A 57674-nucleotide genomic window follows, 5' to 3' on the forward strand; every position below is an offset into this window, starting at 1 on the left:
AGTAGAATGGGTGGGGAAAGCCATTCACTTTTTTATTGCTGTACCATGATTTCAGTCCAAGAAATAATATTAGAAAAGGGATAACTTGGTATATTCTCCAGCAAATATGCTATGCTGAGAAGCTTCTCCCCACAGTAATTCCTGTCAGTTCTGCCAATATTTCTTCTTTTCCACTCTCTCCCTGAATTCAAACTTATCCGAGCTTGTCCTCAGTGCTTTGTCCAATGTTCTGCAAAGATGTTTTTTGAGTGCCCATGAAAAGGTAAGCCGAGTGAGAATGCCTATCATTTGGTCTTCTCTAGGGCCACTTTGATGCTTAAACACATTTTTTAAAGAACCACTAATGAAGTTTGTGACCTAACAGCACATTTGATTCATGAGCGTAGATTCCATAACTGTATTTTTTCCACTATATTTTTAGCTCACAATTGGCACAAATAGATGTTTAATACATTTGTTCAATGAGTGGATAAAGAAGGATTAAAATCATGAGGCTACTTCTGGCTCTGAAAGGTGTGGTTAAGCTTCTCTTTTCCACACCCGAGGGCTGGTGGAGCAAGTGATCTTGTATCATTCTGTGGCTTCTGTTGCCTGGGTTACACCATATTGCCAATCTCACCTAAGATTTTATGTAATCAAAAAATAAATAATCGGCAAAGAACTTATATGTTCCACCCATGGACATGAACTAAAGCCGGGAATGCAGGTGGGAGGGGATGTGCACGGTGGAGGGGAATAAAAGAGGGGAAATGGGACAACTGTAATAGCAAAATCAATAAAATATAATAAATATAATAATAATAATAATTGGCAATCATATCATTGATTCTCTCTCAGATCTTTGTCATCTCATCTTGGAGGGTCTTCAAATATACCCCCAACTGAAGAATAGCTCTCTTTTGTTAGGTAGAGATATCTATGTAAATATCTTTTATAATTATCTAAAACTCAAGTATAAGTTGGAGCTTCATATGGTCTAGTTTTTATAGGACACCCCAATTAAGAAAATACAGAAATTTCAGTCAAGATGGCATGTAGATAAATGCAGTAGTCACCTCCTCCCACACCCACATCAAAATTACAACTAAACTACAGAACAACCATCATTCAGACTCAGCCACCAGTCTCAATGTGGCTTCTTCCTTAATTCCCTAGTTGTAGTATTTCCATTCAGCCAGATTCCAGGTGGTAGGAGGGGTCGAGCTGTGGAATAGCCTGATTCCACACCCATATGTGGTGGGTAAAATGGGTGAATAAAAATTGGGAGGAATTTCTTAGCTGCAGAGGTCCCATGTGAGAAGCGAAGGGTCCCAGCCCTACACCAGGCCTCACAGCCCAGGGTTCCATTGCCAAGAAAATAACTCCCCATAACTTCTGGCTGTAGAAACCAGGGGAGATTGCAGCTGAGTGAGATGGAGGCTTTTGGAGTCTTAGGCAGTTCCTCTTAAAAGCCCTACACACAGACTTGCTCAGACTCACTCCCTCTGAGCTCCAGCACTAGAACAGCAGCTTGAAAGACACCAGAGACATACAGGGAGAAACTGATTCGTCCATCATCTGGGCGAGGGATGAGGGGCAGCTTTCTCCCAGACAGAAGTGCTGGCAGAGGCCATTGCTCCCCTGATGAGCCTTCTCTACACAGAGCAGGCAGGTGAGCACCATATCTGGGACTCCCTCAACCTGGCTATCACTATTTACCTTGCCCTGGTGATTCCCTGAGGCCCTGCCACCCAACTTTCAGGCCCACCCAAGCAGTTTCCAGTACCTTTTCCATACAAGTGGCCTATTTTGGCTCATGCTTCAGGTTTTCTTAAAATCTCTCAAACAAGCGGCGTCAGGTTTTAGCATACTCCACACCTCTCGCTAAATGGATGCAGGTCTAGTACTAGCAGCAGCTGGCCTTGGTTTACAGCTGTGCCTCACCTGGGCACCACCAAACCCAGCACAAGTAGCCACCATCAGCGGATCACTTTGTGGCTCATGCCAGGTAGCCCACAGCAAAACACAGTTGGCAGCTGATGTTGCCTGTACTTCTTGGGAGGCCCCAGAGCCAGCACACCCTGTGGAAAGCTTCAAACCATGCCAAAACATCACCACCCAACTACCTCCACAAGTGTCACACTCAAAAGGTGAACTCAGCAGACACCAGAGCCCCAGTGAAGTAAGTCCTGCTCTGTGGGGTGGACCACTGCACAGATGATCCTCCATAGTTATCTGTGCTCACAGCCATTCCTTTTAGCTGATTGGCCTGGGAGTAAATCCCTCCCATTATGTGCCAACAACAATCGAGGCTCAACTACAAGAGGAGGGTGTACACAGTTCACCCAAGTGATATGCCTCAAGTGCCTAGCTTGGGTGATCAAGGAAGCTGTGTCCTGGACCCTACAGAACATCTATGACATTAGGCCACCCTAGCAAGCCTGGGAAATGTAGCAGCTCTACCTGACACATAGAAACAAACACAGGGAGTCTGCAAAAATAAAAAGACAAGGAAACATGTCCCAAATGAAAGAACAGAACAAAACTCCAGAAAAAGAACTAAACAAAATGGAAACAAGCAATCTACTAGGTACAGAGTTGAAAACACTAGTTATAGGGATGCTCAGTGAATTTAGTGAGAACTTCAACAGCATAAAAAAGGATCAGTCAGAAATAAAGGTTATACTAACTAAAATGAAGAATAATTTACATGAAATCAACAGTAGAATAGATGGAGTCAAGAATCAAATCAGAAGTTTACAATTTAAGAAAGCAAAAAACACCTAATCAGGACAGCAAGAAGAAAAAAGAATCTGGAAAAAGAATCCAATTAAGTGAGGATAGTATAAGGAGCCTCTGGGACAACGTCAAGCATATCAACCTTCACATCATGCGGGTGCTATAAGAAGAGAGAAAGAGCAAGAAATTGAAAACCCACTTGAAAAAATAATGACAGAAAACTTTGGTAACTTGCTGAAGAAAGTAGACATACAAGTCTAGGAAGTTCAGACAATACCATACAAAATAAACTCAAAAAGACTCACACCAAGACACATAATTAAAACACAAAATGTTAAAGACAAAGAGAAAATCTTAGAAGCAACAAGGCAAGAGCAGTTAGTAACCTACAAGGGAGTTCCCATAAGACTATCAGCTGATTTCTCAACAGAAACTTTGCAAACCAGAAAGGATTGGCAACAAATATTCGAAGTGAGGAAAAGCAAAGATTAAAACCAAGATTACTTTACTCAGCAAAGCTACTATCATTTGGAATCCAAGAACAAAGAGCTTCTCAAACCCCAAAATAAAAAGCTAAAGGAGTTCATCACCACCAAACCGGTTTTATATGACATGTTAAAGGGTCTTCTGTAAGAGGAATAACAATAAGGTAAAAAATATAAACAATAAAATTGCAATAAATACATATCTATCAACTGATTCTAAAAACCAAAATAAACAGAATAGATACAGAGAGCACTTTGATGGCTGCAAGATGGAAGAGAGGTTGAAGAGATGGGTGAAAATGGTGAAGGGATTAAGAACTAAAAGTTGGTAGTTACAGGACTACCAACTATGTTGTATGGGGATGCAACATACAGCATGCAGAATACAGTCAATAATATTTAAAGAACTATGTACGGTGTCATATGGGTGTGGAATTTATCAAGATGATCACTTGGTAAGTCATGTAATATGTACCCCTGAAACTAATACAATAATGTATGTCAACTGTAATTGAAAAATTTAAAATGACATTACAGCCCTGGCTGGTGTAGCTCAGTGGATTGAGCGCGGGCCTGCGAACCATACGATCGCAGTTCGATTCCCAGTCAGGGCACATGCCTGGGTTGCAGGCCAGTTCCCAGCAAGGGACCCATGAGAGGCAACCATACATTGATATTTCTCTCCCTCTCTCCTTCCCTTCCCCTCTAAAGATAAATAAATATAATCTTAAAAAAAGATTTTTAAAAAGAAAATACAAACTAGCAGTCAACACTAATTAAAATAATTTAATTTTCAAATAATGTTTTTTGGCAATTCTCAAATAATATTTTACAACCTCAAAAAATCCTGTTTAGAACCCAAGCAACTCTTACTGTCTTTCCCCATTTCTCACTTTTAATGTCTCACATCCCCCAGCTAGCTGCCTCTCTACAACTGAATGTCCAGCCAAAACTCTCCCATTCAGCAAACCAAATACACAAGCCCATTCTCGTTTCTTCCCCTTCCCCTTTTTTCTACCTCTGTTTTTTTTCTCTTCAAAAAAAAAAAATAACTGGAGTTGGCACTCATAAAATTGTTTTGAGATGAGAAATGATAAGAAGAGAAAAAGAAAGGCTCTGCACTCTAATATATACTAATAATTTTTGTGAATCATATATAAATAAGATTTAGCATAGAAGGACCAAGCAATAGATGGAAAGCAGTGTAAATAAAAGACAAGAGACTGCTGAGAGGCAGCTCCTAACAGAAAGTGTTAGCCTTACTAAAAGCAAGATGATAAATAGAAATGCTCAAAAGTTTAGAAAGTTTATGAAAAAAGTTGAAGCTCAAATTGGCCAGAGAAGTGTAGGACTTTCAAGTCCAGATTCAGACAGCATAAGAATGAACTGTGATGACAGGAGGCTGACAGAGCCCAGCTGCCGTTTGAGTTTGGGAGCAGAGGAGACACCGGCAACCCGGCTGGAACAGACTGAGTTAATGTACATTACAAAGCACGGGTTTGTATCTAGGAAAAAAAGGAATTCTCTGTAATTCTGGAGACGGGGTCTGAGGAGATGAGCAGTAACCTACTCATTTTAGAGGTACAACATTGGGACTAAACTTATTTCATATCATGTTAATTGGGGATTATTGACTGAATGCTTATAAAATGCTATGTGAACAAACCATGGCTAACTTGTTCCCCCAAAACCACGCAATGTAGTAAACTGATTTTTGCACTTTCAAGTAATTGTTAACAATATAACGATTTGATGATTTATCTTAAAATAAGAGCATAGAAGCCAACACTAAAAGCAAGTTTGTGATTTAATAACAGGAAAAACCGTCTTGTGAGTGGAAATTATGGCAGTTAAATGTATCGCTAATGAATATTCACTCGTTCTTTTTCAGGTCTTCTTTAAGATGTTATTACAAAAAAAATATCTCTTAATGTGAAAATACCTGCAGGGAATACCTGAATTTTATTGGTCCCTCCAAACTCACTAATCCTTCAGATTACAAATGAATGACTTCTTTCAACAGGGAATCCTTTAGTGTTTATAAAAGTTTTCATAGGGTGGAGGGTGGCAGGGAAACTTCCTCCCAATAAGATAAAAGAATGAGGCTTCATCTTGCTGCTCGTCACTGCTCCTTGAAATAAGTCATTCCTGAAAAGTGTGCCCACCCCTCCCCGCCCAGACCTGCGCTGTTCCAGCGCAAGAGTCAGAGGCCCAGCTCTTCGTAATCTTCTGTTATTCAAGTCTGTCTGTGGGCTAAGAAGACTCTCAGACACCCAGGCAACAGAGATATATCTGATAGAAAAGTTTTACTAATTGTTTAAGAGGGTACAAAAACAAACAAACAAAAACCCACCTCAGCCCATAGCATGACCAGAGGCACCAAATTGCAATTCTCTTTCTAAAAAAACAGAAACAGCACTTCTGGTACTGAAGGTGTAGTGGGAGTGTGTGTTTGTGGAAATCTGTGTCTGAGGAGTCCTGAGCTATCGTGCCAAGTGAGTAGTAAGTAGCTACTACTTACCTCCTTAAGGACAGGTCTTATCTCTAGAAACCTCAGAGCTCTTAGCACGGTACCTTGCTTCTTATCTGTCACTCGCTAAAAGCATATTGAATTCGGTGATTATCAGGGCAATGCCTTTGGAAAATGGGAAGTGGGTACCCTCTTATCCTTGCTGCACTCTCCATCAGTGATAGCCAGCCTGAGAGAGCACGAGGGCAACAGGTTTAGGCTCAAAACTGGAGGAGCAAGTTACAGTGGAGCCAATTGAGGAAACAGAACTCACTCACAGGATCACTGAACGTCTTTCCCTGCTGAGCACTTGAAAAATGCAGAAGGTGCATCTCACCCGGGGAACATTCAGCTGGTCCGGGCTGATAGATTGCCTTACTGGAAACATAACTCTAAATTAAAACAGCTTACAAGTGAAGTCCTTTCTTCACCAGAACCTCTCATCCACCCATTAGGGGAACGAGCAGAACACTATGGCTCTGTGTGGGGACCAAACCTGAAAGGCCCACAGTCAGGGCCAGGAGGGTAGATCAGAGAAGAAATTAGGAAGGCAAACACGTGTTTGTGGCAACTCCCTTCTCTATGGACCTTTGCCCAGATCTGGCCCCAAACCTAGGGTGGCCACAACCTCTGTACCTCCTCCTGCCATGGCAGTCACATCCAGGAAGGAGGGAAAGCTGCCCACCCAGAGAAGATAATATCTGGAAGGAATGACTATTTGGGAAAAGTCCCAGTGCTAGTTAAGTGCCAACCAGTCCCCACCTTCTCCGGCCCCCTCCCACTGGTTCCTCCCCTTTCAGCTGCTCTAGTTCTTATAAAGTCTCCACAGACTTTCACAAACAGCCTGTAGGAGCCTCTCCCTGCACTGCTGCCGCACAAGACAGTGAGACCAACCCACAGGACCACAGACAGACCATGAAGAGCCTGCTGCTTCTCTCCATTCTGGCTGCCCTGGCCGTGGCCACTTTGTGTTACGGTGAGAAATCTTTCCCCTGCCATTTCTCTGGGCTTTCTTTTCTGTGCCTGACTTCAGTGTACTTCCATTTTTCCTCTCTCTCCTCCTTTCCTTGCCCCTTTCTCTATTGTAGTCTTAAAGTACCATTAATTTAACATTGCCCAAGTTCCAAGCCCCGTGTCTGTTCCATTCTTGTCTCTTTTTTATATCCTGAATATCCAGATTCTTGTATGCAAATTATTAGGCAAGTCCTTTCCAGGGTAAGTCACACTTGGAAACTTGGCTATTTCAGAGAGAAGATAAATTCCCAGCTCCTGAGTTTTCATTTCTAAGGATGTTTATTTAGACTTTGGTAACAATTGGTTAAAGATATTGGTTGTTACTTACTTTTAAAAACATCAGTTTTCATAGTGAAGTGTTAAGTAGGACCCTCTTTAGGGATAGGATAATCTCGTGGATTTACTAAATGTGCTTGGTGAGTTAATTTTAAAATGAAGTTTTATATTTAAAGGATCTCAGAAAAAACAGATTTCGTAATTTCTGTTGTCAAAAGATAAAATTTGCCTGGTTTCTGTATGTTCTTAAATATATCTGTGTTTAAAGCTTGTGAAAGAAAATCTGAAGCAAAATTATTTAGATTATTCAGTTTTATGCTTCAGTAAAATAGCTTTAATTCTTAAGCCTAAATATTAACAACCATGTATCTTTTGCTACTGACTGTTGAAATTATTCATAACGTTTCTGTGTGAAAGGATTTGGCTTCTTTAGCACCTTTTGAACTTTTCAAGCAAATTCACCTACTTACATATCTAAGACTCATTGCCAAATTTACCTGTTGGGAAGGGAGAAAGAAGAAAACTTCTGCTTTGACAGCATCTCAGTTCTTTCTCTGAACTGGCATCGTGCCCAGTGCAAGCTATGAGCCGGAGCCAGTGGTTTCTGTGGCTGCCAATTTAACACAGGTTCTTAAGATGCTTTTGGAACCTCCTAGAAGCCTGCAGGAAGAAACCAAGCTGTCCTCTAGAACTTTTTGTCTCTTCCTCAACCCTGCTTTCAGATGGGTCCCAGATGAATCAGAGAAGACCTGTGGACTCTCTGGAGACCTGTGGGCAGCTCCTAACTCGCCTTATTTCACTAGCCTGAAAACCTCAGAACCCTTGGGAAATTGTAGCTGTGCTCACTAGCTTCCTGAACATCAGAGAAACTGAAGTATAGACATATGCACAGCATGGACAGAGCTGGAGAAACAATTCAAAAATCATAAATGCCTGATACTTGTAAGAACTGTGTTGTTAACTATATTCCTCACATCTTTTTGACTCTTGTTTCTCCCTCCTTCACTGTGTTTAGACTATTGCAATGTGTGATAACAATAATGTGAACCTTTTTTTAATTCCAGAATCTCACGAAAGCATGGAATCCTACGAAATCAGTAAGTGCATATTCAACTTCCTTATTTAAATCTCATGTATTGTAGAATCCCTCCTTGTCCTTAAAAAGACAAATGGTAAAACATATACCAGGGAGAACAAAGAGGGGCCTTTTTTGAAAACCTCAAGTAAAATTTAAAATCCAATGACCATAAAAATCACCAGATAAGCAATTTTTTTAAGCTTGCCGGTGTGATATGGCATTTAAGCACCATTCCACATACTTAGGAGCCATAAAACCTCATTTGGAAGTTTTATGTTGGCACCACGTCAACCATGCCAACGGAAAATGAGGAGTAATGACAACTGGCAAAGTATAGAACTGGAGGCCAAGTTGGTTGGGAGACCACAGGCGTCAGCATTGTTACGATGGCAGTGAATTTCTAGACTTACAAAGACTGAGTAGAGGAGAAAATAATGGATCACTCTCATTTCCAATTTGTTCACTTTTTATCATGTTTAAGGTCTTCATTTACCAGTAATCTAAAAACATGCTTCACAAGTCTTCAGGACAGAGAGAATTCCTCCTCAAAGGCATTCTTAAAATGCTCTGAAACAGGAATACCGAAATTGAAAAACATTATCGTCCAAAGGCAAAACAAACAAGCAAAACTTTCAATGGCCCATGTGACAAGTCTCAAAGACACATATAGGGGTTATTAATTTCTTTTGATCAGGCAGTTTATGATATATTCTTATCTTCCCTTTTGATGTTTAAATAACCTCTAGTTACATGACATGCATGAATTAATGAGCTTTGGAACACATTTGTGTTGGGAAATACTCACAGAAATGTTTTCAGCTACTGTCTCCCTAAAACTGCAATGATTTCTTTCTGTTTTAAGGTCCCTTCATTAACAGGAGATATGCTAACACCTTCATATCCCCACAGCAGAGATGGAGAGCTAAAGTCCAAGAGAGGTGGGTAACACAACTGCGTGAGGGAGTCATTTTTCCCAGTGTAGCATCCCAGATCAGAATGGAGTGAGAAACAGGTTTTTCTAAAAAGAGATACTGTATGTAATTGTATCCCCAAATCACAGAATTTAAAAACAATATACAGAAAACAACTGAATTTCTGGAAGACTATTTTGTTAAAGACGCACAAAAGAGAGGGAGAGAGGACCTAAAAAAGGACAGAAAGAAAAATTCTGTTTTCATTTTTTAAAAAAATTCCCCCTGTTCAACCTTTCTTCCCTGTTCTTCAAGTATCTCTTGATAAGGGCCAGAAGGCGGCGAGGGGTGGGGGACGGGGAAGGATGGGCATGGGGGGGGATGGTGGCGGGGGATGGTGATTGGGATCTTCAATAGTTTCTGATATTCTTTTTCCCTTTTTCTTATTTCTCCATTCTCTTTATGCTTCTTAATCTGTCCTTCATTTGCCCCCGCCCCCACCTTTCTAGGATCCGAGAACGCGCCAAGCCCGTCCACGAGTACAACCGGGAAGCCTGTGACGACGTTAGACTCTGCGGACACTACGCCAGGGTTTTTGGCTACAACGCTGCCTACAATCGCTATCTCCGGCAGCCCCGAGGGGGCAAATAAGATTGAAAAAAGTCTTTCTTCCCAGTGCTTGATGCCTGGTTTTGTATTCCCTTGCAGTAGCATCATTGAACCATACAGACATATACGAATTGCTTGTCTCCTAAATGTTCTCGTCTGGCGGTGCCCTTCCTCCCTGCTCCCAGATTGATAAATAATGAAAGCACAGTGTAGTGAAGGTGGAAGAAGAATTATGGTGTACGGTTATTATTATAATAAAGTTACGGTTGGATACTTTCATTTTGTGAGTCTGATTTCTTCTGAGAAAATGCTGAGATGCTGAATCGTGGCCCATCTCCTCCAGCATAAGAGGTTCTGGTGGTCAAGTTCTGGGGTTGATTAGAAGCAGAGCTGCACAGACAAAATAAACCTTAGAAGACAGTCACTTAGCCATCATATGTCCAGACTCTCTCTCAAACATCATTGATGGTTAATCATATAATTTTCCTGCTTTCTAATTGTAAATGGTCTCTAAATTTCTTTTGCATGGATTTCTGACTCTGTATTGTGGCTCATCACCCTCACTTGAATGTTATCATTTCCTAAGATGCCACAGTTTTGATTCTTACTTGAGCCAAGAAAATATGTGTTTACTTTCATAATCATCAGCGATATTTTAATTTTTTTATTTTTAAATTACAGACGATGTACAATATTGTATTAGTTTCAGGTATGCAACCCTATGATTAGACATTTATATAATTTACAAAGTGATCACTGGGATAAATCTAGGACCCATCTGACACCATACATAGTTGTTACAATATTACTGACTATATTCCTTATACTGTGCTTTACATCCCCATGACTATTCTGTAACTGCCAATTTGTACTTCGAAATCCCTTCACCCTTTTCACCCATCCCCCAACTCCCTCCTTCCTGGCAACCTTCAAAATGTTCCCTGTATCTATGAGTCTGTTCATAATCACCAGAGATTTTCTAAATGCTGCCCTCAGGGAATTCTGGAGCCAGAAGGTGCAAGAACTTTTTCGGGCCTGGTTTGCTGAGGAGGAGATGAGGCTCCAGAGTCTCCCTGCAGGATAGTTAGGAACAGAGGCCAGGGCTTCTCGGGCCAACTGAGAGCCTGTTCTTCTCTGCTTAAGAACTTGTTCATGCCTATCCACTTTTTACACCCATTCTTTCTGGGAGGCCCACAGCCTCAGTCTACTTTGTGGAGTACATCTTTCTGCTCCTTTAAAATTCTGCCCAAATCTCAAGCACTTGATGGAATCCTTGATGATTAAATCCACCCAGCTGCCGTCACACCACTAGCCAGTACGCAGCCCTTTAAGAATTAATATAGAGTCAAGCACAATGACATTACTCAGTTATGTTTTGATTAAAGTTTCTTTTTTTATATATTTGTTTTCACTACAGTAATTTCTTGGAAGGCAAACACTGTAAATGCATTCTTTTTCTCCCTATAGCCTCAGAACTATGTTCTGTTCACAACGATTATTCAAGGAAAGCTAAATAAACAACAGACTAGTCATGCCCATGAGTGATCCCCAGTTCTGAAACTGTTAGGTTCATATAATAATGTGGGTCATATAAAGGAAGAAGGAACTACTACCCTTTGCAACATCATGGATGGAACTGGAAAGCATTATGCTGAGCGAAATAAGCCAGGCGGTGAAAGACAAATATCATATGATCTCACCGTTAACAGGATTCTAAACAAACCAAACATGCAAGCAAAATACGACCAATGACACTCAAATATGGAACAGGCTGACAGGGTCCAGAGGGGAGAGGGGAGAGAATTATAGGGGAAAAGTGAATGGACTCACATAAAGGACACATGGACAATAACTAAGGGTGGGGGGTGGAAAGGGGAGGGAGGCGGGGAGCATGGGGCGGGGGGCGGGCAGGGTTGGGAATATAAGACAGAAGCCTGTACGTGAACAAGAATTAAATAAAAATTATATTTAAAAAAATAATAATGTGGGTCATATAATTTAAACCACTGTCACATTAATGCAATTATGAATGTTTTATGATTTTTAAGCTCTTTTGCATATTAAGTAGGTCTTCCAACAACTCAGAAGATGGATAATATGTAATGGATGTCAAAATCGAGACCAGAGGAGGTACTTTTCTGAAAACATTGTAGCAGATGCAGAGGTCTGCACCTCCGACTGAGGAATTGTGCCCCCAGCTACCAGAAATACTGGCAGCTGATGGTTCTCAGCCAAAAATGTGAGTGCAACACATTTCCAGAGCTCTCTGTCTGCTCATCTTTCTCCTCACTGGTACCTTTCTCTGTGATGGCTACCACCTCTTTCAACTCTGAGCTCTGTCTCTTCAATTCAGGAAGGCCCTAAGGGTCTGCGAAGGTCCCATGTTCTGTCCCATGGTCTGAACACCCTCTAGGAAGTAAGCTTGGCAGCTATGGGGTTCACCTTATTTGTTCACCATTTCTTATGCATCGATGTTGAGTGAGCTAAAAAGAAGGCAGATATGGTAGAAAAGGGGGACAAAATAAAACAGAAAGGACAAATTGACAACAAATGGCAGACAGTTTTAAGGGACTTAAACTGATTAAGGGACAATTGATTTCTAGTTTTATACCATTGTGGTTGAAGAATATGCTTGATATGATTCTAATCTTCTTAAATTTACCAGGATTTGACTGGGCCTAACATATAGTCTATTCTGGAAAATGTCCCATGTGCACTTGAAAAAAAAATATTCTTCTGCTTTGGCTAAAATGCTCTAAAAATATGAATTAAATACTTTTGGTTTAGTGTGTCACTTAAGGCTACTATTTCCTTGTTAATTTTCATCCATTAATGTAAATAGGGTGCTACAGTCCCCTACTATGACTGACTGAACTACTGTTGATCTCTCCCTTTATGTTCGTCAATATTTGCCTTATGTATTTCGGTACTCCTCTGTTGGGTGCATAAATGTTTGCAAGGGTTATATACTCTTATTGAACAGACCACTTAATCATATGTATTATTCTTTTTTGTCTCTTATTAGAGCCTTTAAAGTCTATTTTGTTTGATATAAGTATTGCTGCCCCAGCTTTTTAAAAAAATTTCCATTTGCATGAAATATCTTTTTTCATCCCTTACTTTTAGTCTATGTGTATCTTTCATTCTGAGGTGGGTATCTTGTAGACAGCATATATATTTTCTTTTACTATTATTCAGTCACCTATCTCATGTCTTTTAATCAGAGCATTTAATCCATTTACACTTAAAGTAGCTATTGATAGGTATTTATTGTCCCTTTATTTTTTATAATTATGGTCCTGAATTTTTTCTTTCTTCTTCTTCTTCTTAAAGAAGTCCTTTTAACATTTCTTGTAATACTGGTTTGATGAGATGAATTCCTTTAGCTTCATCTTGTCTGCAAAGCTATTTACCTCTCCTTCAATTTTAAGTGATAGCCTTGCTGGGTAGAGTATTCTTGGTTAAATGAATTTGCTTTTCATCTCTTTCATTATTTCATACTAGTCCTTCCTTTTGGGCCTGAAAATTTCCTATTGACAAATCTTCTGACAGTCTTATGGGAGAGTCCATATAGGGAACTCTCTTGATGTTTTTAAGATTCTGTCTTTGTCTTTAACCTTGGCAGTTTTAATTATGCTGTGCCTTGGTGTGGTCCCCTTTGAGTTCATTTTGTTTAAGACTCTGTACTTCCTGGATTTGTATGTCTACTTCTTTCACCAGGTTAGGGAAGTTTTCTATCATTATTTCTTCAAACAGGTTCTCAGTCTCTTACTCTCTCTCTTCTCCTTCTGGTAGCCCAAAGATGCAAATGTCATTATACTTGGTTTTGTTCCAGAGGTAGTTTAAACTATCTTTATTTTTTTTAATTCTTCTTTTTGTTGTTCTGAATGGGTGTTTTCTGCTACCTTGTTCTTCAAATTGCTGAGTCAGTCCACTGCTTCTACTAATCTCCTGTTGATTCCTCCTAATGCATTCTTCATTTCAGTTATTATATTCCTTGTATGAATGGTATTTTTATGGTTTCCATGTCTTTTTTTACATTTACTACCTCTTCACTGAAGTTCCTACTCAGTTTTTTGAGCATCCTTATAACTAATGTTTTGAAATCTGTATCTGGTAGATTGTGTGCTATAGGAGACTGGTTTGTTTTAGTCTGGCAAATGTGACTCAGCTCTGAGTGGAAAACCTACAGAAGCGAAGTGGTGGGCAGGAGCCAGACCTTCAAACCAAGTTTTCCCATGGGAATCAGGCCTAGAAAATGCAGACAGACTGTTATGGCTTGCTCTTGCTAAAACTCCCTCACCCTGGTCTGAAACAGTAAATGTGTATTGTCTATCTTCAAAATGATTTCCAAAGCCTGTATGAATTTTCCCAAGGACAGAGCTAATCAGCTCATCATCATTCCCCTCTGCATGTTATTTCATTTTCTTGATTGTACCTAAAATGTAGACAATAATATTCTATGTAATAGATAATAAATCTTTCTCTGATGTAAGACCCCAGGAAAACAATAAAAGCCTGTCTAGGCCAGGGTCGAGGCGCTCTCCTGTTGAGGGAGTGGCTGTGCTGTTCCCTTTTTCTCCACAGGATTGTTATCGCCTATGCATTTATTCTCATCATCAGCCACAACAGGTGGACTCTGCTGGCCGGAGTCCGCCACAGTGTGCCTCCATTTTATTTAGCCCTTTTTCTGGAGAGTTCTCCTGTTCTTTCATTTGGGACCTGTCTCTTTGTGTGCCCATTTTGGCTGCCTCTCTGTCTGTTTCTATGTATTAGGTAGATCTGCTATGTCTCTCAGTCTTGGCAGAGTGGGTCCATGTAGTAAGTATCCTATGGGGCCCAGTGGCAAAGTCTCCCTGATAACCTGAGCCCGGTGGTCCCGGAGTGTCCCTTGTGTAGATGGTGTGTGCCTTCCTGTTGTTGTTGAGCTTCAATGCTGTTGGCACATCAGTGGGTGGGATTGACCCTCAGGCTGACTGGCTGTGAGGACTAGCCATGACCACAGCATACTAGCTGCTGTACAGGGGCTGACCTCATGGAGCCGGACTCTGCAAGGAGGTCTGGTGCCTGCCAGAAGACTGCCCTTTGGGTTACCACTTGTGGAGTGAATAAGGGAGCTAATCAGGTGGTACTCTTTCGTGGACTGATTCCTACTACTGGGTGTGTTGGTTCTGGGACCTCTTGTGAAGGGTTCTGGTGCAGGTCAGTTTCAGATGCTGCCTGTGACCAGCCTGGGGCTGGCTACATGTTAGGAGCTACAAAGCAATTGGGGGTTGGTAGCTGCCTGTGCTGGGCCTCCATGCACATAAGAGGCTGTGCTGCAAACTGAGGCTGGCCACCAATATTGAGCCTGAGGCAGGTCACCAGAGGCCCAAATCACCCCAAGATTTGGCAATACCTGCTGGCTGTTAGTCTCAGCCTCTAAAAGAACTTTGGGCAGTATGCGAGTTGGATGCTGTAGAGTCTCAGGGAGTCATCAGGGTGGGGCAAGCAGTGTTTATCTAGTTAATACAGATTCAGATTTGGTGTCAGTGCTAAACATAAGGACATTCAGCAAAATTCTCGGGGTATACTGAGGCCAGCTACCACCTGCCTGGGGCCTGCAGACCTTTTCAGTGGGTTGGGTTCTCAGGGAATAATCACGTTGGAGGTAGTAGAGTTCACCAGACTAACGCAGATCCAGGGAGGGCTGAGCACAGGGACAATGGTGACCATTGCTTCAGCCCTCACCCTGTAGCCTGACAACTCAGTTGCTCCATGTATGTCTCTGGTACCACGTAAGCTTGACTGGAATTCTTTGAGAATTTTTTTAAGAAAGACTGCAGTGCAGGCCCAGGCCTGTTAATGTCGAAAAATGCATGACTCATGCAAGGCGGAGTCTCCGGGAGTCATAGGAGTGGAGCAAGTGTTCACTAGGCTAATGTAGATCGAAATTTGGCCACAGGGTAAAAAGACTCAACATAAGAAAGACAGCTCCCGTCAGCTGTGCATGAAGAGGGCTCAACACAGGGACAATGACAGCCTTCCCTCCAGCCCTTACCCAGAAGCCACGCAACTCAGTTTCTCCCTGTGTGTCTCAGAAACCTCCTGAGCCATTGTCTGTCCTCCGGAGCCCAAGGTGAGTGCCTACAAGTGAGAGTTTGCACATAGGCCTTTTAAGAGGACATTTAGGTTTCCAGCAGCCTTTGTCCTACCCAGACAGGCAGAATCCCCTGTGATTTTACAGCTAGATGTTATGTGGGCTCCTCTTCTCAGCACTGATGTTTCAGGCTGAGGGGACTAAGACCCCTCCCTCCTCGGGGGGGACCTTTGCAGCTGGAATATCGACCACTACATGTAGGTGTGGGGCCAGGTGTTTTGCATCTCTGCCCCTCCTACCAATCTTGACATGGCTTCTTCTTTATATCCTTAGTTATATCCTGTTCGGCTAGTCTTCAGGTTGATTGCTCTATAATTTAGTTGAAATTTTGATATAGTCATGATAGGAGGTGAGTAGGGTGTCCACCTACTCTACCATCTTGTGAAAAAAAGATGTACAAAGAATTCTATGTTGTCAAGTTTTATTTTCTTTTAATTCTTTTAAGGTGCTTTTCCACTGTCTTCTAGCTTACTTTTATATATCTATATAAAATCTGTTACAATTTTTTAGTCCTATATATATACTGTGCCTTTTATCTCTGGCTGCTTCTAAGGTTTTTATCATTGTTTTTGACCACACTGATTATAATATACCTTCACCAATATCCAGAGATCCCTTTCTCTATAGCTGTCTCCTCTTCAGTATTTTGCTATGTGAACTATGGCCAGCATGTTCGCTCAAGACTTCAAGTCCATCTCAACTCAAAACAAGCACTGGATTCCATCTGGATTCCTCCTTCCTGAGCCATGGACTGGAAACATTCTTAAGGCAATAATAACCTGGAGCAAACATAGGAATCACCTGGCTTGCTTCCCCTCTCTTAGGGGATGGGAAAGTGAATTGATGTCCAGTGCCTTGCAAACCATGTTGGCTAAAAGTCCATTAAACCAGGTAGAACTACTTTGAATTGTCATCTCAGCCTCAGTGTTACCCCATAGAATTGAGTGAGGCATTTATTTCAACTGCATAAATTCACATGCTCACTTTGCCTACTTCTACTTCCCTTATCCTTCTCATAGGTTGTACCCAAGGGTACTCTCCAATAAACCACCAGCACACAAATCTTTGAATCTTAAAGTCTATTTCCTAGGGAACCAGATCTATGACAGTCATTCAGGTGGCAAATAGTAGGACCAGGATCTTCTAGCTCCAGACTTCTTGTTTTATTCATCACACAACACTAGATACATAGTTGTTTTTTGGGTTTGGGGTGTTTTTTGAGCTAGCAAGAAGTTCAACGATGACCTAATTCAACCCCCTCATTTTATGTTAAGAAATTTGTGAGCTTAGGGACTACATGACTGTTCTAAGGCAGGTAATTCTATTCTCTTGGAAAATTCACTTGTACCAAGCTCATTAAATCTAATTTCTTAAGCCAAATTTTAGAGGGTTAGGTATAGTCCTGGCTGGTGTGGCTCAGCTGGGCATCACCCCATAAACTGAAAGGTCACCAATTGATTTCTGGTAAGGGCATATGCTGGTTTGTACGTTCAGTCCCCACTCAGGGAACATGCAAGAGGCAACACACTGATGTTTCTCTCCTTCTCTTCCTCCCTCCCTCCTCCTCTCTCTGAAATCAATAACAGAAAAAAAAGGTGTTATGTACATACCTAGTCCGTATATTTCTACCAACTTCTCATTGTGAATAATCACACTTTATAATCTGACAAATCAATGTTTAGTGTGGTTTCTACCTTAGTCAAAATTTTAAGCTAGCCACCTTTTCAGTTTTTTTAATTTTTTGATATATTCTGGTTTTTCAAATCTAAGACACAGGAAGTGATAGGTCACAGTTCTTATTTTTTCCCTCTTGTATCATCTGGGTAAGGCTTTTCACAGAGTAGTGCATCTTAGAAACCAAAGAGTATTTAAACACAGATAGAATGATCTGCTGCCATGTCATAAAAGAAATTCAGCCTTCCAACATAGTGTTTGAGATTAAGGACTTTGTAAATAGGTCTCCCAGCAACACCACTTAGAACTGCGTCATTCTTGGGCAAGTTAACTAATCTCACTGGGCCTCAGTTTCCTTATCTGCAAAATAAGATGATTTTAGCACAAATCTTAGAGTTATTGTAAATATTCAAGAAATGAATATATATAAACTACACAATACACGGTCTATACAGTGGCATACAGTGTTTAGTAAATGTTAGCTATCTCTAGTGTTGTTTTCAATTGTATTGTTAATATTACTATAATGTACTATATTCTGGATATTAATAAATGGTGAGACAACACCTGCATGGGGATTCCCCCTTATGCCTTGGAAGCAGCCAGCAGGACACATAGCTAAAAACTATTAACAGCATGAGCCAACTGTGCTCACTCCAGTCCTCCTCTTTCCCCACCACACCGTACTTACGTACGCTAATGAAGCCTGCAGTTTCAGAAGACTACGCCAGGGAAGCACACTTGTTTAAGGAAAATTCGTGATTGTAACTTTCATGTTCTACTGGTTTAGATTCATGCATCCATATTTTTATGGAGTCATAAACGTTATATACTTATATAAAAGTGATGTATTCAAGCACCATTTTCACCCCTACTTCTACCTTTTGGATAAAGGAAATCTGCAAGTAATCCATTGTTCTATATCTAGGTTCTTTAGTAACTTGATTACCCATCATTAACAACCTTTTCTTCAATTCTTCAATGATATTGTTTCGGGCCCACTTCTTTGTCATAATATGGAACTTTAATAATTTCTATACTAAACCCATTTTGATTTGGAACCCTGAATCTTTGCCTAGATTACCTCTATTTTTCTGTCAATGAACTAGAGTTCTACTTTATCTTAGATGGCTCTCCTCTGGAACCCAGGCGTTGGTACCCATCAGACTATTGCCAGATACGCCTTCTGCCACGCCCTCTCTACCAGTAGGAATCCGTCAGTTGATGTTAACTCAGAACAGAACCTATTATTCCACTCTGCTTTTCCTATGAGAATAAGGTAGCTATCCATGCTGTGCTACATACCTTAAACTATCCAGCATTATGTAGTATTATAGTCCCTAAGAGTAGAATACATGGGTCTGAAGACTAAGGCATAGAAGCCAGAGAGGCTCCATATTTTGTAACCACATGAAGAATTTACCGTATTTTTTAAACCATAAGATGCACCTAGGTTTTAGAGGAGAAAAATAGGAAAAAAATTTTGAAGCAAAAGTGTGGTAAAATATTTAATAACATAAATAACATAATATTTCACCAATGTAAATGTAAACAGAACCCAACAGCAGCATTAATAACCATTACTCCTCCCAAATTGTGGGGGGGGATTCATCTTATAGTCTGAAAATACAGTACATTTTTCATTGCTAAAATTATAATGTCTGTTGCCCTGGAAATCCTGGTTCACAGAAAGAGAACACTTTCACCACGGGACATTGGAAGAGTCCCATTTAAGCTCTCGATGTTGCCTGACCACATTGAATGCTTGCTTATCAATTTTTTTAAATGTTCCTCATAAGAGCAAGGCTCTTCATACTGAGACTACTTAACAAGTAAGGGAGTCATCTTTCCTAGTGGGGGTAACTGAATATAATAATCAGGAGAAGAAAGGGCTTCTGATTCTAAGGAAGAAAACATGCACTTGATATCTAGGTAAGCCATTGGAATAGCTCTCGATATTCCTCTGCCTCGTCATGGTAGTGACTGGACAGGCATGTTAACCGTGAGAAGGTCTGAGAAGGCTGTGGTGACCGGGAGCTCACCACTCTCAGGAATAGAAGTCTATTTCACTTGCCAGGTTAGACACCTAGACCACCAGATGTGCAAGAGTGACAGAATCTCGAATGGGTTGTTGAAGAGAAAGACAATGAGGGTTAATAGTAAGCTCACAACCTACTGCAGCAGCAGGGGCTGTAGTTGGTCCCACTGACCCTTCGTAAATATTCTGACCTGCCCCAAGGAGCAAACTGGACTTCACACAGGAGAATACACCAAAGGAGAGATTATAGAACTGGGAGAGAGAAGATACGAGATTTATAGAAATACATGTCTAAAAAACAGCCACGGCATCCAGGAAAGTGTGACTAGAACCTATCTGGGACTGTAATTTTTCCTGGAACAGAGACCAATCCAATTCTAAAGAAGCTGTTTCTGACGTATTTTATTAAGTAAGTGGATGTCACACTACAGGTGTGGACAGCAATGGATGCTCTGCTGCTTTGTCCAGATCCTTCGTTTCTCCCATTCCTTCGGGTGCTGGCAGCTGATAGCTTCCAAATGGCTGAGTTTCTCTCCTGGTGCCTCTAGCTGAAGAGAGCAACTAGTCTTGTGATTGCTTCCTTTTCATCTTCCCTTTTCTTGCCTGCACAGTATTTAAAAGCCAGAATGTGTCATGACTAAGTTGCTCAGTTTATGAGTACATACACACACACACACAGCAGAGGTAGGAAGATAGGATATAGGAACCTCTTAGTGGTCCCTCACTTCATCCTAGGACTGAAATTGGTCCCAATTTTTCTCATTTAAAAATGCAACCCCCAACTATCCTCAAGTGAGCCAACACCAGAAACTACATTATGAGATTCATTTGTGAGTTTCTTTAGAGAAATGAACTGGGTGACCTGTTGGGGTTTTTTTCCATGTTTCATTTCTCTGAATTTAGGCATTGAAAGCTAACCAACAAAGAAAGCCAGGAACATAAGTCATCTGGGGTTGTTAAAACATGAGGTTAAGCCTTAAAAAATACTGTTCAAGAAATGTGCTCTTTTCTCAGTTAATACAGGAGGTTTTTATGGTGTTTGCCTAGAAACACTCTGACTCCTTTACTTTGGAGAGAGCAATACACAAATTTGTCTCTGTCCATTTCATCTAAGGATAATAACCACTGCTTTGACCACAAACCTACAATAAAGTAGGAAAGTACTCTGCATACATTGGGGTACATGTTTTTAAACATTCTTAGAGAGAATTTTGCTTCTTACAAAGAGTCTTCGAAAGGTCCCAAAGGATAGTGATTTTGTATTATAAAGGTGTTCTTTTTTTAAATATTTTATTTATTTATCTTAGAGGGGAAGGGAAGGAGAGAGAGAGAGAGAAATATCAATATATGGTTGCCTCTCATTCGTCCCCTGCTGGGAACCGGGAACCCAGGCATGTGCCCTGACTGGGAATTGAACCGCGATCATGTGGTTCTCAGGCCCACGCTCAATCCACTGAGCTGCACCAGCCAGGGCTATAAAGGTGTTCTAAGACAGTCCTAAGTGCTGTGATTTAATTCTAGGAGTGAATTAGACCTCAAACATGAGAGTATTCCAAAGAAGACATGATCAAGCTAAGAAATAGGAGATAGATTTTCACTCAACTGGCAAATGCATTTTTATAAAACAGCACAGTACCCAGAAAAAGGTGACTAGAACTACAGAACTTAGTTGGACAACAAAAAGTATCTTTTTGAAAACATATTCTCTGAGTATTAAGTAACCAACAGCCCTCATTTTCAATCTGAATACCCACAAAACAACAAGGGTCAAAAATGCAAATTTGTTGTTAAAGATTAGACACCTTCAATTCTTCTGTTTACACATATGTGTTGTACATCTTCTTTGTTTTTGAATTTCCTAAATTCTTTGCTTCTAAGACCTTAAGTTAAAATAGAATTCTTCTGAAATCACATGGGCCCACCCAGAATGCAGACATTAAAAATATAATTAGAGATAGAAGTACAGATAATGAAAGTTTTGAAGTGTTGCATTTTTTCCCTGAAATAAAATTTTATGGCTTATTGTCTTAGAAGAGAGTCATGGTAAAAGAGGTCACCTTTTATGTTTGGTAGGATAAAGCCATTCTCATTTAATACCATGGTTTATGGAAATAATATTTACTGAAGTTATCGTATATTTAACATTTCACAAATATTTAACAGGCACCTATTCTACACCATACAATGTGGCCTAGAAGGTCTTTGAGTTTGCTCTTAAAACTGCACTGTTATGAAGTTCTCCAAGTCACATGATGTTCCAGTTCACTTGGATAACTAGTTGTTAGGATAGAAGTTTTTCTTAGATTGAATCAATTGAAACATTTGGCCTTAATATTTATCTCTAGAAAAAAACAACAAAATTAAAACATTCTATTGCCTGTTCTCTTCTTTTAAAACTTCTGCACTTGATATGTTGCATAGACACCTTCACACTCCCAAGTGTCCTCTCTCTCTCTCTCTCTCTCTCCCTCTCTCTCTCTCTCCAGCAAGCAGAGACACAAACTCTATTTACTTGTAAAATTAACTTTTTTCTCCATGTGCACGGGGCCTGGTCTATGGGCCATGGTCTGAGAAGGGCTCTCAGGAGGCAAACAATGCTCATTAAAAATTTAACATTGAAATTAAGAACACTCTAACAGTAGCCAGAGGGGAGGTACAAGGGGATAAGGGGGGGGCGGGGGGAGTGGGGATGGGTTTCAGGAATAACTATAAAGGACACATGGACAAAACCAAAGAGGGGTGGAATCAGGGGAGGGAGGTGAGGATGGCTGGGGTAGGGGCAGAGTGGTGGAGGGTAAATGCAGACAACTGTACTTAAACAACAATAAAATAATTTTAAAAATTAAAAAAAATTAATGTTATAATGAGTCAGATGAAGTTTCCTGGACGAAGTGCTATTTAGAGGATTTCCCAGGTCAGGCCTTACTCATTTCTCCCCATCCCAGAGCTCTGGGTCCACATTAGGCAGGTACTGACATGGGCTTTGGCACAAAAAGCCCTCAGACCTGGGCTGCCTGAGATAGAACCACAACAAAAAAGAAAAATATTGTTTTAAGCATCCACACTTTTTCCTTCTAGTTCCTCTTTTTTATCTACTCCCCACTACTGGTGGAAACAAGTTTGCCTTTGTTTCCCCAAGGAGATGTCTTCATTCTAAAAACAGAATTGGAGAGGACTATGTTGACATAGAAAAATATTAGTCTCAGATAGTGACCTTAAAGGAAGCAAGATAAGCTCTTGAACAAGAGGGTGGAGTCCTGGCTCCCACAGTACCTCTCAAATCATATTATAACGGAGCGGCCTCCTCTGACAACAAGCATAAAGGGCCTTCTCTGCCAGCTGAACATCTAGGCAGGTTTCTTGCGCTGTGAATCACGTATAAGGGAAAAGAGGCCCAGAGAAACCCTGTGCCAGACAGAGTCTCTACCTGAGGAGGAACCCGAAGAGTATTTGGACTTCTGGGAATTACTAGTTCCTGCAGCCTCCTGCCTGCTTCCACTGTCTATAAAAAGTCAAGATTGTTTTGAAAGAAAAGAATGCTCGACCTAACCTCTAGAGTACCAGCTGTGGGTGCACCGTGATTAGAACAGCGATTATATTTGCACTCATGTATCCGTGTGGATGTAACGAGAGGGAGAGGACGAGCAGGCTCGGTACAGATGACCTTCCTTCTCCCCAGGCAATGCAAACCTAATTCTAGATCTTCTCCACAGAAGCTCTGTGCTTATTTCTGCTCTAGGAGCCCTGGATGTATGGTATTAATTTTTTGTTTTCATAAATGGACTTATTATAATTGCCTTCACATATACACATTATTTCCACTTGTGCTAAGAAGATCTATGGGTTGTAGGCAAAGCAAGCATCATCATTCATAATCAAGAGTTGTGAAAACTGAACATGAGCTAGGTTAAAGTCTTGAGTAAGATAAAAGCAAAACGAGCACTGGAACTCAGTTTTCTATATCTGGATATCCCCTTACCCCCTACACGGAAGAAGTTCAGGACCTTTTTTAGCAAAGGCCAAACTAGGGATGGAAAATGTTTGCAAACCAACCAAACTTTTAACAGCATGGAAGAGAGAAGGCCCAACCTTAATGTTGGAAAAAAGGTTGAGAATGAAATGTCCTCAAAGTCATCATTTACTTTCTAATAAGAATTGTTTGGGAATCATAAAGTCACATGTTTGAAATCAGTCTAAAAATCATTTTTAAATGAAAAAGAGTTGGTCTGCTCTCTTGGAACAATTTAGATCCCTTGGACCAAGTCAAATAATTCAATTTTATTTTTGCAATAGGGAAAAATAGGCCTTTGCTTCAAAAATATTTACAGTGTTTTTTTTCCCTTTGCACTCAGTGACCTGGGGGAGATGAAAAGAAGGCTCCAGGCCAAACCAAAATATGTCCATGGTTTTCACAAGCTGAACTGGGTTCATAAATGTTGCAGTTAGAGAGCTTCAAAGTCGTAATTCAAGTCTGTGCCTGCCTGATGTACACATACCTTACAATTTTAAACAATGACATGATTTATTTCCCTCATATTAAAAGCAAACAGATATGACTTGCAAAGGCTAAATAAGATCTTGACAGGATTAACTAGATATTTAAGATATTTAAGTATTCAGGTTCTAAAACTAGCCTTACGTATGCGACACAGTTTTTCCAAAGTTCTACAGTATCCGCATTTATAAGCCACTGGGTTTCCAAGAGCTTTTGCAAGAGGCCACTCCATAACATAGTTTATCTACCAAAGAAGCTTTCCTAGCTCTGCTAACCCTGGTATGCATGAATCTGGGCTTTCAAAGAGAATTGACAACATACCTTTACCTGGCTTCAAGTACCAAATGGAATGCAACGTAACTCAAGAGATAGGCGGATGTACTAAAACAAAGGCTTCTGGATATTCCCCATTTGGTGGTGACACCCTACTTTGTTTCTGCAACTCAGCATTGGCTGATGTTTTCCTGGTCATGTCACTCTTTGGGAGGAGTGAGTTGGAAAGCTTATTCCTTTTTGACAGAGCATGAATGTAAGTGACCTTCACCCCACCTGTACCTCTCTGAGCTACTGGGGCTGTTTTCAGTACCCTTCTTCCTGCCTAATCGTGTCCCTATCACTAGACCCAAACAGCCCAGATCAGAAGAGTAGGCCCTTCTTTGTTGGACCTCCCCTCATGCTGTAATTTCACATGACCCACCCCTCCCCTTTAGAGAGCTCAAATGTACGTGTACCTTAAATCTGAATGGCTGCCTTTATCCTGACTCATCTTATGGTTCTATCTTTCAGCCCATAGGTGGGCTCTGGAGATCCTGGGCACTCTGTCTAGAGAGGAATAAGCATGAAAAAGGAAAGGGACTTAAAATGAAGCTTTATAAGCAATGGTTGAAGAAATGAGCAGTTTGGTTTGGAGCAAGGATATATATAAACCTCTAGGTACACACATGCAAAGGTATAAAGTGAAAATAAGGAAAAAAGACTTAGGTGTTATCCTAAAGGTAAGACTATGAACAAAGGCTAAAAAACACTGGGAGAAAATTTTGTTTCAATGAATGCAAAATCTAAGAGATGAGTTCAAATTGGGAGAGTGCTGTGGAGTAAGCTTCTCATCATGGAATATTTTAAACAGGGGGATAACACTACCTGACAGGGACAAAGAAAAGGGGACCCCTGGGATGGACTGTCAGACAGACAAAACTTCAAACTTTAATATCCTATTATTTTTATTTATGCTCAAATGGAGAAAATATATGAAGCCAATACAAATCCATGAAACCAGCTATTAGCCCCCATTTTGTTCAGAACAAGGAGAGAATTATAAAGTATAAAATGCAAAAACAAAAACGTTAAACAAAGTGAGTTGCTTCAGAACAAATAAAATGAGCATGCTTGGATAGGCAAATAAGGATGTGGCTATAATTGATCTATATTAGATTGGTGAATTGTCACAGAAATAAAACTGAGTAACTATTTGACATTTTAGGCCCAAATCTTGGCTCTTCATTAATATGCACAGATAACATATATTCAAGGTGACAATATTTGGAGACTGTATTGTTTTTTTTAGATAACTGATATAACTCTTTTGGTCTCATTGTAACCATAGGCCTGGGTTATAAATTAAATATGGTCAAATATAGGTAACAATTAAGAGTTTCGCAAGGAAGGAAAAAAAGAAAGAATTTCTATTACTCTTTAAGCAGTTCATGCCTCATATCTTAAATGGAATTAAATTAATATAAACATATATTACACATTTTATTTTGCTATGGCCCATGTGATACAGTATAAGTGATTTGGGGTTTAAAAGCAGTAGACAGTAGTACTAACACACACTAGTTATGTCTTACTTAAGAAAGTCACTTAGCTTTTTGGACCCACAGTTTCCTCATCTAGAAAATTAGGCTAATAATATCTGTTCTACCTACCTTATGGATGATTATGGGTATTAAACTGGAAAATTAGAATTTCCAAACTGCTAAGTGCGTGTTTAATATATGAAGGGAAGAACATACATAAAAAGAATTATTGACCCTGGTTGGATATTTTTATCTACACTATTACGTTTCTATATATAGAACTTGCAAAAATATACACTAGTCAACCACTTTTTGCAGATCAGAAGTCACTTCTCTAAAAAAAATTCTAACATTAACCTTTTTTTAAAAAAATATTTTTATTTATTTATCTTTAGAGGGGAAGGGAAGGAGAGAGGGAGAGAAATATCAATGTATGGTTGCCTCTGCCGAGGACACACAATGTATCGTGTGTCCCCTGCCAGGAACTGGCCTGCAACCCAGGTATGTGCCCTGACTGGGAATTGAACCGTTATCCTCTGGTTCGCGGTAACATTAACCTTTAAAGTAGGAGCTTCCTATATGCAATACACAAAAATGTAAAACTATACTAATTTATGTACCTCTTGGTTTTGCTAGAATTTAGCACTTCTAACCTAAATCTGAAAATGGAAGACTGTCCATCATATAAACGACCAACTCAGAAAATCCTAAGATGGGTTTGTTGTTCTGCCGTATCTCCTATTTCCCTTTGTTCGCCCTGCTTTCCATCACCGCCCCTTCCTTTTGGGTTAGGGTCTCTTCAATCCATAACCAAATCCAAAATCCCCCCTTAGGAAAGAAGTCTGTAGCCAGTCCTCTGTAGCCTGATGCATGAAAGTCAGTGTACCATCCTTTCCATAGATAACTGCCTTTCCAGATCCATCCCCACCTATAGCCTACCAGCCTATTCCCTATTTAACTTAAGGAAGGCCAAGTATAAGAGAGCAAGTAGAGAAGGTTATGTGCTTAGTTCCATGCTTCTTCTGCCCCAGCTGGCTCCAGAAACTCACAATTCAAATTGTTAAGAAAATCACACTAAGTCGTTCTACTAGGCCACTATGAGGATAACGCTGACCCTGAGCTTTTGGAGTGACTGTTTTCCTAGTCATTAATCACAAAATGTCAATGTTTATGTAACTGCAGTCAAAATCCAGGGGTAACAGCTTGACCAAAACTTTCCTTCTCCATATTACAGTACGGTTCTGTTTTGTACACAAGTCCCATGTGTGGATATATTAAGCTGGCTGGAAAATTATGTTTTCCTTGACAGCAATTAGGGTCTTACCTAAGATCTTCCAGGCTGAAACAATATTGAAAGGCACATTTTTAAATTAAGTGAAAAGTAGTGTTAATTAAGCAATGAAACTGCATACCAAGTCCAGAAAACCTATGTCACATATTCAGTTAAGATATTCTTATTATGTTCTACATTTGAACAATAATGTGGTATCTATCAATTAACAGTTTTACAATTAAATACATTAAATGTACATTGAAATTACAAAACAGCTATATGTAAAATGTATGGATATTTTATTCTACAAGAGAAAAAATAATCTTTACAACATTCATAACTGCTTTAAAAAAAGAAATGTGAACAATAATAAAGTGTTGAACAGTTCCAACTTGAAGAGTTTAACATTAAAAAGGACACTAAAGAGCCCTCATTTGATACTTTAATCTCTTTTCCTTCCTCTCCAAGTTCTTTGCTAAGTAGTCAACTGATTGAGCACAACTGAAAATATAGATATATGAAAAGTGGGATCCATTGGTAAGAAAACTATTGTGTATACAGATGACTCTGACTGGCTTGATCTGATGATTAGTCTATAGTGCTAAGACCAATGAAGATATTCATTTGGATCTAGCCAATTTCCTTCTAAATAATAATAATCCTAGTAATAAAAACTAAAGTACTAATTTCCATCTATCGAGCCCTTCTTGTATAATAGATACTGTCCTAAACACTTAACAAAATTGTTCTTTCAGTCCTAATAATGACCATCTGAAATGGATAGTATTAACTCCATTTTCCAAAAACAGCAAGACTCCAAGAGGGTAAATAATATGCCTAGTTTTATCAGACTAGAGAGAACAGAATCAGGAGTGAAGTCCACATCTGTGTCCTTTGATCACGCAGGGATTTCAAAAGAGACAATACCACTGAGAACTTAAACATCAAGATGACAAGTCTGGCCATAGGATGTTGAAACTGCATCTAGAATCCATCTGGGTTGAATCAAAATCACAAACCCTGCACATCAAGTTCCGAGAAATGTGCCTAGTGAGAAAGGAGCCGCTACAAACGATAGTTTCATATGGACAAGAGTCAAATATAGAAAAACTTCTTCTAAGAAGACAAAAATCAGGCTTGTGCATCCCCTTCCAAGTCGATTCAGAGTGCAAGGGCTCAAAAACACAAGTCAGTCTGGAGACGGAGAACTAAAGGACCAAACTCCACTCCCTTCAACCCAATGAGGGATCTGGAGGATAAAAGGTGAAATAGGAAGGAAGGTGAAATGTTACTTTCATTGCTTTAAACCAAAGTTTGTCAGGAAATTGGGAGTAATGATAACAGTATCACCAACAATGATGGCTGGGGGAATTTAGTGAAATTAAACATATATGGTACTTACATGTTTACAAGTTCTGTCCAGAAAAGTCCAGCCACTGCTAACATGAGAATGGTTTGCATGACATCAATGTAAACTGGCAGCCAAGGAGAGTGCACTGGAATGTACATGTGTGAACAATGATGACTTCACTGTTCTAGTCAGTGGGGGTCACAGACACTGTTGAGTGTGCAAGTGTACTATGTGGCCGTCACATTCAAAATGACTAAATGAGTAGAGCAATGAATCTGCATCATAGTTTGTATTAAGCTTGAACGTTTCTCCATGGAAACTATTCAGATGCTTCAGAAGGCTTTCGGGGATGACCCAACAAGTGCTGCACAAGTAAAAGTGTAGCACCAATGTTGCAAAGATGGTTGAGAATCTGTTCAAAGTGATCCACATTCTAGAAGGCCTGCAATAAGCAGAACACCTGGGAATGTTGAATGTGTACGGGCCGCAATCCACAAAGGTCGGCAACTGACAGGGTGAGAACTAGCAGCTGATCTGGGAATTCCAAAAACTACTGTGTCCAAGATTTTGATGCAGGATCTTGGCGTGAAACATGTCATGACAAAATTTGGTTCATGGCTTCTGCTGCCAGAACAGAAGGAACATCACGCAGCAGTTGCTAATGACTTGATTCAAACCTCTACCAATGAACCAGATTTCCTCAAGAAGATCATAACCGGAGATGATTCATGGATATATGACTGTGATCCAGAAGCAAAGACCAAGTAGTCCCAATGGACTTCACCTGGTTCTCCACACCCAAACAAGGTGCAGCAAAGTCTCAGCAAGCTCAATACCATGTTGACTGTGTTCTTTTTATTAGAAAGGCGCTGTCCATCATGAATACTCTGGGCCAGGCCAAACAACCAATAAGTACCACTGCCTCAATATTCTTAGTAGAGACGCAGTACGACGAAATGGCTGTGGCTATGGACAACTGGTGATTGGCAGCTTCATGGCCAAATGCGCGTGCTCATGCATCGTCTCCTGTAGTTTTTTGGCAAAACATTACATCACTCAGGTGACTCAGCCTGCCTAAAGCCAGGATTTGGTGCCCTGTGACTTCTGGCTTTTCCCAGAACTAAAATCACCTCTGAAAGGGAAGAGATTTCAGACCATTGATGAGATTCAGGAAAATACAACGGGGTAGCTGATGGCTATTCCAACAAAGAATTTTGCAGTGTTTTTAACAGTAGAAAAGATGCTGGGAAAACTGTGTGAGGTCCCAAGGTGCCTACTTTGAAGGGGACCGAGGTGTCATTGTTCTATATACAATGTTTTTTATATCTTGTAACTTCTTCAATAAATGTCTCTATTTTTCATATTCCATTGCTGATTACCTTCCAGACAGACCTCAGTACATCTGGCATCTAGAAAGTATTCAGTAAATATTGGTGGCAGTTTTTGTTGGCTTAGAGGTTTAACTTTCCAATATAGTTCAGTTTAGTGCAAATGTTTATTGACTGGGAGTCAAAGAAAGACCTGGTTTAAGTCTTTTGTTTGTTTTTCACTAACTGAGCAATTTTGGACAAGGTACATTGCCTGAGTATTAGTGTGCTCAAAAGTAAAAAAGGGACAATAATGTCTACTCACAAATTATTGGGAAGATTGAGTGAAAAATATACTAGAAGATGCTCAGCATAGTATTTGGCAAAAATAGATTTATTCATGCATAGAAAAATGTATTCAAATAAAACATATTGAGGTCCTATTTCAGTGACAGGCACTATTACAAATGCAGGTAATAGAGCAGTGAACAAAAGATATGGTTTTCGCCCTCACAAAGATTACATTCTAAAAATGCTATTTAAGTATTGATTTGGTGGGAGCTGCAAATTCATAACACTATGTATCAGAATCAAGATTCATGAAGTTGTTGACAGGTTAAAATAAAGAGGCTAAGTATGTGTAAATGTAAGGTCCTAAAACCAAGGTTATTAAATTTGTTTCAAATTTACAGGTGCATATGACTGGTGATACTGACTTAATAACAGAAATTCACAGGGGAGTGACTGATGATTTATAATATGTGCAAATTCAGTGAGTCAAAAAATGACACAGTTGCCAAAAGAAAAAACTGCTTCACCTTAACTTGCATTCAGAACAAAAGAAGCCTTTAATCCCACTGATTAGACACATGTGTGCTGTCCTGTTGCCATGTACACAGGGGTCATTGGCTTGCAGGAATTCAGAAGGAGGAAGATGGCCAGGGTGATGGAGAGTCTGAGGAAGAGTTGAGTCAGAATGTTGAGTCTGGAAAGGAAAAACTTGAACCAACAGAACAACATCTTTATTTTCTAATTTTTTAATAAAGTTTTTACTTATTTATTCTGAGAGAGAAGGAAAGGGAAGGAGAAAGAGGGGGAAAAAAACACTGGTTGCCTATCGCACACCCCCAACCAGGGACCTGGCCACAACACAGGCACGCACCTTGACAGGGAATTGAACCTGCAGCCCTTCAGTTTGAGTATGATGCCCAGCCCACTGAGCCACACCAGTCAGGACCAGTAGAGCACCTTTAAATATTAGGAAAAAACAGTGGGGGATGGGGGAGATTTGGCCACAACAGCCCAGAGATTATTCAAAACAACAGCAAATAAATTGGGATTAGGTGAAGCTAATGTAATAATATGTGTTATTTAATGAGTTATTATGTTTGGAGTAAAATAGACTGAAACATTTTCCCCTTTGGTGGAAAATGGAAAATAAAATAAAGTAACAGAAATTGCTGATTTGTTTGCACCATGCATTGTTAGTTAGAATAAAAAGCTTTGTGACATGTCTCACGGTGAAGGAAGACTGAAGGCTCTGTGAGCACAAGGCCAGGGTTATGAATGTTATAGAATAAGACCAATATTATATATATATGAGTAAAATATTAATTTTTCTAAGAAGAACTTTTCAGAGAAAATTAATCTTTAAGTTGGTAAAATGGATTTGACTCCACATACTCTCAGAACCTAGGAGAACAATGACCGCAGCAGGGATTACTCTCTGTGCTCACCACCACCCATGAAAAAAGAGCGCTCACCCTTCCCAGCTCTGAGGCAACAGCAGTGGGCAGCGAACCTGCACTTTACCTCGCTTCTCAGAGAGGCAATACCTGGATGGAGAAGAAAGGCCATCAACTTTTAGTAGAGGACAGAAGCTAAAAATTTTTCAAGACACAGTCAGGACTGAGGCTAATAGAAGTTAATATTCTATTTTTAGGGAGTCGTTTGTGATCCCAAAGAAACAGGCAATGGGATAAAATCTGTTACTATTGGTGGGGTGATAAGTGAAAAGAAAGCTCCAAGAGGTAGACATCTGAGCCACAGGAAACAAGACATCACTATGACCAGCAGGAGAAAAGCAAGGGTCATCCTCCCTAATTACACCCTTCTGAGGAGCAGAGATGCATCACGTAGGAATAAATGGAAAGAGTCGACCACACAGAGAACAGACACAAACCTAGTAAAGAGCCCTCCAGCTCATTGCACCTTAATGAGCAAAACGCGAATGTGTAAAGCAACGAGAGTTGAATGGAAAACTATCACACAAAAACAGACGTGCCTTGACTACAATGGAGTCTGGGAGCTAACAGACTCTATTTTTCAAGCATGGCACTGAATTCACAACTGCTAACCCATGGAGCAGAGAGGGTTGCTTTTGGGGGTTGGAAACCTCAGTTTAATTAGCAAGCTCAATGCACATGAGGAAAGACCAGGACTTCAAGCCAAATGTGGGCCAAAGTGGGACAGTACAGAAAATTAAGTAACACTATTTAATAGAAAACTGGCCTCCAGAATATTATATTATCACACATATAAGACACGTACATGTTTAAAACTCCAAAACAAAAAGGCCAGAAAACCCTAGAATGAAGCTGTCAGGCTGCCCTTATCATAATGCTGTTCTTTTCTTGCTTCCTTGCCTGTTTCTGCTATCTTCCTCTTCCCACCTCTGAAAAGCCCAGTTCTGCTCATTTCCAGAAGGCCGCATACGTAACCAGCACCTCGGAGGGACCTGGGGCCCAGGGTCCAGGTTGCAGGTCCTCTCCCCATCCAGCAACTTGCTCTAAGACTTACATGGAATCACAGACCTCTCCCTGGAAATATAATTAACTTGTAATACTCTCAATTCTGGTTGGTTCCTCATCATTAGGGGCTTCTAAATGTCACCTCATAAACAAACTCAGGTATACTTGAAAGGTGCTTGTTACAAATAACAAAAGACACCCATTTCACCTTCATGGCTCTGGTGTTCATTTGAGGAACTAGGAACAAAGGGTGCCCCTGTAGTACTTGTGACTTGGGGAATTACAAAATTTTAGAAGTTGCCTGCCAGGACCCAGGGACAAGACCAAATAGATACTTACTATAAATCACAATATCACAGAAACATACACAGCAGTTGCTTTGCTAAGAATGTCAAGAAGTTTCACGGTGGGTGAAAGATGATGAAAACAAACCTGTTTCCCAACATTAAGGTCCTATGCTAAGGAAAAGAAGAAGAAAGGCTAGACAACATTTAATATAGAAGCAATGGATGCAAAATGTCTCCTGGGAATTGTACAAAATCATTTCTGTGATTTTCCTGCTGAAGCTATAGAACCTGAATCTAATCATCAGAAAATAATAGAGCAACCCCAATTATTCTACAAAATACCTGGCTGATAATTTCCAAAAGGTCAAGGTCAAAAAGCAAAATAAGTCCTGAGGAAATGTTCCAATTTGAAGACTGAAGACACTGGACAACACAATGCAAATTTCAATCCCAGAAAGGAGCTATAAAGGACATGAAATTTTCAACAGTTGATGAAATTTGCATATGGACTATAGATTAGATAATAGTGTATAAATGTTAGATTTTTGATACTGGTCATTGTATTGTGGTTGTGTAAGAAAATGTCCTTGCTCTTAGAAAATAAATTCTGAGGTATATAAGGGTAAAGGGTGTGAAGGGGAGCAGCTTACACCACCCCAAAATGTGCCACTTTGACATCGGGGTTATTTTGAGCTGAAGGCAAACAAGACCCAGCAGACTCAGGAAAAACTTCACCTCTCCCTTATCTGCCTGAAGTAATTTAGCTAGGGAGCCCATACCAGAAAAAGACCTGTATTACCAGAGATAACTTTTTCAATGTGAAAGACTTACCTGCTAAAAAACCTAAAAGGGAAGAAGGAAAAAAATTTCCACCCTACAGGTGTTAAATGAATTAAATAAAGAGTCCATTAGACTGAAGTGGTTCTAATGCCTGTAAGCCTACAAAAGCAAACCAGAATATAAGCCTACAAAAGCAAACCAGAATATAAGCCTATGAAGGTCTCAAGGTTAAGAAATCAAAACCTAAGGACAACCAATCACAAGCAGCCAAATAGGCTTTTCCAAGTAAGGCGAATGCTTAATCTATAGCCCATCAAATAAGTTGGCCCTTGAACAACACAAATTTGACCTGCATGGGTCCACTTACATGCAGATTTTTCCCATAAATATGTTAGAAAATTGTTCAGAGATCTCCCTATTACCAGGAAGCAACCAGGTAAATTACACTAGGCTACCACAAAGCAATCATGTTGCTGCTTCTTCATCATCAATGCATGAATCCAATGAATATTAATGCCCTGCTCAATTTGAACTGATTTTTTGCTTAAATAAACTTTTAAAATTTTTCATATGGCCCATTTTACCTTTTAACAAGGGGCATGATGTCTGCATCTTACTCTCAAGTGGTTTAGAAAAAAGACTGAATGGGAGAGCAACTGGGGAAGTATAAGCAATTTGGCGAAAGTGGATAGGGCTTATGTGAGCTTCTCAGATATATATGTGTTCCTTTCACAGAAACTTGCAGTGTTTTTATAAGTTTAACATTTTACCTAAATAAAAAAGTCATAAAAATATGACATAGGTGAGGTAGTTCTGCTCCTTCTGTAAGGGCATTAAAGGTAAAAGAGAACTGACCAGTTAAAATGTTAAAATTATTCTATCAAATTTTGGGGTCTCTATCAAACTGCTTTCCTTTGGATTACCAGAACTTCTAGCAGTAAAACACCCCCATTAAATTGACATGACTCCAAAGAGGTTTAACAAGATCTAAACAGCAAATACCAAGAACCATTTCCAAACAGTGAGGCTAGTGGAAAAGGTACAATTCTCCCCTGGGCAAGGCCCTCTAGTGACTTCTCCAACCTGTGCTCTGAAAGAAGCTTTAGAAAGCTAGTCAAGAGTATCACAATTTATTCTACAAAACTAGCAAGATCTTTTCTTAAACAGCTGTTTTTCCAATTAATACAAATTAACTCTCTCTCTGTTAGACTCCCTATGAGTTGTTGGTCTTCAAATATCTGAGTTGTGTGTAAAGTAAACCAACAAGCTCTGAGCACCTGCTAAGTGTCCATGGCATTAGGAAACTTAGGAGCAGAGGGGTTATTAATTTGACCAAGGTCAAACATTAAGGAAGTTATAAAACTAGAAATTGGATAGTGGTGTCTTTCTCAAGAGCCCACGTTCTATTCATTAATCAATCCACTTCTGAGACAGTGTAGTTCCTAGACTCAGTCCACAATATTGTACAAATTATTTCAGTTTCGTTGTCAACACAGCCCTGCAAGGTTGGTGTTATCATCTCCACTTTTACATATAGAGAAAATTAGATGGAGAACTAACATGACTTGTTCAAATTCACAAGAGCTGGACAGTCATGGAGGCAGAATGTCAACACAGTGTGTACGACTTTAAAACCCATGCCCTTGGACCCATCAAGACAGCACAAATAGATTGTATTGTGAACAACTGGGTATCATCAAGAAAATAACAGCCGAGTAAACCCCAAGCTCTAAAGTAACTAATATTAAATTATATCATGAGAACTTTAATAAAATAGTCCTCAAGGCAAAAGATGATTTTTATGGCTCTAAATATTGTCAGAAAACCTTTTTTTAATTTTAATTTTAAAATGTATGCACACTCACACATGATATCTCTGGCCTTTTCTTACCCTAGTTTGTTATTGATATTCTCTCTCTTTCCTCCCTCCCCCTGTCTCCTGTCTGTCTCTCTCTTTCCCTCCCTCCCTCCTTCTTTCCCTTTTCTCTCTCACCTACTATGAAAAGGTCACAGAGGTTTCTACTGTCCCCTAGTGGTCTTAGCCTGGGAATGGCAGTCACATTAGGAAAATTAACAAAATCTTTATAGACAATAATAAAACAGCACAGAATTCTTTAGCGTTCTTGGAGACAGTGAGCAACAGGGTGAGAGGAAGGAGCCCATTATCACTGACAAGTTATTTCACCTCACAGGGCCTCAAAAAATGCACCCCTACACTAAGGATTAAAATAGTGTCTTTTGACAATTACTCTATAAAGCAAATCTATAAAGTTAAGTAAATTGAGGCTCAGCACAGCTTACTTATTTTTCCAAGTCAGCCAGCAAGCTATAGAATTAGACCCATAATTCAAGTTTTTAGATTCTAATTCTAGTTTTCTTCATACCTCAATATCTCAGATTAACAGTTGATAATGAGAAATTTTAAGAATTTTTAGTATTAAAGAGATATTGTCATACATTCATGTGTTCCATTAAGTCCAATAAAAAAATAAACATATTTCCTTGGTCAGTAGTCTAGCTCTAGAATGTGTCTTAAAATTTCAAGAAGCACACAAAAAGTTGTGTCCAAAATATGTTCATAAGTCACTATTTATAGTTGTATTCAGTTGAAATAAACAGGTAAGAATTGATCATTGTTTGCACTTATTGAACAGTCTCTTGGTGCCAAGTTCTGTTTTAAAGGTTATGATTATATCAAAGCATTCAATGAGATAGGCACTACTATTATCTCCATTTAACACATGAAGAATCTGAGGAACACAGAGGTTAAAGACCTTGCCCAAGGTCAAACATTAAGGAGTACTAGAGCCAGGAATTAAACTGAGGTCTTTCTCAAGAGCCCATGTTCTATTCACTACTCAGTCTGCTTCTGAGACAGCGTCATCCCTGGATCCACCCCATAGTCCATCACATGGCAGCACCTATGGTAGAATATTGTGCAACCATAAAAAGTATGTTTTTAGTAAGTATTAAATTAGATGGGAATGTGCATACATTAAAATGTTAGGGAAAAAGCAGTCTGTAAAATTGCATACTATATTATTTCAGTCCTAGAATAATGTGGGTGTACGTGTGTATAAAGCCAACTCTTACTCTAAATAGTACCTTTCTCTGAGCTATGGGTTATGAGTAATTTTGTTTCCTCCTTTAGATTTTTCTAGATATTCTGAACTTTTGTAACGAGGCAGGGCTGCTGGGATCATTGAAAAACTTAGATAAAATAAATATTTTAGTCCTAACTGGTGTGGCGCAAAGGACTGAGTGCCAGCCTACTAAGCAAAGGGCTGCCCGTTCCCAATCAGGACACATGCCTGGGTAGTGGGGCCAGGTCCCCAGTAGGGGGGGGGGCATACAAAAGGCAACCACACAGTGACGTTTCTCTCCCTCTGTTTCTCCTTCCCTTCCCTCTCTCTAAAAACAAACAAATAAAATCTTTTTTAAAAAATATTTTAAAGTGCTTTAAAAAGTACCCGTATTACCAGGAACAGGATTCAGTTTCCCTTCGCAGTAAAATCATGAATCAGGAGGTGTGCCTGGAAAAGGTTTTCAAGAACAACAAGGACTGGGAACAGAGGAAGGATGTTCAGGCTGCAAAGGGCAGTGTCTACGAGGGAGTGTTTATTAGAACAGCAGGGCTGGGTTAACTTGGCGCTGCAGCCTGCTTTGATTGATGGTAGCTGTTCAGAGGCTCTCTTCTGACAGCAGTCCCTAGGGTTCACTGCAAACTGAGGTAGTATGGATGGAGGATCTGATGCCTTCCCTGATGGGAGGAGCTAAGGCCCCAACAGGTACAATTTCTGGTTTGGAGAGTTTCAAAGATTCTGCAAAAAAGCAGCAAAGACAGCTCTTTTTGGACCTAAAAGGTTCTCTGCATTGTGAAAGCCCCTCCTGGCCAGGCCCTATCAGCAGCACCAGATGGGGCTGCCACAGACCCATCCTGAGGTGGCACCTTTCCAGAAACACTCACGAGCCAATCACATCGCTTGAAGTGAAAGCCTGCCACTCAAGATAATACCACTTGGCTCCAACACTGTACAGTGTGGGCCGCCTCCTGCCTTCCTAATTTGAGGCTGAGTGGCTGAGCCTGACCCTAAACAGGACTTCGGAATTCCTCCACATACAGATTAGGGATTTTTTTTACATTGGGAACTAACTTCAGTTCACTTTAGAACTCCTTGTTTGGTGCACACATCTGGCTATTTCAGAGATTTCAGCTTTGCAGTGAAGGTGGTGGTGGTCAACAGAAGTCTTGACCTGGACATTATTAGCAAGGAAGGTTCTTGTTGAGACTCACACATGGAAAAGCCCACAGGAGAACTGGGAGAGCTCAGTTCAGGATGAAGCTGCAAGAGCTAAGTACATCTAACACCAACCGATGCTGTCCATTGACCAACAGATGCAGGAAGGTTCTTCTTCCCACAACTACAGCTCCTGTGATGGGAACCTGGCTACTTGGAGTGCAGCTCCCTCTCCTGCTGCTGTTGGCCGGCCTGCAGAGACCCACGGTGAGTTCCCAGGGTTCCCAGGTAGGGCGCAATGGAAGAGGTGAGTGCTAGATGCCGAGAGCTCCAATAGAGCCTTCCCCTGGTGACAGCCTTTCAATAAACTTTAGGCACTTGGGATCTAATGTCATTCAGACCTCTTCAGTTATGCTAGTGAAGAGTGTGGGAAATAATTACTTACAACTGTGGAATTCTTTACAGTTTGTAAATTTCACATAACGGAAGCTAGTGGCATGCCATTCTTTTCTGGATTCTCCGCAAAATGTAGGTAAAACACTGCTTGTGTGGGACAAATAATGCAAAATTTGCTAAGTCTATTTGGCTTTAGACTGTCTCACATGAATCAACTCAGAAGGAGTATTATAATTTACAGTTCCATGTAAGGGAAAGTAACCTAGTGTTGAAAGACAATAGACTACATATTTGACATTAGTAATATAATAAAGTTTTAGTTTATCATAATGAGATTTGACACATGTGCTATTACTGATTTTGTATTTTGGCTTAAATAGAGTTTCTAGATTTACTGGTAAACTTGCTGTAAGAGTTATTGGTTAAGTGTATTTAAACAGTCTTAAAGACTTGTTCTAATTTACACACAACCAGATGATTTAACATAAATAACAGCATCAATACCACATGGTATTTTTATTTTAGTTTCAGCCTCAACATCTTTGACATTGACTAGATGGAACTTTATCTTTTAATATATTACTTAATGAGTACTGCTTATTAGAAAAATTTGGGTTTTTTTTTTGTCAAGCTGCAAGCATCTTGAGATTTAGGTCATTGAAATATGGCTGTGCACGATGGACTGATGGTACTTAGTGAACCTGTATTCAGACTCTACCTTCAGTTTCATATGTACTCAGTATCAGTGAGTAACAGTCAATTGGCTGCCCATTAGACAATGGGTTTCTCCCACTCCTGGTTTCCAAGAAAAGTGACTTTTCCAGGCACAGTCCCAACCACGGTCCAAATCTTTACAAACTCTGCTGCCCTGGAGGTGGGAAATTTTACCTGATTGGTAACATAAGGAAGACGAACTGGGTATGCTGAGTTTACCTCTGCTTTTCTTCTTCCTGGGAGCTAGTCTGAGGGCAAAGGCTAGGAGGTCTGTGTTCCTCCACGCCAAGAATCTTACCTGGGTAGTCTGCAAGTCAGTAGCGCCTGGAGCTGCGCGAGCAAGGCTGCCTCATTCTGAGGTTTATTTCCAAGAAGTCCACTCGCCATCAGACCAAAACATGTGTGCCCCAACACGACATTATTCATTAATAAAAATGATATTTTAGCCCTCATCTTTGCTCTTTGTTTTTCAAGTTTTTAGAGCCTGAACAGAAGAGAGGGGATGCCTTTGATGCACCCAACATCATTAATCACTTACGTTTTTTCTTAAAGTTCAAAGGCTCAATATAGCTTTCAGGGAGTTTTAAAAGAGTCCTTAAAACACCCATGAGGAAATGCGAAGGGAGTCAATAAAGGAAATAGAAAGTAAAACAAAACTTTACGGTTATTAATTGTTTTCTTCAACATACCCAATATGCACCAAAAAATGTGATTTTGGTGATACAAAAATGGTCACTTTCTCTCTGGGGCAATGAGCATTTCTGAGCTTTCAATGATATTTATCAAATCAAATTCCACCTCTAACATAGGTCATTGATACAAGAAGGACTGAGTAGTGGAATGATTATGAGTGAAATTTACTTCAGCAAAGGCTGATCTTGAGGAGAAGACGGTTTCATAAAGCACAGAAAATCTGCATTCAAATTCACCATCTGATTTGAAAAAAATTATAATCAATATTTTTTTTCTTATAGGCTGCTATTAAAATCAACTTTGACTTGGCACCAAATTCCTTTGATGATCAATACCAAGGCTGCAGCCAACAGGTCATGGAGGAGCTAAGTCAAGGGGATTATTTCACAAAAGAACTAGAAGCCCGAAGGAATTATTCCAGGGTCTGGCATAATGCTCACCTAACCTGGCTGAGCCAAGACAAAGCCCTCCCTGACAACATGACTGTCACACACGCTGTGGTCCTCTTGGTTTACACATTGAACAACAATGTTCGCTCTGACTTCGCCAGAGCCATGGCCAGCGCTGCCAGGTCTCCGTGGCAGTATAAACATTCATTCCATTTCAAGTACCTACACTACTACCTGACTTCAGCCATCCAGCTGCTCAGGGAAAGGGTTACCATGAAGAGTGACTCTCTGTGTTATGAGGTGTATCATGAGGCTGATTTCTACTTGGAAGCCTATGTAGGTGCCACCCTTCGATTTGGCCAATTCCTCTCCGCTTCCCTCTTGAGCAAAGAGGCACAGAAGGTTGGAAACCATACTCTATTTACCATATTTACCTGCCTGGGTGCACCTATACAAGACTTCTCTCTCAAGGGGGAGGTCCTGGTCCCCCCCTATGAGTTGTTTGAAGTTGTAAAAATGAGCTACCACTCAGGAGGAAACTGGTTACAGTTGCAGTCAGCTGGAAATCTGAGCACATATAACTGTCAGCTGCTAAAAGGTATGAATTCACTCTTATCAGGATCAAAGACTATTATTCTCTTATAAAATATGTTTTTCTGAGTGGGCTTGGCAGGGAAAGGCCAAAAAATAGAAAGTGGTCTTCAATAATAGTGGGACTGATAGGTTGGCAGTGGGGGGTAACTGCCTTGTTTCTTAGTTTCCCTCTCTTCTTTTTCCTTACCTACCTCTAGGAAAATGTATTTCTACAGTTGCATAATATACTAGCTATTTTAGATGAGAAAGTAAATCTCATAAACAATTGTACATAAAATATAGCATCTTTACCTTCTCCCTCAAACTCATTTTTTTTTGTTATGGTCCTTTCATGAGTAAAGAGTGCTAAAGGTAAATCAGGAGGCGTGATTCATTCATTCACTCTTATCTATTAGGCATCTTTTTTGTTCAAGAAACTGGCATAGGAGGCCCCAGGCAAAATAAAAGGAATAAAGCAAAACTACTCTCCTAGAAGGATTTTTAGTCTAACGAAAAATAGAAATATGAACAAATATCTACACACAAAAGTACAAAGTAACACACTCAATGTTGAAGGAATGGTTGAGGCTGCTCAGTGGAGGAAGCTACTCACCCTCTCTGGGGAAAGTGAGGAAGACTTCAGGGTAGAGGACCACACGGGACTGGAAGTAGGAAGGGGGTTTTTATCGAGAGAAGAGAGGGAAAGTCATCTCAAGCAGGAAACAGTGTACTGAATCACAGAAGTTTCAGACAGCCTAGTGACTTCAGGGACTCTCCAAAATTCTGGATGGCTGCAGTGTAGAATGTGCAGGATGCAGGCAGGGCCCAGGGCTAGAAAGAGAGTCGGAGAGTGGTTGGGTCTGGAGGGTTCTAATGGGGCTCGACTGTAAAAACTCATGCATTCCATGCTCAGGACTTTTTTGACCTTCGTGCTACATGTACATAATAAGGAGTCACTGGAAGTTGTTAAGGAAAAGAGGAGCATCAGTTAGATCAATATTTTTGCAAGAACTCTGGTGATATCACAGAAAATTGAAGCAGGAGAAATTAGAGATATCACAATATTTTAGAAATTGAAAAGCTCTTTTTTTTTAGAAAAACATGTCACTGATTCCATTTTATTCCTGTGTGTTAGGGGAAGAAAAAAATGTTTTCCTCTGCCCCTCTGTGTTCCTGACTGAGACTCCCCCATTGTAATGAGACAGATTAACAAGAAAAATAATAATTTTACACATACAGGAGCCCCATAAAGATATGAGATTCAAAGATAGCCAGATGAGTAAAGCTTACAATGTTCCTGAGCTGAGGAAAGGGACATGGATCTGAGGCTTTAAAGAGAAGGAAGATGATTCATAGGAAGATGAGAAGGGCAAATGTTTGGTAAACAAGTATGTTTGCCCAGCAATTCAGGTACGTCTCTCTGATGCAAAAAGTTAACCCTGGTAGTAGCGCTCTTCTTGGTACATGACCCCTTTTTAAATTCTTTTAGGCAGGTAAGGGGGAGGTAAAAATTTTTCTTGAGTTTGCTGGGCCTTGATAGCTTTCAGCTCAAAATAGTCATTATGCCAAAGAGACATGTGTGGGGATGATGTATTCTGCTCCCCTTCAACCTCCTCATCAGATGGGATTTTCTATATATCTATTACTACCCACTTCGCTTCTCCCAGTCACCTGGATTACACCATTCACCTTAGCCTAGGGGATTCACAGAGGGTGCTCTGGAGTACTGATATCCAATTTCTCACGAAAGCACAATCTCCTCAGTGGACTGTTTCCTTTCCATTTTTTACTAGCCGAAGCCATAAGCTATTCTATGTCCCAGAAAGTCCCTATGAGCCAGTTTCCTCTCCCAGTACCTCTTAATGTAGCAGGCGTGATATTTGAAAGCCAACATACACACCTTTAAAAACTGGTCAGCCAGGATACTGTAATTCTCCCAGAGAAGAGACAGTAGATTAAAGAGCATTCCAGTCTTTCAATTTATTTCAAAGTTGGTTTTGTTAACTTGCAACTTCAGTTCTCAAGTTCAAAGACTTCCCAGGAATTTGTCACCTTCAGAGAGTCGAGAAGTCAACTTAATAGCATAATAAACAGGGTCCAGCAGACATAAGACCTGCTTGAGTGTGGTTGGTGGGGTACGTGAATGTCTCACATGAGATGGACAGCAATTTGACCATTTCACCTAAAATACCATACGATGTGCTTAAGTGTGATATTGTTATGTTACAGAATTACATACTTATGATTTTGTAATAAAGGATTTTGTATTTAAAAAGGAGCATTCTTTGCCCCGGACCCTGTTTATAAGACATTCTAAACTAATAGTTTTCCCTTCTAATTCTTCTCTTGGCCCTCACATGACCTATACTGGTTACCATAGAAACATGTTTCCAGGCTCATGGAAAAACTCAAAGTATGTTATGTTAGTTATTTGCCCTTAAATGTTGTTTGTTCAGCAAAATAATCTGCGCCAAAAATCTGTAGACACACAAATACATGCTCTGTTTTGTATCATTGAATTCACAAAGAAGAAGGATTTATTTGTTAAAATGTTTAACATAATCAAAATTCTTAAGCATGTTTCTAGAAAAAAATGCAGTCAATTGTTTGTACTGAGCCTTTACATGTTAACCTCGCCCATTATTAGCGGTGAAAACATGAGCAAACAGCTTAGTCTCTCTGTGCCTGTTTTTTTTAAGTAAAATAGAAATTTTTAAAATAAAACCTACCTTATATGATTCTGGAAGGTAAAAGCTCTTAGAACAGTATCTGGCCCATGTAAGTAAGCACTCAAAACTTTTTAACTACTATTACCATCATTATTATTTACTTTATTAACTCCTGTTCTATTTTATTCTGGGCTTCAATTTCCTTTTTTGTTAAGAATTTTATTTATTTATAGAGAGGAGAAGTGAAGGAGAGAGGGAAAGAAACATCAATTGGTTGCCTCTTGCATGACCCCAACTGGGGACATGCCTGCAACCCAGGCATGTGCCCTGACTGGGAATCGAACCAGTGACCTTTCAGTTTGCAGGCTAATGCTCAGTCCACTGAGCCACACCAGCCAGGGCTGGGCTACAATTTTTTCACATTAGTTTTCCCTATTTGTGACATCACATTCATCTCAAAGTGAAGTGTCTGTCTCAGAAAGTGGAAGAAAGAATGAGCATGTAATTGAATGAATCTAGGAGGTCACAGGGCACAGTGGAAAGAGAATAGACTCCAAACCAATAAGATCTGGGTATATGTTAGTTATGTGGCCTTTTGTGTAAACAACAACTTCTGAGACTGTTCCTTCATTTATAAAATGGGGACAATACTTGCCTGGAGGGGATGTTGTAATAGCAAGCAGTATCCACCTTCTCAAACACAGCTGAAAAACTCCTAGAAAGTACTTTGCACATGGAAGCGGAATAATAGTTTGATGGTGCAAATGTGCACTTCAGTAACATCAACAGTAAGAATAAGAGCAAAGGAAGAGACAGAAGAAACAATGCTTATTGTTTTTGTTACCAACTTTTTCCTAGGTAACATTCTAAACATTAGTGCTTATTACTCTCTGCACTTTGACAGAAAGAGGCTATAGACAGCTTTTGTCTCCACATAATAGATTAACTAGACCTACTGCGTGTCAGTTTTACCTTGTTTGCTTTTTTTCAAGAGTTGAATGTTTCTTTCTGAATCATTGATATAATTCACAAATTCAGACTTCAGGAAATAAAAGGTATAATAATTATATATTTCTCCCCACACTGTATACCCTAAGGCAGATGTGACCGAAATTAGATTATAATACACCAGTGGAATTACAATTGGGTAGCAATTAGTTCACAAAAGACTTTCACACACATTATGTGTTTAAGTCTCACTACGACCCTGGATATTGGGTCGTTGACCCCACTAGGCTAATGTGAATATGAGGTTTAGAGAGGTCAAATGATTGGTGTGAGATTTTCCCAACGGTCTATACATGACAACAGTAGGACTCTTTCCCATGTTTTTAGACAAAAAGTCCAGAACAGTTTTCTCTATAAATTGCTTTTAGGAGATTTATTTGTCCTTTCGAAAATGTTACTGAGAACCTACCATTAGTTTCAGTCTTCTGTGAGTGAGACTGTTTACATCATAACTCACTTTGCATGCATATAAATATATGAAAACACATGTAACAAAGCAGTAGTTTATTATTACACAGGCCGTGTAACTCTATAGAGTTTTTTATTCTAACCTATTACATTATTGGAGAATGATGGTCATGACCTACAAAACTGATGTGACAAACCATTAATGGATCACAATCCCCAATTTGAAAAATAGTGCAGTAGAGCACAGAGGAAATAAAAAGTATTAAATAGATAGTCTAACAGAAAAGATGAGTACAAAGGTAGAAGTAACATGAGGTATTCTCAAATGACCTCATAGATCATAACTAATGTAATTCAGATGTTTTTTATTTACCCTTCTCAATATATTGTCTGTGTTAAAAAAATAACGTGAGGTAGAAATGATAATGATCATAAGAAAGGTAAAGAAAAAGCAACGAGAGAGTTAGAAAAGTTATTGTAACCTGAGAAAATAAAATTAACGTGTGACATTTTTAACATCCTAGTTATTCTGAAACAAGGCTCAGGAGGTGCTTGTGAAGGATGAGTGTGATTACAACACAGTAATGTTTATACGTTTGTCTCTTGTTTGAGCACCATCATAATAGCAGTGAAGGAAAGTAAAGCATAGTGATAGTGATCATAGAACCAAAAAGCCCGAGAGGCTGTCATTTGACAGATCAGAAAACTGAGGCTCCCTGAAAGTAACTAACGTGGTCCAGTCAGACGGCTAGTGCAGGGCTTCAACGCTGAAGCTAATCGTTTCCCAAAACCATAATCTTTCCCTGCTATGTTGTTTCATCATCAATATTTTCTGATAACTACTCAGTAGAATCATATCCCTTTAAAAAGTGAGAAAGGTAGGAGGTTGGGGGTCACTGTGATCTCTAGCCTCAGGGAAGAAAAAACAAAACAAAAATATTTGAAAATCGTTCAATAAATGACCTGCTAATGTGGTATTAATAGTTCCTAGGTCCCTGTGAGAGTTCAGATAATACAATTTTAACACAAACTTTGGCAAAATATTAGAAATATGTATGTATATAATTTTCCTTGCCTATACTTATTACAAATTAGAGGTTTGAAAATACTGCTGATATACACAGAATTCCAAATAAAAATTCCAGGAAACTCAATAGATATTTTATATATTACACGAAAATATGGGAAAATATTTCTCCATCATCTGCTCATTCTATCAAACAATATGGTTAAATATTAAGGCAATAACGGAGTTGAATGTTTTTCTGCCTCAAATATCTTTTCCACCTTAGTAACCAGTGAAATCTGGTGGAAGTGATTTCACTCTTAATTTAGACCATTTTAAAAGGTTTCCATCTCCTTCTGTGTTCGCACCCTATTGTACTCTCTGACAATAGTTATTCTGTATTCAAGTTTTGCTTTCATCAGCCATACCCAACTGGCTGCTAACTTTTCCCTGCTTCCTGGGAAGGGTGTATCTGTGCAGGCAGTGCACGGACACACACACCAAACACAAGTGTGAGTGCTTTCTGCCCACATTACAATAGAAAAATTCTATGAGGACATGCAACATATGGAGAAGAAAATGCAGTGGTAAAAAAAACAGAGAACTGAGCCAGACTGCTTGAGCTTGAATGTCGCCTGCACTACTTGGTAGGTGCATGATGTTTGACAAATTTCTTCACGTCTCTGTGTCACAGTGTTACTAACTAAAAAATGAGCATAATGAGAATAACTACTTCATAGGTTTGTTGTGAGGATTAAATGAGTTAATTTATAGCAAGTGCTTAAAACAGATTCTAGCACAGAATAAACTACTTAATGTTAGCTTTAATCATGGCGATGAAGTTAATGATAATTAAGGTGGAGATATTGGTGATAATGATAAGGCTGATGATAATGATAAAGATTGAAAATCAGGAGATCGCTACCACCAACTAGTTGGGTAACCCCGAAATAAGTCTCTTGCTTTCTTGGTGCCTGTTTCATCATCTGCAAAATGTGCGAGCTGAGTTCTATTAGAAATACCTGAGAATACTTTTTTCAAGTAGCTAACTTCAAATAGTTTTACTAGAAATTTTCTGTTAGAAAAATGAATCAAAATAAAAATTACATAGATTATTTTAAAAATCTCTGCTACCTAAAACATCCCTAACTATTTGTTTATTTGTTTTCACAGATTCCAGCAAAAAGGGCACCCCTGCTCCTACAGTTACTGTTGTTCTCTCCATTTTGATCAATGTCATCATCTCTTCCAGTGGAGTATAAAGGAACCTTGCCAATTCGATTTTCCTGAACCCATGTGCTTTATTTCAGACAGGACACCCAGAATATCCTTGGGGAATCACCGCTTCCCCACAATCAATTGATGGCTCAGCCCATTGCCTATGAGTGGGCCTGAGACTCCGTATGTTTCTTCTCCATGGACACAGAGATCCATGCTAGAGTAGAAAATAACCCAATCAGAGTCTGTGAGATAAATTCGGGGTACTATTTTGGCACTGGGATTAGGATTGGGGTGGGGCCTTTTTTTTTAATGGAGATGACCAAAAACAGAATATGAGACTAAAGCTGCTAGCAGCTATCATGTCCTCAAGAGGGGAGACCTTATCTCCCTGAGAATGGAGTTAACACAGTAAAGGAAGAGTGAAAAAATGAAAAAAACTAGGTCTACATGAGAATGTATGAGCCCCTAGATCCAACTGTGCCTGGAACTAGATATTGTGGGCTTTTTCATTACATGAATCAATAAATTATATTTTTGCTTAAAATTTTTATTTCAAGCAGTGAGGGTAGTTATGTTGAATGTAAGGACACTCCCTCAATTTTTATTTAGTAATCCTAAATAAGAACAAATCAAATGTTGAGTTAGAAAGCAAAGGACAACTTCTTCATCAAATGGAAAAACTTTGAGCCCCAGAGACATAATTAAGGAGTGAATTTTCTTCAGAGATTTTTATTAGTATTCAAGACCAAATTAGTGTAGCCTCAGATGGTAGGAAACATGGAAACTTGAGAAATACAAAGGAGAGATGTTAGTGAAATCACTCTCACTGCCAGTAATGGAGCATAGCATACATGTTTCTAAACTATTACAAAAGTTAAAATTTAGACTCATATATTAACTTATAAAGAACTTAATGAAAATTGGGTTTTAAGTATTCATCATTAATTCACATATTTTAAGAACATGTACAGAGGACCCATGATAATGCAAACAAGGTGGGGATTCACTGAGGGAGCAGGGGGTGGGGGACTGCAACAGGAGAAAAATTAGGACAACTGTAATAGAACAAAAATTTTTAAAAAGGAAAGCATGTAGATGTGGGTGAAGATAAAGTCAAAGATATGGGGGAAGAAAAACATCTAATCACAAGCAAATATCAATGATATATTGAGTCCCCATTGTATGCAAACAATTAGATGAAAAGAAGGATAAATCTTCGAATCTCACAGTTGGGAATGTTCCTCCCTCTTCTTCCAGTACTATACCATGCAGGTGGAGTGATGGGAGGTTACTTGACCTCATCTCCAAAGACCCTTGTACTGGCCTATACGGAGTGATAATGAGAGCTAGCTTCATGCCTTTGAATTCTGAAAGTCCATGATACTTAGAGATTTGGATAAAAAACAGCATAAGTGAAAATCAATTCATGTAGCCCGAGTAGGACTTCCTGAAGGGTCTGTGTCACGACAGAAGAAACTCAGTGGGAAATTAGAGGTATAAAATCACCTGGTAGAGAACTCAGCCATCTAGTACTATGATTGTTTACACTGGAATTTTGACAATATCGGGGCCAAGGACACTTCTGTCATGTAGTTAGCAATGGACTCTGCACCCAATAAAGCTAGCATAGAATTCCCATAAAGATAATTTCTAAGTTCACTGCGCAGGGACTTTGGCAGGTTAGTGGCTACCTAGGATCCAGGAAAGTTTTGAAGTAAGCTTCTGTCAGTGAGGCAGTGATGAAATGTAACAGGAGTAGCCTTCTAACATCTTGGATATTTTTTTCTGGGCCATATAAAGGCATTTGTTCAGTCATACTACGCACAAAGTATTTTGGGGATTAAACACTGAATCCACTAAGCTAGATCTTCCATGAATTTATGAGCTCTTGGGAGAAATTAAGAACACAAACAAATCACAAAAGAAATACCAAAAAAAAGAGGAAAATCAAGTCTTCCATTCACAAAAATTCAGAAGACAGAGTCCTTCTAACTGAGGCAACAGGAGAAACTTCACACGGGAGACAGCATTTGAGTGAGGTCTTGAGACATTGAAGCCGGATCAAGGGGTGAGAGAAAGGGAGAAAGACAGTAGGGACAAGTATGTATCAAGTGTTTAGTGCTGAAAGTAAGTACAAATAATACATTTTTGGAGTTTAGAGAAAAAAATGAGATTTCTCTGGCCTGAGGCTGGATATGGCTTTCTATCATCACAGAAGAGGCTTAGGGGAGGAGCTTCAGATTGGTGGGAAAAAAAGCTGAGTAGAAAAAAGAGGCGAGATAGAGGAATGATCAATGCATAAAAGGGTCAGAAAACAGACGGGTCTGCCAGAGTGGAGGAGCAATGTAGACTGGAAAGGAAAGTTGAAGCCTCTCAGTTAAGCTCAAAAGCCACCCTAAAGCATTTGATCTCCATGAGAAATCAGTCTTCTGGGTAAGAAAATTCTCCTAAATCAGTTACTCTTAAAGCATGCTCCCAGTACCCACAGCCACAGCATCCCTGAAGGACCTGTTAGATATGTGAATTCTAGGACCTGCACCAAATCTGTGGAATCAGCAACCGAAATCATGTTTAATAAACCCTCCTGGCTTGTGTCTTATGTGATTATAATCCTGAAGAGAATAATGAAGTTTTTTAAAAAGATAACTCCATTCTTCCTTTTCCTGCTGCTGTTTGTTTTACTGAACTGATCTCTGGAGACAGAAATGATTCTCTTGAATCAAGTAGATTGGTGGGTTTAGTTAAGGGGGCATGCACATGGCTTGCATTCTCTCAGTCTCTGCCTGCAGTCTCAATTTTTTGAGCAAGGAGTCTGTAAAGTGAGCCATAGCTTTAACTTGATTCGAAGCCTAAGTTGATGAAACCTTAGAAGACCGGTTTCAAAAAATTTTCTGTAATTTCTGCTCCTTTGTTAGGCTGGGCTATCTTCTAAAGATAAAGGGACCTTCAATGTGCGTTAATTCACATGATTGTTAATGGAGACTACACTGTACGAGTGTGCAGTACCATCTCCTATTGTCATTTTATTAAAGTAACACGTGCATCTCTGTTTTTGTAGATACAGAAACACTGTGGACTCATTTATTAATTTTATCCTTATAACACAGTATCCTAATATGCTTCTCTGCTTGTCCTGATGTTCTCTATTTGCTCTTACTTAAAAAAATAAACAATCCACTAAAAGAAAATTTTGGTCGAGTTCAGTTTGATTGGGGAATGAGGATTCTAAGCCTGAATTGTCTAATGATCTAAATCAAATGGACTTACACTGAGTGGACTGGTTCTTGATTTGGTAAAATTCAACAGACATTTATTTAGCTAGATGTTCTCAGACAAACCAAGATGTGCTAAGCATTGTCTATTGATAGAAAGTGTGTGGGGGAGGGGGGCTATTATAAGTATTACAGGACTTTTCTTTCTATCTTTCTTCCTGTTGTTATTTTTTTAGTAACTAAGGAAGTTATCTTGGTGGAAGTGATTGCATAGAAGACTAAAAAGCACGTAGAATACCTTCTTCTTCTTCATCAAATGCCCACGAGTAATTTCTTTCCCTTTTTGTTTCTCATGCTTTAGACTTTTTTGAACAGAGTATAGAGAAAATCCTTTTTTAAAGGAAAAAGTGAGCTTTAAAATTTTAAATGAGGAAAACAACTTAGGCATTTTCAGAAAGAAAATTCCAATAAAAAACTAGAGTGACTAATTGCTTTTTCAACAAAGGTCCTACTGAGTATCATGTGAAATATGACAATCTTGAGAGCATACATGTACAATGCACGAGAGCCAAAGCCTTTGCAGTAGGCAAGTGAACTTGTCTGACTTTCCCTCCCCAGTAGCAGCACATCTCAGACACCCTACTTCTACAAGTGTTATACGGTCTTTTCACTGTGAAAGAGTAGATCACCTCCATTTTCCAGCCTCTAATGTCTCCTGATCATAAGACCTCAGTAGGACACAAACGAGAATAAATCACCTACTCTAATCTCATTTATGTAAGAAAATTTTATTCTCATCTATTGTTCTTATTTACTACTAGATAAATCCTATCAAAAGTGCTGAGTGATTGCTTATGATGTCAAGGCCCTGAGATGTCCAGAAACTGGCATATGAGTGACAAAAATGCAGAGGGTTATTTTATACATTTCCTAACCCTCAACAGCTGTTTCTTCCAGATTATCTAGTGGTAATGTTTACATTTGCCTGGACTTTGCACTGTAGTAACTAGAAATGTAGTTACTGAGTGGAAATTCATTTAAAGGTATTTCAATTCTCCTTTAAGATGAAATACAATATTTAGAAACACCCTCAAACGTAATATTATCTTGATTTTTAACAATAAATTATTTTGTTTAATTATTTTTGTTTGTAACTACCATTTTAAGCAGTTGCTTTTTTTTGTTTTTGTTTTTTGGATAGAACAAAACTTGAAGCAAATGGTTTGCCAGGTGACTATTCTTTGCATTAATGTCCCAATCGACAACATGTCTGGCATCAAAGGTCTTTGAAATGGGCAATGAAAACTCACAGGATCTGAACTGGTTTTACGACAGGAACAAGCCCTTCTGTTGCACTCCTACCAGCCTGGCTTTCTTAATCCCAGAAATACTCATTTCCACAGTTTTTAGGGCTTTTTGGAGGATCTCTCAGATTGGTCCCACAGTTTTGATAACTTGCTCCAACTACTGGGTGGCTAACTCAATATCTTCTTAGTAGTCTCGGTTTTTAATGCATCCTGCAACTTTTTCATGGTGTCTACTGTAATGGCTTTGGATGGGCCTGCCGTTGGGCTTTTCTCAGATGTGGTAGCATCTGATTGCTCTTTGGTGTCTTTTCTATAGAAGGCACTTAATGGAAGACTCATAAGGGGATACTTCATCAAGAGTGAAAGAGAAGATTCCAAACTCACAGGGATGTTACCACAATTCATCCAAGAGGCGGCAGTTGGGACATGGACATGTCTGCATCCTTCGTTAGCTGACTCATGCAACTCTTTTACACTGGCACTCTTCTCTCCCACATAGCTGTTCCAATCCTGAAAAATAAAGGTTCCTGTTGCATTTTGTCATCCTCTGCATCCACTACAGATTGCATCTCCTTAAAATTATGAGCATTTGCTTAAAGACATCCTTAATATAACCATCTTCTTTCACAGCCATGCAGGCGACCCAATTGTTCACACTGCTGTTAAGCAATTCGGTGAGTGTGTAAAGGAAGCAAAAGCTTGCATGTGAAACAAGAATGTTTTGGCAGCTTGAACCAGCCTTTCTTTGTCCTTTTCTGACTCCGAAGACATTTCTCCAGCAAAAATGTCTCAGCACTGCAAAACAAAGCAGCAATCCAAATGAAAACTAAAAGTACATCTGTTAACCATAAATAAAAGACTCAAAGCATTATTTGAGATGCTTTGAGATGAATGTGAAGATACTTGCTGTCAAAAATTGGAAAACTACACAAGCTTTAAAGAAGAATAATCCTGTGCTTTAATAAAAAATAATACCAAAACTATTAAAACAGAGTGGAATAGGGTGTCTCACTGAATTTAAACCACATATCAAATATTATGTGCTGGATTCTGAATTGGATATGTTTGCATACAGAGTGACACTGTTCTCAATAACTATTCAATAGAGTTATTTCCAATAACTAATGGAAAATACTGAGTAAAGTATTAAAAAGTATACAGAAAGGCTCTGGTTCTAGTTAAGATAGAGCAAACATACTCTATACAACCTTTCCTACTGATTAAGACCAAAAATCTTTCACATAATATATAAAGTCACTATCCTATAACTCTGAATTCAGATAATAGCAGACTGAGGAAGCGAAAAATGCAGCATTTCACAGAAGTGCAACGCCGTTTGATGCAAATTCCCAAAATGTCTGTCCTGTCTAAAAATGTTTCTGCACTTTCATTACCAACTTCCTCTTCTGCTACGGAGAGGAGTATTGTTGCCACCAACCATCATTCATGATCCTATAATATTTTTTGTATCTGCTCTAGAACCTTGCTCTTTCAGTCATCTCTTTCTCATGTGCTATGGACTAAATAGTGCCCCCCCTCCCAAATTCAAATGTTGAAGCCCTAAGCCTCAGTACGGCTATATTTGGAGATAGGGCATATAAGGAAATAATTAATGTTAAATGGAGCCATGGGGGCGGAGTTTTGATGTGACAGGATGTGTGTTCTTGTGAAAGGAAACATCAGAGACCTTGCTCACTTACTCTCTCAGCCCCGGGAGAGCACAATGAGAAGGCAACTGCCTGCCATTAAGTAGGAAGAGAGCCCTCACCAAAGCCTGAATGGGCCAGCACCTTGATCTTAGACCTCCCAACCTCCAGAACTTTTGAGAAAATAAATTTCTGTTCTTTATGCCACCCAGTCTATAGTATTTTGTTATGGCAGCCGTTTGGCATATTCCATTTCGCTCTTCACTTTTCCTTCTCCTTTACATACACAAACAGTTTCCTCCTCAGTTAAAAAAAAAAAGTTTGACCTTGACTTCCCTTCCTGTAATAACACCATCTCATTCCTTCCTTTCCCAAATTTCTCAAAAGTAAAATTGTAATTAATTCTGCCCACCCCCCATTATTTCCCTATAAGGCACCAATAACTTCTAATTATCAACTCTGCTGGCTTATTTCCAGGCTGTAGCCATTTTGAGTTTTCATTATTTAAAATTGCTGATTACCACTTCCTACTCCAAAATTTTCTCTTCCTGAGGCCTCCATGATGTACAGCTCTGGTCCTTCTATATCCTCTCTAAGCATTTATATTTTTCACAGCTTCTCTTCCTCCTTCTATCACCAATAGCTTTCCAATCTCCTAAACTCAGCACAGCTGTGTCTTTAACCTTTATTATATTCTACACTTTCCCCCTTCGAGATCGCAACTGTCCCCGTCAAGATGAACGTCATCTGTAAGAAGATGACTCCTAAACCTCGTTGTGTAGCCTCAGTAATTCTCCTGACCTTCAGGCCTGCATTTCCAACGACCTTCAGGCCATCTCTATAAGTGGTTGCACCAGTATATTCCACACAACGTATCCAAAACCTGCGCTTGTCTCCTTGAAAATCACTTTTCCTCGTAAACTTTGCCTTATTATTGAGGCTCAAATCCATTTTCATTTTCTCTTTCCCATATCAAATCCATCCCTAACATTTGTGAATTCTCTCTGAACTTATTTCTACCTACCCCCTCCCTGAGAGTCCCCTAACTCCTACGCCAGTTACCTCTCATCTCAACAATGTTAATGGTCTCGCATTCGGTCTCAATACTCTTAGTCTACGGGTCACAAAGCAGCCCACAGGAAAAATCCATGTAGCGGGGGTGTTTTATTAGACCACTAGAATGTATTTTCAAAATTTAAATCAGTGACCAAATTTAAAAACTGGAAGACAGAAATTGATTTCTGTTGATTATTGAAAAAAATGAGATTAACTGGCAGCATTAAGCCCAGGTTCCAAGTTGGAAAAATTACCCAGAGCTGAAGTTGTCATCTTTAGGCTAGACATCCACCTCTGTACCTTCTGTCATACACTGAGTGTTTCAACTACATGTTTTGTCCAGTTGCTGTAAGCATTTGAGTTGCTGCCCCATGTTTATTGTTCAGACCAACTAATGCAGTTTATACAAAGTGACCGTTCTGAAATCTAAACTCCTGGTTATTATTCCACAACCAAAACCTTTAATGGTTCAATATTGCCAAGAGAATGAAGTAAATTCCCTAGCATGGTATTTAAGACCAATTACAAACTGCTCTCAGTGGTTCGTTACTCACCTGCCCTCTCATATACACCTGTCCCACCAGCAATGTGGATTTTTCCCCCTGAAAATGCTCTACAATTTTCTGTGCAGCTCCTGTGTATTTTCTGTACCCATACTATCTCCTCCATACCCCAGCTCCTACACATTTGTGGAAATCTTACCCATCCACCCCTAGTTCATATGCACTGACTACCTTGCTTTTTTTTCTCCCATGTCCCTATTTGGTGAGGTCCCAGGTTACATCGATTACCAATTGACCCACTGGACAAAAATAAAATAATCCCCCACTTAGCCCTTCTTTAGGACTATAGCAAGCGGCACCCTTAGATTTTATGTATTCTAGCTGGCATCTTGGTTCTGTATCCTCTATCTACCCAACACCATCAGAAATTGTTGTTTATGTAAAAAAGAAGAGTTTTCATTTAGTTAAGTTTTCGCCATACACCAGACACCATGCCAAGTGCCTTAGATGCATTATCTCATTTAATCCTCATGGCAATCCATAAATTATGTACTTATACTCACATTGGACCAATGAAAATAATTAGAGAGCTCTATTAAATGATTTTCCCAAGGTTACATGGCCAGTGAGTGGTACTCTGAGTACTGCAAAATTATGCTGCAGCCTGTGGTCTCTCCCCAGAACGACAATGGGCTGAGTGACTGTCCTGCTTCTCAAGTGTCTTTGTTGTAGAGAAACCAAGGGAGATTAGGACAGAATCCAGAGGAAGAAGCATGCAAGACTCTGATCTAAACTTTCAGGGAAATGAGTCAACTCGGTCTTTAAGGTTTTTATATTAAGACAATTCACCAAGATAACACAAAAAGAGTTAACTGTCAGAGGAATTAACAGCATACTAAAAAAAAAAATTCACATTGGGCTGGAAATATATTTGGGTTTACATCTCTCAGGGACCTAAATAAAGCAGTCAGCAACAGATGGAGGTACAAACGCAACCGAAAGTAAAGGCAACTTAATAACTAGAACAGCTGCCCGGATGAAATCCCCAAATCTGAGAGCTGCAATCAAAGAGCCGTCTTCTCCACTGAACTGAATTAACTCAGTTATACAGCACTTTTCAACAATACAAAGCCTGTTAAAGAACAGAAAATTAAATGTTTTGACACTTTAGTAGTCTTTCAAATTACATTACTTAATAAATGCTACTTTTATATTAATATAGTAAATACAGGAATTCTGAGAACTAAGCCATGCAGACATTGTCCGTAAACCAGACAGGCAGAGGGACCCAGCAGAGACTCGCAAAGCCTGTAAGTCATCACATTCCATCAGAAACGTCCAGATGAAAACACATGAGAGGGCACTCCAACAATACTGCTGCACCACTGCTGGGACCGCCAAAGTCGGAAACGCCGTAAGGTAAGCAATGTGGGTATCTCTATTAGCATTGATATAATACTGTTCTTCGTTACAGGCAATTTGAAATAACGTCAGTCTTAAATCCTAACCATAAATACAATAGAGTAACAAAACAACTTGGTTAAGAGGATCCCATGGCATGTTCCTTGTGACAAGTTTTTTCTCTGAAGACACCAGAGAAAGAAGAAAATTAAGTCAGAGAAGAAGAGAAAGCAGTAAAGACATAGATTTTAGGGAGAATTAAGGGTGAAATGACACTGGTGTGACTGTGTCTTGTTTCCCTGGACTGTTAAATTTCCTTTCATGTCTTTATCATTAATATCAGCACTTAGTGGCTGTAAGAGAATGAATGTGCAATCCAGTACTAGTTAATGTACAGTGCTTATGCTTCTCCCTAAGTTATCACATTTAAATATCATTGGGAATTCACTGTATGTCTCCAAACAGACTATCATCTTCTTCAGAGCAAGAAACATTGCCTTTTTTTAATGCCTTAAAGTATATAGTAGATATTCCTCAGTAATAAGCACTTGGTAAATGCTGATGAATTATGCTGATATTCTGCTCTCTAACCAGAAATATTCTTCAGAAAAATTTACATCAGAAAGTGTCTTCACAGCACGGTCAATTTGTTTCTTTTTCCAGCAAAAGGCCATGGTCTTGTGTTAAAGGAGGAGGCTCAGAGCTAGTTAGTAACTTCTTTTCTCCTGAAAAACTTACGACTTTACTACCTAGACCTTATTCCCAAATAAAGGAAACTTCCATGACAACAGGACCCACAGTGAATGGGGAGGGGAAGGGACAGCAGGGACAAATGTAAAGCCTCAGAGAATACTAAACACGAAACATCAGAGGTTTAGCAGGATCACAGTCTTTTCCTTTCTTTCACTGTTATGGGAAAAGTTAAAACATACACAGAAGTAAAGACATTAATGGGATAAACTCCCATGTCTTTGTGCCCCAGCTTCAAAAATCATCACAAAGTCCATCTTATTCCCTCTGTAAGCCTACTCCGCTGTCCCTTCTGGACCATTGGGAAGCAGAGCTCAGAAACCGCATCATTTCATCACTACTGTTTCAGTACATACTTCTACAAAGGCAAGAATTCTTCTTGAAATTCAACTTTTGCTCCCCAAATTAAAATATTTAACAGAACCATCTATGACTTTGAAACACACTCAACATACTGCTATAAAAATTTATTTTTGCGGTATTGCAGAAGTTTGAAATGCAATTTGCATTGCATATCAAAAGTAAAAACAATTATTTACTTAATTATATGATTATCCTGTAAATTTATCTTGAGAAAATAACCCAGATACTAGAGGGAGGGGGAACTATGAATGCTGAAGTGCTCACTGGAATATTATGATAGTGAGACAATTGTAAATTTATTAAGTTTCAGTAAAGATATTTTATGGAATATTTCATATACCCAATGAAATCATTTTAAAACTAGACATATGGGTGTTAAACTAAATCCATATAAGATGAAAATTTTATTTATAGTATTATTACAACTTGGTAAAAATACTTATACATGTAAACAAATGGGAAAATAACAAAACAACTCAAGATGATAGGTTTATGGGTGTTTTTCCTCCTCAATTTAAAAGTATTTTTATATTACTGCTATTTATAGTTTAAAATATTGTATCAGTTTTTTTATTTTTAATTTTTTCTATCACAATTCTACAATCTATCAAAGCACATATCACATGCCACT

General features: G+C 39.4%; 4 protein-coding genes across 7 annotated transcripts in view; 3 read left to right on the top strand and 1 right to left on the bottom strand.

The window, feature by feature from the left end:
- The first annotated feature begins 6540 nt into the window (after positions 1–6540).
- Positions 6541–9879, top strand: MGP (matrix Gla protein). The gene is made up of 4 exons (XM_037033943.1): positions 6541–6688; positions 8067–8099; positions 8943–9018; positions 9501–9879. The coding sequence occupies exons 1-4, from the start codon at positions 6628–6630 to the stop codon at positions 9640–9642; spliced, it is 312 nt and encodes a 103-aa protein (XP_036889838.1). The 5' UTR covers positions 6541–6627; the 3' UTR covers positions 9643–9879.
- A 5669-nt stretch (positions 9880–15548) lies between these two features.
- Positions 15549–48209, top strand: ART4 (ADP-ribosyltransferase 4 (inactive) (Dombrock blood group)). Of its 2 annotated transcripts, XM_037033899.1 has the most exons (4): positions 15549–15718; positions 37887–37995; positions 39813–40518; positions 46758–48209. In XM_037033899.1, exons 1-4 carry the CDS (start codon positions 15615–15617, stop codon positions 46844–46846), a joined length of 1008 nt encoding a protein of 335 aa, XP_036889794.1. In that variant the 5' UTR covers positions 15549–15614; the 3' UTR covers positions 46847–48209. The 2 variants fall into 2 exon arrangements, with proteins under 2 accessions (XP_036889794.1, XP_036889795.1); XM_037033900.1 differs by lacking the exon at positions 15549–15718 and having other exon boundaries at positions 37441–37995.
- A 3134-nt stretch (positions 48210–51343) lies between these two features.
- Positions 51344–52095, bottom strand: CUNH12orf60 (chromosome unknown C12orf60 homolog). Its single transcript, XM_037033862.1, is given in 5 exon segments — positions 51344–51504; positions 51507–51818; positions 51821–51907; positions 51910–52008; positions 52011–52095. Coding segments are annotated over 5 exon segments (744 nt in total).
- A 3745-nt stretch (positions 52096–55840) lies between these two features.
- SMCO3 (single-pass membrane protein with coiled-coil domains 3) overlaps positions 55841–57674 on the top strand; it is an 8910-nt gene continuing 7076 nt past the window's right edge. Inside the window, exon 1 of one of the 3 annotated variants that reach the window (XM_037033947.1) lies at positions 55841–55957. The gene's annotated coding sequence lies outside the window, so the exon portion shown is untranslated. The remainder of the gene's footprint in view (positions 55958–57674) is intronic. The other 2 variants (XM_037033946.1, XM_037033945.1) reach the window with 2 other exon arrangements.

This window comes from Sturnira hondurensis, unplaced genomic scaffold (genome assembly GCF_014824575.4).
Source record: "Sturnira hondurensis isolate 20B ecotype Veracruz unplaced genomic scaffold, ASM1482457v3 Scaffold0021795, whole genome shotgun sequence".
NCBI classification, from domain to species: Eukaryota; Metazoa; Chordata; class Mammalia; order Chiroptera; family Phyllostomidae; genus Sturnira; species Sturnira hondurensis.

What these genes read in the sequence shown, in the direction of transcription:
- MGP (XM_037033943.1), top strand. Translation starts at nt 6,628, where the DNA reads ATGAAGAGCCTGCTGCTTCTCTCCATTCTGGCTGCCCTGGCCGTGGCC. An exon ending in CGTGGCCACTTTGTGTTACG is followed by an intron (nt 6,689 to 8,066) that starts GTGAGAAATCTT and finishes TTTTAATTCCAG; the next exon opens with AATCTCACGAAAGCATGGAA. An exon ending in AGAGCTAAAGTCCAAGAGAG is followed by an intron (nt 9,019 to 9,500) that starts GTGGGTAACACA and finishes CCACCTTTCTAG; the next exon opens with GATCCGAGAACGCGCCAAGC.
- ART4 (XM_037033899.1), top strand. Translation starts at nt 15,615, where the DNA reads ATGACAGCCTTCCCTCCAGCCCTTACCCAGAAGCCACGCAACTCAGTT. An exon ending in TCTGTCCTCCGGAGCCCAAG is followed by an intron (nt 15,719 to 37,886) that starts GTGAGTGCCTAC and finishes ATTGACCAACAG; the next exon opens with ATGCAGGAAGGTTCTTCTTC. An exon ending in TAACTGTCAGCTGCTAAAAG is followed by an intron (nt 40,519 to 46,757) that starts GTATGAATTCAC and finishes TTGTTTTCACAG; the next exon opens with ATTCCAGCAAAAAGGGCACC.